The sequence below is a fragment of the Hevea brasiliensis genome, chromosome 4 (assembly GCF_030052815.1).
Source record: "Hevea brasiliensis isolate MT/VB/25A 57/8 chromosome 4, ASM3005281v1, whole genome shotgun sequence".
Classification (NCBI taxonomy): domain Eukaryota; kingdom Viridiplantae; phylum Streptophyta; class Magnoliopsida; order Malpighiales; family Euphorbiaceae; genus Hevea; species Hevea brasiliensis.
In genome coordinates this window covers 4,831,278-4,903,366 of record NC_079496.1, presented here as the reverse complement: position 1 = coordinate 4,903,366, position 72,089 = coordinate 4,831,278, and the positions used below count along the sequence as shown (strand labels likewise).

The following is a 72,089-nucleotide window of genomic DNA, read 5'->3' as shown; positions in this document are numbered from 1 at the left end:
TTCCAAATGCATTATTAATCTTAAAGAAATTTGAAGAACAAATCCACTTGTAAAACCTTGATATGGAGGTTGTCCTCGGTGCTCCAATCCGCCATGGGACATTATCATTCTGAATATTTATAAATGTATCTTTACCTCTTTTTTAGCATTTAAATGGCACATTTTTTTATTTTCTATTAATCATGTTTGCAAATGATATATGATATGCTGCACTGTGATGTTAAATGCGTCAAATTAAAAAAAAAAAAAAACTAAAAACTGCAAGTCAGTGGAATATTTAAAATTGTAAATATTTGAAATTTTAATTAAAAATTTTAATAAAATTGAATTATTATTGTTACGTATATTGAATAAAAAATAAAAAATTTGTAGGGTATTTTCCAGTTGTCACATTTGTATTCGAATGGACTAATTAAGAGATTATATTATAAGTTATTATTCGATCATAATACAAATAATTTAAAATTTTAACTGCAATGATGAATATTTCAAAATTTTTAATTTTTATTTTTAATAAATTTTATGATTAAAAATAATAATAAAAAATTCACGTAACTAACCTTAATTAATTTGGAATTAAGGTTTGATTATTATTATTTTTATATTGAAAATGAAAAGTAATACCATTAAAGATCAGAAATCTAAATCTGCAATTGCAGCAGTTCCTCCGTCCAAATGAATTCAATACCATGCTATGATAAAAAGCGCGACTAAATGCACTATCCTATTATTATTATTATTATTATTATTATTATTATTATTATTATTATTATTATTATTGCATTTTAAAACTACAAAAAATAAAAATAAATATACAGATTTTTAAAATTATTAAAACACATGAAATAAAAAATGCTCTAAGTCCCAGATAATTAGATACCAATGCCATCTGTAACGGTTCGGAAGTTCGGGCTAGAACTCCCGTCCCGTGACACATCGCATGGAGATTGCAGGGTGTGAATCGTCAGCGAAGGTTCCTTTAGACATCCTCTGGAGACGTGAAGAGTTCCCGAAAAGGATCGTGATAAACTTGGCTTCAGCAAGCGGGTTTTGGACAACAGCTCAAAAAACCGCGAGGATGCACTTCAAGTTTCAACAAAAAGAGTTTCGGGGCTAAATTGAATTGGGTGAACGGTAATGGTTCTGTTAACGAATTGCACTGTACGTGTTTGACGAAATGGGTAAATTATGGCGGCAATTTTGCATGCCTTGGATACAATTAAAGACTTAAACGAGGCATGGGAAGATTCACTAGATAACAGAGTGAGGAGCATAATTTTGAAGGAGCAGTCTATAGTTGGGAGAGAGCCATGGAGATTTTTAAGTGGTTTAAAAGAAAAGGTTGTTATGAGTTGAATATGATCTTTATAACATCATGATTAGGATTCTTGGCAAGGAGCGGCAATGTAGCCACCTCCAATGTTTGTGCAAGGAAATGAATATTAGAAAATTTTCGCCTATCGATTTTACATATGGTACACTGATTGATGTTTATAGAAACGGTGGCCTTAAGGGAGAGGCACTTCTTTGGATTCAGAATATGAATAGAACCTGAAGAAGTAACAATGGGGATTGTTGTGCAAATGTTCAAGAAGGCAGGGCAGTTTCAGAAGGCCGAGGAGTTTTTCAAGAATTGATTTGCATGAATCTTTGAAGCATGTGAGTGTTGGGCACTGAAAGAGTGGTAGTATGCATCCAAGATAAGAGTTGCAGAGATGAGAATGTTAAGGTGGATGAGTAGGCTTAGTTGAGTTGAGTTGAGTAATCTTTGAAGCATGGAGGAATCAGGAAAGCAAGTTCTGAAGTGGAGACTGATGCACGAGTAAATGTTTCTTTGAGCTCATACACGTACAATACATTGATAGACACCAAAGACAAAGCTGGGCAGCTTAAAGAAACATCTGAGACTTTTGCAGAGATGCTTAGAAAAGGGATTGCGCCAACAACAGTGACTTTCAATACATAATTCACATTTGTGGTAATGATGGCCAGCTTGAGGAAGTGGCTTTGTTTATGCTGAGGACGGAGGAGCTTCGATGCCCAACAGATGCAAAGACATACAATATTATCATTTCTCTTCATGGTAAGCACAATAATGTAAACATGGCAGCTAACTACTTTAAAAGGATGAAGGAAGATCATTTACAGCCAGGCCAGACCTTCTGAGTTACTGCACCCTGCTACATGTATTCTCAATAAGGCATATGATCACTGATGCAGAAGATATGGTTTCAGAGATGGATGAAAAGGGTTTAGAGGTTGATGAGTATACACAATCAATTCTGACTTAGAATGTACCTAGAAACTTGGATGCTTGAGAAGTCATGGTTATGGTTCAGGAGGTTTCATCTTATAAGAATAGGACTTCTGAGTGTTATTCTGCCAACATTGATCCATATGGGGAGCATGCAAATATTTTGGAAGCTGCTAAAGTTTTTTCATGCTGCCAAGATCAGAATAAGCTTACTGTCCTGGACTTCAATGTGACGATCAAAGCATATGGTTTAGTAAAGAATTATGATAAAGCATGTGACTTGTTTGATAGCATTTTTAGTTGTGGTGTGGTTCCAGATAAATGTAGCTTTAGTTCTCTCATACAGATTTTGGCAGTTCTGAGCTACCCGACAAAGCAAAATACTACTGAAGAAAATGCAAGAGGCAGGACTGGTTAGTGGTTGCATTCAATATTGTGCTGTGATCTCAAGCTTTGTGAAATTAGGTAGACTGAAAATGGCAGAGGAGCTATATAAGGAGACGATTGGCTTTGATGGGAAGGCAGAAGTTATAGTTTATGGTGTCTGGATAAATGCTTTTGCTGACGCTGGAAGTGTTAAAAAAGCCATCACTTATGTTGATGCAATGAAAAGGGCAGGTTTGCCTGGAAATACAGTCCTATACAATTCCTTGATCAAACTCTATACCAAACTTGGTACTTGAGAGAAGCACAGTAAACATACAAACTGCTCCAATCATCAGATAATCCTGATGCATATTATTCAAATTGAATGACAGATCTCTACAGCAAGCAATATATGGTCAAACAAGCAAAAGAGATTTTTGCCAGCATGAAGAGAAAAGAGATGCAAATGAATTTACTTTTGCAATGATGTTATGCATGTATAAAAGACTTGGAGGTTTGAAGAAGCCATTCAAGTTGAAAATATATGGGAGAACTGGGAGTTCTGACTGATTTGTTAAGCTTCGATAACGTGCTTGGGCTGTGTTCGTGGTGGATGGCAGATTCAAAGTGGCCGCAGTGGGAACTTTGAAGGAAATGGTGGAAGATGCTATACAACCTGACGATTGTGCATTCAAATCTCTTGGAATTGTCTTAGTGAAATGTGGAATATCAAAGCAGGCCATTGGCAAGCTGGAAACAACAAGAAGGATCTTAACGGTGGTTTGCAGGCACGGTTGATGGCTCTCTCAAAGGTAGATGTTGATGATGAGATTGGTGATATGTAATTAAAAATGTCAGCAAAGTACAAGTGGAAAAACTAGGTGGTAGATTATGCTCCTTTCCTTCTCTTTTCATTTTTGGTATTGACTAACGGGAATTAAGCTGATGAGTAAATTGTGAATGACCTGTATTTCTCTGTAATATAATTGCCTAGATGAATCTGTTTCATAAAGTGTCTTCATAAAAATATAGAATTGCCTTGATGTATCATTTTAGTTGAGACGTTGAGGACGATTAGTTGATTTTATATGTCAGTTGAATCTCACAATTTATAGTGTAGCTAACACAATAAAATCAAAAATTGATGTCAAACATAGCTTATTCAGTTACTGAACATGAGTTTGCAGTCATGTATACATAGGTTGTGATTTTGTGTCATGCCAAATCAAAGAACACAGACGAAAATCAAATCTCAATCAAACTAAATTAATACTGCATTTACAAGCTTAGAATAAGAAGGATCACGATCCAATCTAGCTATTATAATTAACACTAAAGATCTAGGCTGAAACTACAGAATTGTCCCACGTACAATGATCAGCCAGCGTTCAACCATTTTCCATCAGAGCATCCTCCCATATGCTTTCAGGAAAATACATACATCCTCCTCTTTTCACATAGCATCATTATGCCATTGAAGAACAACATCTTGAAGCCCATCCTTCAATTTCCCCCACTGAACCTCCTCAAATTCCACCCCATCACCCCCCACCACCTTCACTTCCACCACCAATAAGTTCTCTGATATTTCCAACATCTCCAACATCAAAACGACCCTTCCTTTTCCCAACCCAATTGCCCCACCCTTTCCTTCCTCAACTCTATATCCTAATCTCCCACCAACCTCTCTCAGTCTCTCCGCTATTCTCTCCACCGTCTCCCTTGAAGTAAATCTCTTCTCTCTCCTACCTTTAACCTCAAAAAGGCCGGATAGATCCAACCCCGAAGATAAAGATATTATATCAAACGCATTAACACTTCTAGTATCAAATTTACAATATTTTGTGTGTTCCAATTCGAACATGCTACTTTGAGTTGGTAATTCATAATTCTTCAGGAACCAAGAATGATTCATTAGTCCTACTATGCTCATTCTTGTCGTGGGATTTGGGTCAAGAAGCTGAGTTATAATAGATTTAGCTGGTTTTGAGATAGAAGAAGGTATTTGATATTCTCTTCGATGAATTTTCTTGTACATGGCTGCAAGATTCGTATCATCGAAGGGTAGCTGTGCTGATAGTAGAAAGAACAGAATTACTCCGCAAGACCACGCATCCGCCTTCGCACCGTCGTATCCCCGCCGCGCCATCACCTCTGGAGCAGTGAAAGCTGGGGTCCCACAAGCCGTCTGAAGGACATCGCCATTCTGCGCCTTGGCCAAGGCCGAGAGACCGAAATCAGATACTTTTAGATTACCATTCTCGTCGAGGAGGAGATTTTGCGGCTTGACATCGCGGTGAGCGACGCCGTTCTGGTGGCAAAAATGAAGAGCCGACACGAGCTGTTGAAAGTAGCGGCGAGCCTTGGATTCCTTGAGTTTACCACGGTGGAGAACCTTGGAGAAGAGCTCGCCACCCAAGGCAAGGTCCATGACTAGGTAGATTTTGGTCCTGGTGGCCATGACTTCATGGATTTTAAGAATATTAGGATGGTGCTGGAGGCGGCGCATGGCGGAAATCTCGCATATTATCCGAGGTTCCATGGCATCGTCCACCGTGCGTGTTTTGTCGATAATCTTTATAGCAACGAGCTTGTTATCAGTCAGAGAACGAGCTGCGTAAACCTTGGCGAAGCTGCCGCGGCCCAGCAATTTACCGAGTTCATACCTGTTGAGAAGGGTGGCGGGGATGTTGGAGGAGGTGGTTCTCAAAGGGAGAGGCGGTGGCTGAGCCCGTCGTGGTTCCATGGCCCAAGGGCGGCTAGAGGTGGCTGAAGGTGGCGGGGAAGCCCAAGAGGCTGCACGGGACAGGTTATTTTAGTTTGGAGTGGTGGCTTTTATAAGAGGGGGAGCAGTCGCTTGTTGGCCTGTAGGCTTGATTCTGGTGGCTATATTTTTTCGGTTCCCAAATTACCCTTTTAGTTTTGATTGTGGTTGTAGAATCTACGATGGAAATCAGTGATTCATTAGCTGTATTTATTATTTACGCGTTTTTATAACAGAGTTAAATTTATATATAAATAAAAAATACAGATAAAATAGTATTTAATTTAATTTATAAATTAAAAAAATATTTAAATCAAAATAAAAATTACAAGATGATTTTTTTTTATTTATTTTAAAATGATTTTTTATTGAATAAAAAATATATTATCTTATTAATTTTTAAAAATATTAATACTATTCAAATTCTAATTATTTAAAAATATTATTTACTTTTTTTTATATTTTAAGATATTAATTTATATTACATACAAATTTGTGAAGAAGGAAGAAACATTTTTTTTACTGAATTTATTTTTTATTATTTAAAAGTATTTATAATTATATTTTTTATTATTTATTATTATTTTAAAATTTATATAAATTTAAAATTTTTAAAATTTAAAATTTAATTATATATATATATAAAATTTAATTAGAAAGAAAATATTATTTTTAAATTATGAAATTTAAATATGTGTAATTAAAAATTATATTAAAAATATAAAAAATATAACATAATTACAAAAATATAAAAAATGTTTAACCTTTTCCTATCATTAAGGCTGTGAATTGGGGGTAGAAGACCAACAAGGAAGAAAGATGCAAAAGATGAATGCACGACATGAAAGATTGTCACTGAAAGGAACCAGCACTTCCCCAAATCACAATTAATGATCATAATAACTATGATGCCAAAGAATTAAATAAAATCAAGTTGCCTAATCACCGTCCGTTCCCCTCCAAAGATATTCTAAAAAAATTACGCTTTCTCTGTGTTTTGTTGTGATCTAACGAAAAAGAAGGCCACTTTCTGTCTTTTTTTTCCCTCGTGTTTCCTGCCAAATTGTGTGGTTAAGGAGAATATGCAAAGGCATCAAATCATCAAGAAATCCAACTGGCCATCACTTGCCTGATTTTTCTCTGATAGTTACAGGTTTCTGTAGAAGCCAACTTGCCCATTCCAAGTCCAAGCAGCCACCTGGAAAAAACCAAAAAAAGCCTACTTTAGTAATTTCCAGGGAATTTTCACGGGTAGTGCACTTTGTAGTTGTACCTTTTGACCTTGCAGTCGAAAATGGAGAAGTTGTTGACTTGAGGGATGTTTTAGTAATTTTGGTTACTCCGAAGTCACCGACGGTTGCAGTCTCACCATTTGGTTGGTGGCGTGAGCTATGATGTCGGATGTCGCATTCTTTGTCATGTTCTTCTCCTTTGGTCGTTGCATCACTTGTGTCTGAGTTGGACGGCTGGTGTTGTGCCACGTCAAATATCGGTGACCCGTCCCTGTTAACATTTTTAATCATGCTTCGGTAACAAATCACGCTGATTCTAATCAAATTTAATTACATATAAAGTTTAAAAAATCCTAACATTTATTTTTTTTCATTTCATATAAATAAAAGTATAAAATATGCATACTATAAATATAAATTGCTCTTTTTATTAATTTAATTCGATTAAATCTTTATTTTAAAATTTAAAATTACTCTTTTTATCAAATCAAAATTAATCTTAAGACTTTATTTATTTTAAAATATAATTTATATATATATATAAAAATATAAAAAATATTTTTAAATAAAATATTTTTTTTATAAATATATTTTTCATTGAAAGATATATCTGAAGGAGCAAGTATTATTGTGCTCACAATGGGAGGAAACACAGGAGATTTTTCGATCTCAATTGTATTACATCAAGGATCAGCTATAAGCCCTTAACTTTTTACATTAGTTTTAGATGAATTGACGAAACATATACAAGAGAGTATTCCTTGGTCATGATGTTTACGGACGATATTGTTCTGATAGATGAGACACGAAAAAGAGTCAATAGAATGCCAGAGCTTTTGAGAAGTACTCTAGAGTCAAAGGGCTTTAACTTAAGTTGAACGAAAACAGAATACATGCATTGCAAGTTCAGTGAAGGCCAAACTGATGATAGAGAATGAGTTAGTTTGGATGGAGTGATACTGTCCCAAAGTAATCACTTTAAATATCTCGGTTCAGTCCTTCAAGTAGATTGGGGATGTGAGGAAGATGTTAGTCATAGGATTAAAGTCGGAAGGTTGAAGTGGAGACGTGCCACGGGAGTTTTATGTGATCGCAAGATTCCTAATAAGTTGAAGGAAAAATTTTACGGTACAACCATATGACTGGCTATGTTATATGGTAGTGAGTGTTGGGCACTGAAAGAGTCATATGCATCTAAGATAAGAGTTACAAAGATGAGAATGTTAAGGTGGATGAGTGGTCATACTATACTAGATAAAGTCCGTAATGAGAGTATTAGAGAAAAGGTAGGAGTGGTGCCAATTGAGGATAAGTTGAGAGAAGGGAGATTGAGGTGATTTGGTCATGTGAAACGTAGACATATGGAGGCTCTAGTTAGACAAGTAGAGCACATTAAGTTAGATGATAGAAAGAAAAAAAAAATAGGTAGACTTAAATTGACTTGGAAGAGAGTAGTACAACATAACCTATAAGCATTACATATTTTTGAGAATTTAACCCAAAATCGTTTAGAGTGGAGAAAGTGAATCCATATAGCCGACCCTAAATTTTTGGGATAAAGACTTAGTTGAGTTGAATTGAGTTATAAAAATATTTTTCATCATTTAATTATAATGTTAAATTAATAGAATGTAATATATATATTTCATGTCAGTATTTTCACATTTTAATAAAATTATTAAAATTTAAAAAATAAAAAATAATTCTTTTTTTTAAAGAAAGCTTTTTTTTTATAAAAAATATTTTTTATTGATATATTTTTGAGTGCATTAAGCATTAAAAAATTTAAAAAATATTTTTTGAAAAACAAGCAAACTGTAAGAAAAATTAAATTTGAAATTTAATAAACTCACATTTTTAGACTTTGAAACAAAATTTTTTATATATCAAGCATAATTTTTCTTTTCTTTTTCTGGTAAGGTGAGATGCACCAATCTCTAGATGCATGAATTATAGCAGATGAGAATTAGACCATGCTTTTGAAATAGAATCACAACTTTAATTTTTTCTTTTTTAAATAAAAAGGGTACAATTGAAAAAATATACATATATATATGATCCCACTTTGTTATTTGCATTTGAGAAGCGAAACCCAATTTACCATTTGGCATGGACCCATGGTTTTGAATGAAGTGCCCATAGGCCATATCAGTTGCTTTACCACAATGATGTTGAAATACAATTACTCAATTAAATAGAAATGGATCTTTATTATTTATTGTCATTGATTATGAATGATTCATTGAGGTTTCCTAAGAGACACATTGTTTTGTGGAGGGGGCCATTTCAGCCACTAACTTAGATATATTATTACACATAATGTCAAATTCTTAATAATTAGTTAAGGGAATTGGACTTTGCCTCTACTAACCCTAATTATTAATTAATTTGTTAATAACTCCAATGCTGACAAACCCATAATCGCCTCAATTCATACAAGTTACTCTTCAATTTGTAATTAATCAAATTTTTTACAATTAACATATTTTATATAATATTCGTTTATTTTTATTTATTGCATTTAAGTTTTATACAATATTAAAAAAATAATATCATATATTTTAATTATTTATATTTTTTTTAAATAGTTTGTTAAAAGGGAGAAATAAAAAAAAATGGTTACATATATATAACCAACCCAAGCAAAAGAATCTCCATGTGGAGTTGATGACTATATATAACACATTATTAGTTAAATAATTGGAGTTTTGTAGTGAGAATTAGGCAGGCCACTATACAAGAATATACCATTCACCAGCAAGAATTAAACAAATTGGTTATTGACTATTTCAGGTATAATTAAAACAATACTTATTAAATAATATCGTAAATATTATCTAATTAATAAAATAGCTTATGATAAATTAAAAAAATAATCAGTGCTCAATTAGTTGGCTAAAGAATGCAATTCAATGTGTAAATTATATATTATTATTAGATGGAAACTATACATGATTTTTTTTTTTTTGAATTGCAAACTATGCATGATTGGATGTATTGGTTTGCCTGTCCAAATAATATCTCCACACAGTGTAAGAAAATCTAAACTTAAAAGGTAAAATAACCTACAGCATGGCAATTTAATTAATGTATGAAAAATTAATGTAATGCTTTTATAACCATAGCTTTTAACCATAGCAATTAGCAACTTGTCAATAATTGTTAGGCTGATTGGATGGCTTATCCACTTGGACCAGTAACAAGACACCGTTAGATATTATCTGCCTTGTTGGACAAATATAGAAAAAGCTATAGATTTTGCATGTCATTATCATATATACTATTGACATGTTAATAATAGACCAATAGGAACAAACAAGATTATATTTACAAAACCAAGAAAAATAATAAGAGTATGATGGGGAATGTACTAAAATAATTTGACCATTGCCTTATGAATAGGGAATAGAGCCACTTTGAAGCCAAACGGTATTACTGTCCATTAGAATTGTGAATTAGATGCCCGTTGGCACATAGATTTTCTCAAATTATATCATCTGGATAAAAGTTATTGAAACAAACTTATCTGACAAACACTTATTGATTGGATTTGATTTTTATCAGCAAGCTCAAAAGCTTTCAGATTTTACTCACAAGATCAATTTTTTTTTAAGTAGGAAAATTAGAATTTAATATATAAAATAGAAATATAGCTAATTAACTATGTTTATATATTTTGTGTAATAATTAGGTAACATCAAAGTTTAATATATATATATATACTCCTATGATTTGATGTGGAGCAAATATTCCACATCGCTTGAATATCTGACGTCAGCTTAGCTTATATACTAACTGAGTACTTCTAACTCATAAGTCGGCTTTTGGGTTAAGTCCAAAGGCTTAAGTGGTATTAGAGCCAAGGTTAGCATGAGTCTGCAGCCTTTAAAGAACTTATGAATGACATAGAGTCTCAAAGATAGGTAGGGAGACTACACCAAATATGAGTTACCAAACACCTCAACCTGCCTCTATTCTTGTTACCCAACCTTCTCATTCTGAATTAATAAATCTTATCTTTTCTCTTTCTCTATCCTCTCCTTGTCGAAGGACACTCTCTTCTATAATTGATAACCTGGTAGAGATATCTACTCTTCTAGAAAGAGTCCAAGCATCAAAATCTCTTCTCCCTCTTCTTAGCCCATATAATGTCTATAGTAGACTTGGTTCCCTTACTAGAAGTATTAGTTCTGTCCTTGCATCACAAAGATCACTTCCAAAGGAATATGTCAAAGCTTCTAAAATGGATCAATGTAGCCTCCAATCTACAATAGCTGAACAGTATGTAACCCTTGAAATTCCTGGTACTCTGGTTCCCACTTGGAGAATGCAAGGATATTCACATCTCCACTTTGGAGCAATCACATTAATGCTTAGCCTCTATGGTAGACGTAACCTTCTAGTAACTGCCCATGTCTCTGTTAGATACTCAATTCCTTCATTATGAACATGTTGTTGTTGGAATATGTCTAACTACACTCCATGCTAGAAGTGTGGTCTTGACTTTATTTCCAAATTACAATATGTCACTAAGAGATCTGAATCTTTGCACCACTTTGAAAGTCCAAGACCAAATTATTGGAGCAGAACAAGTTACTTTCTCTACGATAGCCACCTTGCATCATTATATTATTTACAGGCTTCAAGACCATGCGGTTGATTTGTCCCAACCGAGTGTTTCTAATGAAGCTCTTCTTATCTTAGTTGATAGTGAAACAATCCTAAAACTTGTTTAGATTTCTCGATAGATACCACGGGAAAAACTCGAACAGCTTATTCCTCGAGTAACGCTGACAAATTATGAAAGAATTCATTCTAACTCTAGATTTATCTAGTCTACAGAGTCATCCTTTCATCGACAGTAAGATGGCACTATTCGAACTACATTTCAGCCTCCTTGGAGTTCTACAAGCACTCCCCCTATCTTTCAGTCACTTATGATTACTTCTGTTGATGAGAACCAAGAAGATATCCCTTTCCATTCTATAACTATATAAGGACATTACGTCTATCCTAAAAAGATAGATGACCATTTTCTTTGGGATACTCCTAGATCAGGTATGTGTAATCCTGACTGTGACTGTAAAAATGAAGATTGGGAAGGAGATAATGATCATCCTTTAGCTCTAAAACATTGAAAAAAACTATAGCGCCATTCTCATTCTTAGTGCAGACACTATAAGCCCAGAAGAGACTCATCTCTTGATTATAGCCCATGGATTGGGATAAGAAAAGAAATTCAGCAAAGAAACCCTTTGCCCATCTATGAGATGGCCCTAAAAATACTGAGGAAAGAAAGAGCCAAAGAAGGAAAGTTGAACTCACCTCTATCACCTCCTCCGGTGCTACTCCTTATAACTCCGTGTATGATGTGCTCACAAGAATCATATGAAGAAAATTTTCCTCCCTTACGGCATGAGATTGATCCTACCACGGGAATTGCCTCCAGACCTTTTATCAAACATCCTACTATATATGCAGAAGGAAAACCTACATCTTTCACACCTACTAAAGAAGTCCTCAATTGGCAGACTCAAAATGCAAAAGCTCAAAATTGTTTTCAAGAGAAATTGATTCAAAGATTAATTTGTTAGTGAGCCAAACTCAATTAACAAAAACTAAGGTTGACTCCCTGACCCTACAAGTCAATACCTTTGTCACACCTTACCCCTCTGTAAGGCATAACATGATCCCGTAGAATACTTAATGAACTACCGAACTTCACATACTGATAACTCATTAAGTACCCTACAAGGGATTTTAAAACAATTTTCTTACATTTTGGAAGTGGTGAGCATTTTGGTAGGAATTAAAAAGCATTTATTCAAAGTTTAAATACTAGAAAAGATTTTTTTCCATTTTAATTTTGCCACAAATTTTATAAAAATTTTGACAGAGTTCCGTTTGTAATCGGAGAAAACAGTTCTTCAAATACCTGAGAAAAACACTTCCAAAAATTTTTCACGACTCCCAACCTCCAATAAACCTCAAATCAACTCAATTCAATTCACTTCAAAATAATTCCACAATTTAATCAAAATTTATCATCACAAAATATTTAATAATTTCATTCACATGGCATAAAGTATGAAATTTCCAAGTACAAACATTAATTTACAAAAGGAAATCTAAAAATAATATTATTACAATTTATTTTACAACTGCTCAACTTTACATTGATACATACAACATTCCTATATTTACATCAAAATTAACTATAAGGGTATAAAATAATACCCGTACAAACAGACCGATGTAGTTCTCAAGTCAATAGCAGCTTACTCTGCTGCTTTCTCCTTGCTCTTATCTGCGACAGCAAAATAAGCTATCGCTGAGTATAAAAATACTCAGTGGTGCACAATAAAAATTTGAAATATAATACATAAATCATTCATTGATGAAACACAATTTAAATATTTCTCAATCACATTTCACAAATTATTAAAGCTCATAATAACATAATTTAGTCAAATAATTTAATAAACACAGTGTTGTCAAAATCATATACAACTTAAGCCATGACACAAAATTTCCGATCAATGCCGTGTTGTACACCACGACAAAGCAATCTACAACCCCATTAATCGAAATCAATGAGGGAGGCGGCTAGCTAGCTAATGAGTACTCATCCGATCTCAACCTCAACTGGCAAGCCAGAGAGGGAGGAAAATAAACGATCTCAACCCCATAAATGGAGGAGGAATAATGTGATACTGTCATGCTAAGTGTGAACACAAAATCAATTCAAAGCAATTTATTCAAATAATTTATGAAAAATCTGGTCAATTTTCAAAGTCATATTCACAATCATAAATGGCAACACAATTCATAATTAACTCAAAAAAAATCAAAATTTCAAGAATCATATATTTTAACAAAAATTACTGTGCACAGACCTGACGTGAGTCGCCTCTAGGCCTTGACTCAGTCTCTCCGAGCTTCCAAGTCTTTTTCAGCTGAAACACACAGTTTTATAGTGTTTCAGTACCATATCTTAGCATAAATCCAAAAATAAATTTAACTTCACTTTTACCTAGTTTTAATGTGCTAAATTCGACATTCTCGAAGTTTTTGTGTTTCGGGTTACTATTCACTACACTATTCAAGTCAAATTGTTGACTTTCTAAGACTTAATAGGTATGGAAACTCGAACTTCACCCACATACCACATTTTGGTCATTAAATTTATTACTTTTGGTCATTTTCTCAAAGCTTAAGTCCTTTAGGCAAAATTGCCAAATTTTCAGTTTTGGTGTCCCTAGTTACACTGTTCCATTGGTCATTATACTGTTGGAATTTGGCAAAACTTTCTTCATAGAAAATGTTCCTTATTGTCTTAAGTTTATTCTCCTTTTTGAATCACTCCAATTGGAGTTTTGTAGCTCAAGTTATGGCCATTTGAACCATGGCGGCCGGATTGTAAACAACCCAGATTTTCTGGGCAAATTTGGTGCTGGCAGTTTTGGGTCACCAACTTGGGGTGGCCAAATGACTTGGTTGCTGGCAGAATTTGAGTTTGTGTTCTTCATAAAAGTTTTAGGTCTATATCTCATCTAACCACTGGTAAAATTTCAGGTCATTTGGACCTGTCTAACTCGAGTTATGACCAAATGAACAAACACTATTCATTTGGTCAATTTGTACAGGGCAGCCTGCACTTATCCAACTTTGGTCAATTTGTTCACTAGGTTTTAGTCACTTTTTGGGCATGGTTTCTAAATGAAAATTGTGTCATTTTATGTCTATTTTCATCCCCAATTGGTGCCATATCAATTGGACTTGTAAAATTTCATTTTTGGTCCTTCAAAGTTGACTTGGTCATGCTGCCAGCAGCATGACTACACTCCCTCCGAAATTGATTTTTATTCCAACCATTCCAACACAACTCATGTGGTCCCAAATGACCATTTTTAACTTCACAATAGGTCAAACATATCATTTACCCATTTCTCCAAATTTTTGCCTCAAAACCCTAGGTCTCCAAACCTTAACCACACTAATTTGTTGCATTTAATTACATTTAAGCATTTCAACCTTACTACCACTTTCATACAAGTTTACTAACACATTTAATTCATTCAAAATACATCATACTCTCATACATCCATGGCTGGCCGAAATTTCAGTTTGGTCCTCCCCACATATTTTTATTTCATTACATTAGTTTCTAAATTCATTTAAGTAACTAAACATGCACTTAAAGCAGAAAATTAAAAATTAGCATACTAACCTTTTTTAGGACTCCAAATCTCTATCTTTTGTTCTTCTTTCTTCTTTCAATCTTCTTCTTGAGTTGAGATAATAAGCTCTAGTGAGGTTTGTTAGTAGTATGCCCTAGAGCATATCATTTAGTATGTATCTTGTACATATTTTATTAATAAATGGCATTTCCACTTCTCTGTTTATATAATATATTTATGTGTAATAGAAAAGGTCCATTGATATTTTGTTAGAAATATTATTCTTAAGTTGTTAAGAATATGAGTGACAATATTTCTAGCACAAAGTATCATAAATAGGTTCACAATCGAGGATACTTCATAATAAGGACATGACTTATCCAGAAAGATTGTATTCATGTTTGTTCCCAAGTTATTTATATGAGATATAAATAAGATGGAATGGTGAGTCTCATGCCATATAACAAACATGATAGGCACTTATAAATGATAAGTAGGCCGAACCAGTGACACTTATGACAAGCACATGGAGTTTACTCTTGTCAATGTTTTGTCATAAATCATATCAGTGCATATAATCTTTAGACCTGAGATAGCACAGTTATCTTGTATATAGGTAGTTTGAGTTTGATACTGCTTTCATACTTGTACTGTGTATGGGTATATGGGCATGTGTTGGCTCTTGCTAGTTATATATGGAGGTAGGTGTTGATCAAGATGGAACCTGTTCCTCTAAGTAAATAGAGATAAAATCCTATGTTCATTTAATTGTTCTTGATGTTTCAAGTTCCTGGCCAGGACAGATAGATTTATTCAGAAAAGAGTTTCTGATGAGAAAATCTTTTTAATCAAGAACTGGAATTAAAAGAGAACATAATATTCATAGCAAATGGAGTTTAACATAAACCATGACTCCAGCTTGAGTTGGGATTTTATAACAGAGAGATTCTAGTGCATGGTAACATATGATTATAGGTTCATTTAAGGTAAACCTTATTACTAATTGGGTGGCCATGGCATGCTATGCTAGGTGTTAACCATGGTCTATGAGGTTCATAAAATGATTTAGAGAAATCATTTATGATAAGAAAGAGTTCTAATGATATTAAGAGTTGATATCATGTCTCATTGCCAATTAGTGATGAGCCTAGTAAGTCACACACATACATAAGTTATCACCTATTTAAATATGATTTAATTAATTAATTAAAGAGTTTAATTGATTAATTAAATAGATTTGGTTTGCAATTAAATTGCAAAGTCCCTAGCATGACTTGAAACCAAATATAGATTATTGGATGTGTAGTATAAATTAAATTTATATTTAAAGTGTTTAAATATGAATTTAATTGATGAGAAATTAATTAATAGAGATTAATTAATTAATTTATATTTGATATAAATTAATTAGAAGAAGAAAATAATTATTTTGGGTTAAGAACTCAAAATTAAGACACATGGGCATTTTGGTCATTTCACAGTGTGACACGTGGCACCATGAGATGGTGACACATGGGATTACACATAAGCTTGCCAAATGTTTTTTTAATCATGTAAGATGATTAAAATCAAGATTAAATATAGGTTTGACACTTGGCACAATGTGATTGGGTCACTTAAACCTAGAGCTAATCAAAAGGTGACATGTGGCTAGGGTTTAATGTGTTAAACTAGCTATTTAAGTGTGGTTATGAAAAGAAAAAAATAACCAGCAGCCACACTCCTTTGTCACGCCACTTTGAGGGTTTTTATCTCTTCTTCTTCATCTCTTATCAATTCAAAGAGATTAGCCATCAATCTCTTGAATTAAGAACACTACAAATTGTTTCTAGTGTCCTGTTTACATCTTTAATCTCTTAAAAGGCAGAACTTGATTTTCTAATTAATAGAAAAAGCTTTAGAAGCTATTCAAGGGCTGCCATAGGTGTTCTTGGTGTGGACAAGCTAGAGGGACAACATCCGTGTCCTCAAGACGAATCTCAAAGCGCGAGACATTGCGATGCATCAAGAGATTAGTGTAATCGTTCTTGATTGAATCTAGGGTTCTAAAATTAATCTGATTAATTTTAAAATCTTAAATGGCAAATACAGATCCAAAAAACATATTAAAAGAGTTTTAATATGTTGTTTATCATTGAAATCAAATAGATAAAAATAAATCTTGCATGATGCATGTGACCCTAGGTGAAAATTTTTGAATTCAATAGTATAAACTTGTGTTTTTCACGCTTCTGTTCCTTCAATTGGTTTCAGAGCCACTATATTTGCCATTTAGATTGTTGATTATATGATTTAATTGTGTGATTTGATCATGAGATGATTGATTCATTGCTGGTTGGATCAAGAGGTGTGGCGGCACACATGGTGAAGCCACCATTGGTGGCGGCAACAATGGTTCCATGGGTGGTTCAAGGTTTGGCTTTTAATTATGCAATTGTTGTATAAACTAAGGCCTATTCTTTGACTAATTAAAGTGTTTAATTAGTAGTTTTAATCACACAATTAAATTATGATTCAAATCAGAATTTTAAAAATTGTTTGAATGTGATTCAAATCTGAATTTTAAAAGTTGTTTGAATGTGATTCAAATCTGAATTTTTAAAGTTGTTTGAATCATATTTAAATCTGATTTTTTAAAATTGATTCAATAAAATTCAGATCTGATTTTTTAAAAAATATTTGAATGTGATTCAAATCTGATTTTTTAAAAAAATATTTGAATGTGATTCAAATCTGAATTTTTGAAGTTGTTTGAATGTGATTCAAATCTGAATTTTTAAATTTGTTTGAATGAGATTCAAATCTGAATTTTTAAATTTATTTGAATCATATTCAAATCTGGATTTTTAAGTTGAATATGAGATATTCAATTTAATTTAAGTATGTATGTTTTATTTAATTGTTAAATAGTGATATGCATGATGGATGATCATGGACTATAAAAGACCAATGTGATTGGATTTATTTCTTTTATGTTTCTTTGGGATTGTAAATTAATTAATTTATTTTAATTTATTTTGGGCATGTATTATTAAGTTTGTAATATTTTTGGGTTGTAATTTCATTTATTTAAGTTCTTGTAAATTCGCCTTGGTATGCTAAGGATTACTATGTAATATTGGATTGCAAGAAGTTCAAGAAGGTCAAGAGTATTGGTGGGACCAGTGGGAGGAATTCAAGATCAAGTGTTGATTATGTACTCCTTCAGCAACTCTTGTAAAATGAATGAATGAAATGCACCTAGGAATGCCCTGATTCAATTCTTGGTGGCTCAGAATTGAATCTCTTAGAAAGTCCATGATCATACCATATTTACTGCTTATCCATGAATGCATGAGATGTATGGGAATGTATGCAATTATATGATATATGCATGCTAAATGGATAATGTGCAAAGTGAGACCTTAATAGTAAATAGAATGACAATAAAATCTTCCAAACAAATGATTAAGTTGGAAATGCTATAATTAAAGTAATTATAACATAGGCCCTCCATTGGGGCAATTATTTTAAGAAATTTTAAATAGTTGCATAAGATGCAATTTATTTAAGAGATTTTCTTAAGAATAATTGTTAAGCATGAGATGTTGTAAATATGTAAATGGTTTAGTGGCCAATATTGGATGTACCTGAGGACATTAAAATTATTTGCATAATTACTGGTTCAATGGGATCAACTTAACTAATGCAAGATAAGTCAATAATGGATGTACCTGAGATTTTGAGCATTAGGGGCTAGGTAAAAGATTGAACCTCACATGAGATGTGATGGGCAAAGAGTTGCTCACTATAGTTTATTGTAATTCCAATAATGGATGTACCTGAGGATGATCAATAGAATTATAAGAATTCAATCACCCACTAGAAATCCATCCAACTAGGATTTCCGTTTTCTACTTTGGAAGTGTAGGATTCGCTAAGTTAGTGGGAGGACCAATTTGATTAAAAGACCATAATCATTTTGGTTAATTACATGATACATTAACTAATTAATCTGATTATTTTCTGCAGTTAATTTTCTGATAAAAATGAGCACAAAACAACCACCACCATCCAATATCCTTGCAAGCATACTTGATCACAATAGGTTGACAGGACCTAATCATGCGATTGGCTAAGAAATTTGAAACTTGTCTTGAACCTTGAACATATAGGATATGTTCTAGATTCAAATGTTCCTAGTCCCTTATCTCCAGAGGCCACACAAGAGGAACATGAAACTTTGGACAAGTGGAAGGAGCATGATATGAGAGCTAAGTGTTACATGCTTGCTTCCATGAGTAATGAGTTACAGAAGCAACATGAGAACATGCAGAGTGCGAGTGAGATCCTCCTTCACCTACAAGAGTTGTATGGTGAGCACAGCAGGAATGCTAGGTATGAGATATCTAGACAAACTATTCCGTATGAGGAAGTCCGAGGAATGTAATGTTGGGGATCATGTCCACAAGATGATTCGGATGATTGAGCAGTTGGAACATCTTGACTTTAACATGGATTTCCAACTACAGACGGATTTGATCCTTCAGTCCCTTCCTGAGTCTTTTGGGAATTTTGTGACAAATTTCCATATGACTAAACAGGAATGCACCTTAGCTGGTTTACTCAACATGCTGGTTATTGCCCAAAAGAATATGCCAGGCAATAAAGGAAAAGTGGTAGCTTTGGTTGCATCTTCTTCTACTGGAAAGTCCAACAAAAAGAAGGGCAATAAGAAAAAGAAACCTCAGATTCCTGGTCCTTCTAAGAAAATAGCTAAACAGAAAAGGAAGACTAAAGCTGATGAAGGCAAAGGAAAGTGTTTCCACTGCCAACAGGAAAGTGTTTCCAATGCCAGTAAAAAAGTGTTTCCACTGGCCAGAGTATAGCAATCTAAATGAATGCGATGCCATGGTGAAAACCAACTCAAGTTTAAAATATATTTGGCACTTAAGGTTATGTCATGTTGCAGAAGATAGGATTGCAAAATTGGAGAAAATGGGGAGTCGATCCTCATTTGGCTTTGGGCCTACTCGAACTTGTGTATCTTGGCTTCAGTCTAAAATGACTAGATCACCCTTTGTTGGACAGGCTAAGAGTGAAAATATTTTGGATCTAATACATAGTGATGTATGTGGTCCATTTAAAGAAATGGCTAGAGGGGGCTTTCATTATTTTATTACCTTTACTGATGATAAATCAAGGTTTGGGTATTTGTATTTGATGAAATACAAACATGAATCTTTTGAAAAGTTCAAAGAATTTAAATCTGAAGTAGAAAATCAAACAGGAAAGAATATTAAAGCTCTTCGATCAGATCGTGGAGGTGAATATTTGAGTACTGAATTTGATGAATACTTGAGAGAGCATGGCATTGTTTCTCAGCTGACTCCTCCAGGAACGCCACAGCTGAACCACAGCTGAATGGTGTATCTGAAAGGAGAAATCGTACCCTATTGGATATGGTACGTAGTATGATGAGCTATACTGATATGCCAATCTCCTTTTGGGGATTTGCATTAGAATCAGCTTTGTATATTCTGAATAGGATTCCATCAAAATCAGTTTCTTCCACACCTTATGAGATATGGCATGGAAGAAAACCAAGTCTTAAGCATGTTAAGATTTGGGGTTGTCCAGCTTATATCAAAAAGCTGAACATTGATAAATTGGAGACCAGATCAGAAAAAGGTCGATTTGTTGGATATCCAAAAGATAGTTTTGGATATTATTTTTATTTGCCTACTTCACAAAAGGTTGTTATAAGTAGAGATGCCACATTTCTTGAACAACGGTTTGTTCAAAAAGGAGGCAAAGGAAGGCAAATAGAGTTAGAATAGGAGAATTCTGACCAAGCAACAGATCAGATGGATATAGATCCATCTAGTCAACCTATACCCGTTGATGAAACATCTACAGTTGTTCCTCGTAGAACAACCAGGGTATCTCACCCACCAGTGAGATATGGTTTTCTTCATGAAGAAGAACAAGAGTTGTCTACTCGTGAAGAAGTAGATCATGGAGATGATCCACTTACCTATGAAGAAGCTATATCAGATATAGACTCTTCAAAATGGATTGATGCTATGAAATCCGAGATTGATTCCATGTATAAGAATCAAGTTTGGGATCTTGTTGACCCACCTGAAGGTATTGTACCTATAGGGAACAAATGGGTTTTCAAGAAGAAAATTGGTTCTGATGGAAAGGTAGAGACCTATAAGGCAAGGCTAGTAGCGAAAGGGTTTCGCCAAAGGCAAGGAATAGACTATGAGGAGACTTTCTCGCCTGTTGCCATGCTTAAATCAATTAGGATTTTATTAGCAATAGCTGCGTACTATGATTATGAGATTTAGCAGATGGATGTCAAAACAGCTTTTCTCAATGGATACATTGAAAAAAACATTTTCATGGAACAACCTAAGGGTTTTGAATCCCAAAATGGTTCCAAGGTATGCAAGCTAAAGCGATCCATTTATGGGTTGAAACAAGCTTCGAGGAGTTGGAACATCCGTTTTGATGAAGCCATTAAATCCTTTGGTTTTATCAAAAATGAGGATGAGCCATGTGTATATAAGAAGGTTAGTGACAGTGCTATCACTTTCCTTGTCTTATATGTGGATGACATACTGTTGATGGGTAATGACACAGGTATGTTGACTACTATAAAGGTATGGTTGTCAAATACATTCTCCATGAAAGACTTAGGGGAGGCAACCTATATTCTTGGGATTCGCATCTATAGAGATAAAGCGAAACGAATAATTGGTTTATCCCAAAGTCTATACTTGGAAAAGGTGTTAAAGAGGTTTAACATGCTTGATTCCAAGAGAGGATTGTTACCAGTGAGACATGGTATCCATCTTTCTAAAGAGATGTCTCCAAAGACACCTGAAGAAAGAGATAAGATGGCCAGGATTCCATGTGCTTCGGCTATTGGAAGTTTAATGTATGCAATGTTGTGTACTAGGCCAGATATCGCATATGCTGTTAGTTTGACTAGCAGGTATCAATCCAATCCAGGTTTGGAACATCGATAGTCACAAGAATATTCTTAAGTACTTGAGAAGAACTAAGGATTTATTCTTGATTTATGGAGGTGGAGACTTGCAATTGGATGGTTATACTGATTCTGATTTCCAATCAGATATCGATGATAGAAAGTCTACCTCTGGATATGTGTTCATTTGTAATGGAGGTGTAGTCAGTTGGAAGAGTTCCAAACAGAGCACATCGCAGATTCCACTACGAGGTCGAGTATATTGTTGCATCGAATCTTTGCAAAGGAAGCTGTTTTGATTAAAAAGTTCGTGACAGAACTTACAGTAGTTCCTTCCATTGAGTCAGCAGTTCCATTACACTGTGACAACAATGGAGTAGTCATACAAGCTAAGGAACTAAGGTCTCACCCAAAATCCAAACACATAGAAAGGCACTACCACATTATCAGAGATATAGTTGGGCAAGGCGATTTAGCCATGCAGAAAATAGCATCAGCTGAAAATCCAGCTGATCCATTCACTAAGCCTATGTCACAGACTCAGTTAGACCGACATCTTGAGAAGATAGGTCTAAGATATTGTAATGAATGGCTCTAGTGCTAGTGGGAGATTGTTAGTAGTATGCCCTAGAGCATATCATTTAGTATGTATCTTGTACATATTTTATTAATAAATGGCATTTCCACTTTTCTGTTTATATAATATATTTATGTGTAATAGAAAAGGTCCATTGATATTTTGTTAGAAATATTATTCTTAAGTTGTTAAGAATATGAGTGACAATATTTCTAGCACAAAGTATCATAAATAGGTTCACAATCGAGGATACTTCATAATAAGGACATGACTTATCCAGAAAGATTGTATTCATGTTTGTTCCCAAGTTATTTATATGAGATATAAATAAGATGGAATGGTGAGTCTCATGCCATATAACAAACATGATAGGCACTTATAAATGATAAGTAGGCCGAACGGTGACACTTATGACAAGCACATGGAGTTTACTCTTGTCAATGTTTTGTCATAAATCATATCGATGCATATAATCTTTAGACCTGAGATAGCACAGTTATCTTGTATATAGGTAGTTTGAGTTTGATACTGCTTTCATACTTGTACTGTGTATGGGTATATGGGCATGTGTTGGCTCCTGTTAGTTATATATGGAGGTAGGTGTTGATCAAGATGGAATCTGTTCCTCTAAGTAAATAGAGATAAAATCCTATGTTCATTTAATTGTTCTTGATGTTTCAAGTTCCTGGCCAGGACAGATAGATTTATTCAGAAAAGAGTTTCTGATGAGAAAATCTTTTAATCAAGAACTGAAATTAAAAGAGAACATAATATTCATAGCAAATGGAGTTTGACATAAACCATGACTCCAGCTTGAGTTGGGATTTTATGTAGAGAGATTCTAGTGCATGGTAACATATGATTATAGGTTCATTTAAGGTAAACCTTATTACTAATTGGGTGGTCATGGCATGCTATGCTAGGTGTTAACCATGGTCTATGAGGTTCATAAAATGATTTAGAGAAATCATTTATGGTAAGAAAGAGTTCTAATGATATTAAGAGTTGATATCATGTCTCATTGCCAATTAGTGATGAGCCTAGTAAGTCACACACATACATAAGTTATCACCTATTTAAATATGATTTAATTAATTAATTAAAGAGTTTAATTGATTAATTAAATTGGTTTGGTTTGCAATTAAATTGCAAAGTCCCTAGCATGACTTGAAATCAAATCTAGATTATTGGATGTGTAGTATAAATTAAATTTATATTTAAAGTGTTTAAATATGAATTTAATTGATGAGAAATTAATTAATAGAGATTAATTAATTAATTTATATTTGATATAAATTAATTAGAAGAAGAAAATAATTATTTTGGGTTAAGAACTCAAAATTAAGACACATGGGCATTTTGGTCATTTCACAGTGTGACACGTGGCACCATGAGATGGTGACACATGGGATTACACATAAGCTTGCCAAATGTTTTTTTAATCATGTAAGATGATTAAAATCAAGATTAAATATAGGTTTGACACTTGGCACAATGTGATTGGGTCACTTAAACCTAGAGCTAATCAAAAGGTGACATGTGGCTAGGGTTTAATGTGTTAACCTAGCTATTTAAGTGTGGTTATGAAAAGAAAAAATAACCAGCAGCCACACTCCTTTGTCACGCCACTTTGAGGGTTTTTATCTCTTCTTCTTCATCTCTTATCAATTCAAAGAGATTAGCCATCAATCTCTTGAATTAAGAACACTACAAATTGTTTCTAGTGTCCTGTTTACATCTTTAATCTCTTAAAAGCGTAACTTGATTTTCTAATTAATAGAAAAAGCTTTAGAAGCTATTCAAGGGCTGCCATAGGTGTTCTTGGTGTGGACAAGCTAGAGGGACAACATCTGGTGTCCTCAAGACGAATCTCAAAGCGCAGACATTGCGATTGCATCAAGAGGTTAGTGTAATCGTTCTTGATTAAATCTAGGGTTCTAAAATTAATCTGATTAATTTTAAAATCTTAAATGGCAAATACAGATCCAAAAAACATATTAAAAGAGTTTTAATATGTTGTTTATCATTGAAATCAAATAGATAAAAATAAATCTTGCATGATGCATGTGACCCTAGGTGAAAATTTTTGAATTCAATGGTATAAACTTGTGTTTTTCACGCTTCCGTTCCTTCAAGGTTTTTATGGGAGTTATTAAGGTTGAGTAAAGAAAATTAAGCTTAAGTGTAAGCTTAAATGGAGAAATTTCATGGAGGAATTAGGGAGAGAGTGAGGCGGCAATGGGAGTAGGAAGATGACTCTAGATTTTTTTTTTCTTTCCTTTTCTTTTATCTATTTAAGCTTATGGAAGACCATAAATTCTAATTAAACAAAATTTTAATTAAAATACTTATAGCATTATGCATGATGTCATCTCCCTATACCTTTTTCTTTTTCTCTTTTTTTTTTATTAGTTCTTTATTTTAATTCTCGATTCCGAAATTTTCTTTTTTTCGATTTTATTTGACAGTTAGGTCAGGAGTCAGCTCTCGGGGTCGATTGACCAAATTGCCCCTCGCCGGTTCATCCCGGTTTGTAAATAATCCAATATTTCTTCCGGCTCTCTGACCTAATTATTTGACTGTCTTAATAGTTCTTTTTCGTGATTTTCTCTTTTCCACTGTGTTCATAAGGGTCCTAAGGACCGCAGCGTCACATTTTACGGTTCGAAATTTGAGTTTAAAACGACTTCGTAGTCATTCCCGAGAAGGTCATCCATCGCTGTGACTCTCGGCTCGTTTAACTTCTTATGTTCTGTTTTTCTTATTTATACTTAACTAATTGAACATTACTAATTATTTGTGTTTATGGTTTATTTAGTTGTCTTAAGTACAGTTCTAATCCCCTTAATTGTCTGGACCGACACCGGTCACCGGAACAGTGAAATATACCAGGCTATACAAATAGGGGTGTTACAACCTTACATGTTGAGCTTCAGCCTCAGACCACTCAACTTGATAAAGATCTTAGGACACTTATTCAATAGAAAAAATTTGGCCATAAATTTGACCAAAAGGAATCAAAGATTAAGAAATTAAAAGCTCAAATTGCACATATTGAAGTTGACCTTACATTTAAAAGACAGACATCTCTTTTATAGCCTTCTTCTACTCTCTTAAATCAAAATCCTTTTATTGCCCCTCCTGCTAGTACTTCATACTCTATGTCTCCATTTCACACCTTAATTCTTACTAGACCATTTTATCAACAACCATTTTTCTCTCCTCCTTCTAGGACTCATCCTTCTTCCTCAACTGCTCAGCCTACACGTAATCTCTCCTCTTCTGAATCTATGGAAGAAGATAAACTGAAGCCTAAACCCAAAAAGGACAAACAGCACATGTATCCTAAATCCCCTCTTCAGCAAATGGCCTATCCAGCTTCATCATCATCCTCTAAAGATGAAGAATCCTCTTCTACCTCTGATTCTGAAATAAATATAGCATGCATAACCAACTTACTCATAGCAACCTCCGCAGGTTCTAATGAAGGAGTTACAGAACCTCAGGTTGAACATCCGCTTGAAACAGAATTTATAGAAACAACAGGTGTTGTTCATACCAAACCGGCCGCTATACCTTAGTTCACTCTTAATGATATCCCTTCTTCAAAATGGAGAGATCGTCTCACAGAGTTTAGAGCATGGTTAGATGTTCATATGCTTAAGCTTGATGCTAATCTGCTGGAAGTCTTGAAAGAATTTTCCTTTCGAGCAATTGGCTCTCTACAAGAGTGATTTTCCACTGTCAAAGAATATAGATTGCTTCAATTTTATCAGTTGACTATACTAGGTGCAATCAATGTTCTATATCAAGAATTCATTAGTGATGCTTCTTTATATAACAAAAAAATGAAACAAGAATTCTTTGAAATGAGATGCTATTCATTGAGGCGAAAAGATATTGAAAGATACTACCAAAGGATGTCGCAATGGTATTATTTGCTGAATGAGTATAATGATGTTAACTTGCAGTATACATACATAGCCTCTTTACCAAAACAACTCCAACCTAAATTACAGAGATTAATTTTGGCCACCCATCGAGAAGTTGCACAAATCACCCTAGGAGAAATTTACTAGATGACATTGGCAACCTTAGATAAGATGTATGACTGATAAAATTTTTTCATGAGATGATGGGAAATAACAAGTCTTTGCGATAAGCATGTGAGAAGTCTCACTCTCGATCAAGTACAAAAACAAGAACTGCACTTGCCACACAAAAAAGAAATCTCATCACTATAAATATTTCAAACTCAAGTATAGAAAATACAAGGGCAAAAAAAAGAGCTAGTCATTCTGATTTTTCAAATGAAGATCAGCTCATAGCAAAAATAAGAAGTCTAACAGATGTTATATTTATGGGAAAAAGAGGCATTATGTAAAAAACTATCCCTAAAATCCTAAGAAGGTAGCCAAGCTAATCCAACAAATTCATCAAAGCACCCATCTAGATTTAGAAAATGCTGATGTTGAATCCTTATTCTCAGAACAAGATGTTGCTGATGGAGAAACTATCTTTACTCTCGAAGCTATATCAATGGACAGTGAAGACTCCTCAAGATTAATAAGTTCTAATGATGATTTTGACTATGCAGCCATTAGTACTTTGCAGCCTTGTTATTATGCTCTACTTTCTATCCCTATCCCTCTAGTGCACATTCATGTTTTGCCTTCCAAGTGTGACAGACCTATCCTTGTTATCAGATTTATTGATTATGGAGCACATAAAGCCATGGTGAACCCAGCTATCCTTCCTAATGAAGCATGGATTTTCCATCCAGAGTATTTTCGTGTTGTAGATGGTAAAATATTCAAGACAAAGCTAATTACCAAAAAACCCATAGGAATATAGTTTTTCCTTGACTGTATTATATGAACAAAAGTCATTAGCACAAATCTTCCAGACAAAGATTTGTTGATTGGGTTTGATATTTATCAATAGGCACAGAAGTTGTAGATCCTCCCCACAGGATTAAAATTCAAAAGAAACTTCAAGCTTTTTACCACAATTCCAAATATGTTTTCATTATCTGCTCCTCTTGATTTTGAATAACACTGGGATTTACTCCTCCAGTCCTGTGCAGACTCTCATGCAGAATTCACTCATCCTCAGCCATTGTGGAAAAATAAGAATTTCTTTATAAAGCTTCCCTTTAAATTGAATGAAGATATTAATCTTACAAAGGCATCTTATCTAGGCATGACTCTATCAGACCTTGCACTGGCTCAGATAGAATGTCAATAATTACTTCAATAAGGCCTCATTGAACATACTAGCTCAATATAGGCATGTTAAGCTTTTTTATGTAGAAAAACGATCAGAAATGCTTGGAGGTAAAAAGTGGTTCACAATAGAATACAAACTCCTAAATCATTTTCTTCAAGATGATAAGTTCCCACTGCTCAAAATGAGCTCTTTGTTCACTTACCTTCATGAAGCCCACATTTTTTCAAAATTTGATTTGAATGGAGGATTTTGGTAGCTTGGAATTGATCCTGCAGATAGACGTAAGACGACATTCTATATTCCTAACGCCCAATACCAATGGATAGTTATGCCCTTTAGGCTCAAAGGAGCATACTCGCTATTTCAAAAGGCCATTGTCCGAATATTTAAGCCCATCCTACGCAGTGCACTTATCTATATTGATGACATCCTACTCTTCTCAAAGGATGTTCAGGCCCATAAGGAACTTTGGCCCCAATTCTAGTCCTTGGTCTATCATTATGGTATAATACTTTCAGAGAAAAAGAGCTACATGGCCCAATCTGATATTGAGTTTTTAGGCATGGAATTTGAAAATGAAAGATGCCAGCCTAGTTTGCACATTGCTCAGGAATTGCTAAAGTTTCCTATTAAGAATCTGACAATAAAGTCCAACAGTTTCTTAGCATATCAATTATTCAAGAGACTTTATTTCTCATGCCTCAAAGCATACCGGTTAGCTTTCTAAGATGCTAAAGAAACAGGCCCCCCCTTAATAAATGAGCAAACAATAGCTGGCCAAGCACTTAAGTGGATAGCTCAGAATCCATCTCCTTTAAAGATTCCCAGTATAGGAAAAAGGATACTCCAAACTGATGCCAGCAATGAATATTGGGGAGTTATCTTGATTGAAGAAATTAATGGATAGAAACATATTTGCGGACATGCTAGCGGACAATTCAAAAAATCTGAAAAGCATTACCACACAGTTTACAAGGAGATCTTAGCTATTAAAAATGACATTAAAAAATTTAAGTTTCACCTCATAGGTCATTGTTTGTTGATCATAATGGACAATTCGTCCTTTCCTAGGATCTTTAACTTCAAAAATAGAAGTCTTCTTGAACCATAATTGCTGAGACTAAAAGATTGGTTATCCAAGCATAAATACATAGTCTAGCACATCAAAGGGAAATATAACCTCATACCTAATCTCCTCACCAGGCCACAAACCATCCACATTATCTCCTCTATCAACTCCTTTCCATTAATCTACATGATAAGCTCTTTTAAAAAGTCCTCTAGCACTCCTAATTACTAGATTCCTCCACTTGACAGTTTCCTCTAGGTGTCACCCATCCATGACCTTATCCCAAATCCAAGCCTATGCAAAAAATAATCTGTTTCATTTCCAGAATCTAATCCATGTCCTTAGAGGCATTAACGAGTCCACCTCCATGTTTTTTCCTAAAGCATCATTTCTCACCTATTTTGCACTAAATCCTAGTACAAACCTCATACTTAAGGAAATTTGGTTCTTATGGTGTATGACGGTTCTCTATGCCATAACATTTGAAGTACTTGTCATTGGCCTCTATGATTTTCTCAATAATGGTGATAATCAAATGTCCCTATTATGGCACTTCCTGGAATAGTTCTACCTTGTCTCCTCTTAGAGACATAATTTACACAAAATCATTGAAATCAACAGAGTATGGGAAATGTCTCCTGCACACACAACCAGAGTTCACTCTCTGTTCATTCTTCATCAACCATTTTTTAGGAACCCTGAAGGATTCCTTTGGTCTCAAAACTCTTAGTATAAATGGAAAACTTATGAAGGTACTATCACCAATGTCCAACAAATGGCAGACATAAGATCTGAGTTAAACATCCACCTCTGTGCGATAAATAATTATCAACCCAAAAGGAAAATGATCAATTGTACCTCTCTTGGACCTAAGCCACAAGATGTTGAACAGACCAAAACTGCTAAAGTATGGCCACTACCTAAGCTAAATTCCTCTTTACACTTAGCTTTAAATCCTTTAGTCCTGACTATACTCATCTACTCTATCAAGATTTCTAAGATCCTATGGATGTGGGACAACAGGAAGCCATCCAAGATGCTGCCCCTCCAAAGTTTGAAAAAGGACAAGGCCCCTGGTACAAGTATTTATATGGAGATATTGGGTTTGATGACTCAAACTATGATAATTATAACCGGAGCCCTTGTCAAAACTCCATGTAACTGCTTCAACGTTGGATGCTCTTTAGATGCTTTCACATGATCATCTCCAGTGGGTTTGCTTTAGTCTATAAGCTTCACTCAGTGTCTATACTAAAAGTTAAAGGTGTATATAATAATAATAATGTCAGTTTACTTTAAGTCATGTGAAAAGGCAATAGGGCCCTGCTGTCTACTATTTATGTTTAGATTTTCCTACCCTCTTCTCCTATATAAAAGAGGGTCTGTAATATGGGAGGATCATCAGAAAATCAATAAACCTTTCAGTTTGTTTCTCTATCTATGGCTTTATGAAAATATTCTCTCTCCCGAAATTCTAAGAACTTATGCTATTCTTGGGTTCTTCCTAGCATGAGTATGCTCTACACTTGTCTCATTAGAGGATTTGTGTATCAAAAAATGCGTAAGTCATGATCAATTACTACGGTCCCCTTATTCTGACAAGGCTAACGAAAAGGCTTAAGTTATTGGCTTTATTTAAGTGATAGATTGGTGAATTAAAATTACATTTTTTTAAAAAAATTAAAATTACTATTTTAAATATGTCTAATTTAAAAAATTGATTTATCTAGTATATATATAAAAGAGATAAATCAATTTATAATTTAAATTTTAAAATCAGCCATTATTAAAAACCTTTTTTTTTTTCACCACGCGTTGTTTTTCCATAGAGTTGGTGAAACAATTTTATCCCAAATCTAAAATATTAGCATGACAAAAATATTATAACATTTTCTCTATGTATGCTATAATCTTCTCTGAGCTTTCACTTTAAGAAACTATTTTCTTTGTTATTTTATAATATTAATAAATTCATTCTTATATTTTTTTGAAGTTTCATAAAAATTTTATTTACAGATAATTTTCTTTGAAAATATTTTTTCTTATAATACATTTTTTAGTTAATTGTACTGTCATTGAATTCAAATTCATAGTTTTGAAATTAATTACACCCAATACTTTTTAGGCTGTGGTTCTGGACTTCCGTTATTGGGCCTGTGTATCCAGAAGGGTTCAGGGCTAGCCCAAATGCCTTATCTCTCTAGATTCTAGAGATGAGAGATCTTCCTGCCGGGTGAGATTCTGGGTAAGCAGGATTTTTCTCGGGAAAATGTCATCGCTGGGAACATCAAAGGGGATTTTGGAGATCGCCAAGTTCGGTGTGTATGTGACCGTTCCCATCTTTCTTATGTACGCTTTCGCCAACAATACCAAGAATATCCAGAAATTCATGGGCAATGTACTCTCTCTCCCTCTCTCTCTCTCTTTCTGGTCATATCTATTTCGAAATTGATTATTTTGTTTGTGGAGAGTGCTATCTAGATCTGGGTTCGGGAAGTTTTTTGAGGTTATCGCATCTCTAATTATGTTTCGTTCATTTAGTTTTTATTAGGGTTTAATGAATATTAAAAAATTAGGGTTTAATGATTGATTAATCGTGCTGGAGGAATTATAAACATCAATTAATGGTATTTTGTTGTGGTTCAGGTATTTGTGCTTGAGATTACTGTTGAAATTTCAATAATTTTTTGTAATCTGAAAAAACATATGAAAGACACTTAAGAACTTAAGTGACAACGTTATTTGGTTATTGAAGGCATTGTTGTTCGATGAGATCACAGAAAGGATTATGGTGCTAAACCAAGTCATATCTGATGGAACTGGCTCCTAGTGAACTTCCTTGCAGAGGAAAATTACACTGAATGGGGATGTAGTGTATATGGAGAAGAGGCTGAATTCCCAATCTTGAGCTCTCCAATTTGTTTGATACTGTTGGGATATGTTCTGAGTGAAATTGTTTGAGGTCTTATTGTTTACTTTTTGGAAGTTGGTTTTGGTGTTTGATATTTCATAACAATTTTCCTTGTGAGTAGAATGGGCTTCAGTATCAACTTTTAGCGTCTAACTTGTTTTAGGGCAGTAACCAATATGCGTTATCTAAATTAGGCAATCAGATTTAGGATGAATGGATAATATGCTCATATCTTGTTTTCTCTCTTGAATGTTGTTTGTTATTGATTTTATTTGCAGTGTAACCTTTTTTTTTTTTTCTTTTTTTTATTTGACTTGAGCTTTTAAATCTTGAGGCCCTGATTTTTTTTTTTTTTTTATAAAAAAATTTTCCTGATTTAATTTTGTATCCTCAGTTTGATCTATTAACTAATGAGCTCTTGATTCTGTTTTGGCATGAAGCGTTCATACATAGTTTATCCCGCAGAGGCACCAAGGCCTCCATCACCAGAGGAGCTAAGGGAGATGGCACGAGAATTAGCTCGTGAGAGGAACAATCGTTGATATTAGCGAATTTTACATCCTTTCAGTTGTGGTAAATGTTCGTACCTCTAAACCATATATTATGTAAACTGAAGATGTATACTTTATGGATCTCCTTCCAAGGAGTAAATAATTTGTCTTGTTTGGAGAATGCTCAAGTGGGTTTTGTTCCTAGTCTTTGGCATGGGTGATGCACATTCTTTATGCTGGTAAAGGCGTAAAGCTTAAGGATTAGTTGGTTACCTTTCAATGTATATGTTGTTGACAAAGATCTGGACCCCTCTCCTGCTTGACTCCCATTTGTCGAGTTACGGTATCACCCCAACTGGAAGGGATATGCACAGCCCCTCTACCCCCAACCCTACCGTAGTCACCACCATATGTTGTTTTCAAAGCATCAGAAGGTGTACAAGTGTTGATTTTTGGTTGAATCAGAAAGATTGCTTTGCTAGTATGCATGCATTCGTTTCAACTGCCATTTTAGTGTTGAAATATCATCCATTTGGTGGATGAAATAATTTCCTATTATCTGAAAAGTGCCTATTTATATTATAATTAATGCGTTAATGGCGCTTTGGCTGATGATCATTTCAGTTGCTGGGTGACTCCTTCACAGAAGAAAATTATGCATGGGATACTTCGATTAATGAACATCGTATTATTCAGATCAAATATTTTAGACAAAAAGAAAGAAGAAAAGGAAAACAATCAAATCGTAATAAAAAGCAAAAAGGAGTTTTTTTCAAGGACAGGAAGTATTTTTAGAGCAATAAGTCATGAAATGCTAGGGCTCCTGCCTGACGACGTCCTGATTAAGATACCTTTAGGAAAAGGTACTAATAATTTGGATCTGCCAATGTAGGGAAATATTTGTAATGTCGTTCAGAATAAGAACTTCTGTTTTAATCTGTATTTAAATTCATTTGATAATAAATTAAAGAGGTTTTTTTTTTTTGTCAATAAATACAAATTTTTTAAAATTTCTTAAAATAACAAAAGTGAAATGACCATAAAAGTTGAAAAATTGTAACTAATTGCAACTATCCCAGCCATTGATTCCTATAAAATAGCCTATAATTGGCCTAAATAGAAAGAAGAAAAATTGTGAGGGAGAGGTTTGGTGTGGACAAGATAATATGGTATTGTGTACGGTGCAAATATCAAACCCAAATGGCAAAACTGCAGAGGGAGAAGGAGGGCCATTCTCCACGCATCCATGAGATGTGATGTGCAGCACTTTGAAGGCAAAAGGTGTAAATGCTACTCATCAATTTGGTGGGTATTATTTGGTTAGAAGTTTGAGCATTAAAGAGGGATGGTTAGGTTTGTTAATTAATTGAGCACGCAAGGCATACACACAAGGCCACATGACTTAATTCATTGGAATGAAAAGGTCAATGGCAGCGGCTGTCTTCCCCGTATATCAGTGGTTTTCATATCTGTTACTTCGCACCTGTACATGGTCCTTCGCTATTCCACAACTGCCCTTTCCTTTTCTGCTTAAAATAACAATTCATTAGGGAATAATTTATAATTATGTAATTATAATAATTTAATTCATGAAATTAATAATTTTTCATGTAAATATTAATATAGTTAATACTAAATAAAGATGAACAATTTCCCTAACCCATTTTCTTTTCTTGCATGCCTTGTCTTGTTTTGTTTCTTGATAGTATTAGTAACATTCAAGTTTCAATCGCCCAAGTAAACCAACAATCTTTTTTTTATTTTGTGTAGTTCACCAACATGGGTTACAATTGAAACGCTTGGCATTCAGAGGATTTATCATGCATATAAGATTGGAATATTGGATAGGACTCATAGGATGGGAGTGGCAAAGTGGGAAATACTGAGGTAAAAGTAGGTCAAATATATAAAACAAAAACATGTGGGCTGCAAAATCCCGCTCTTTTTCCGGTCGGCAAATTCAATGCATGGCGGGTTAATTAACAATTAAAGGTTCGTTGGGGTAGTTGCATCCTCCCCATCCCTGCTTGCCTAATTATTAGGTGTACTAAGAGTATTAAAAATAATATTCTCATAAATTCTTCTTATTTTTTATTGTATAGAAAGTGAGTCCTTCTTAATAATTACTCCCCTCCCTTACCTCTCTCTTTCTCCAGATTCACACTCTTTATATTCCCATAGCACCTCCCTCCCTCCCTCCCTCTTCACATCACAACCCTGCTCTTTTCTTATTCTTCATTAGCTCTCTCCTTCGCTCTGGGTTTTCTTTATTCTTCGTCCAAATCCTCATAATAATCAAAGATTCCAACTCCTTCCATTTGGTGGAAGTTACAGTGTATTGAGTACCTTTTGTTTCTTTTTTTTGTCAATAATGGCAGAGGAACTTAGACGAAACCCGAAACCTGAATCAGTTTCGGAAGATGCTCAGCCTGAAATAAAGAGAAACAACTTGCCAAATTTTCTCCTATCAGTTAGACTCAAATATGTGAAACTAGGTTACCATTATTTAATCTCCAATGCCATGTATCTGGTGCTCATTCCACTTCTGGGTGTTGCCTCTGCTCATCTTTCGACTCTTACAATCCAAGACTTAGTTCAGCTATGGAACCACCTAGAGTTTAATTTTGTCTCTGTAACACTGTGTTCTGGTCTTATAGTTTTCTTGGCTACTCTTTACTTCATGAGCCGCCCAAGAAAAGTGTACTTGGTAAATTTTGCTTGTTACAAGCCAGAAGCAGCTCGCATATGCACGAGAGAAACTTTCATGGAGAGATCAGCGCTGGCTGAGAGCTTCACCGAAGAGAACTTGGCCTTTCAAAAGAAGATCCTGGAGAGGTCCGGGTTGGGGCAAAAGACTTACTTGCCTGAGGCTGTGATGAGGGTTCCACCAAACCCGTGCATGGCAGAGGCAAGGAAGGAGGCTGAGACTGTGATGTTCAGCGCAATCGATGAGCTCTTGGCCAAAACTGGGGTTAAAGCCAAGGATATAGGGATCCTTATTGTAAACTGTAGCTTGTTCAATCCAACGCCGTCTCTCTCTGCCATGATAGTAAATCACTACAGGCTAAGAGGGAACATAATGAGTTATAACCTTGGTGGTATGGGCTGCAGTGCTGGGCTTATTTCCATCGACCTTGCCAAACAGCTTTTACAGGTAATTTATTGACAGATTGTTGATTTTTTTTTTCTCTATTTGGATGGATATTATTATTATTGTTTTGGATAAATTCAACCGTTGTTTTCTATATGTTGAGGATACAAAATTACAAGGACAAACTATGGTGACTACATGCATCGTGATGGGAAATTAGGACTTTTGTTCACATGCACACAGCTGGTATAAGGGTATACCCACCCTTATTAATTGATATGTTTAGAAAATTTTATTATATGCAAGCTTATTTATTTTATGCAGGGACGGGAGTTGTAACCAAATTTAAAAGGAAAAGCTTGTATTTCAACCATTAATGCTACACCCCCATGCACAGCTGCCTGAGTTAACTATGGTAGCTTTCATTTGATTCACATCATCTGGAGAAAATAATATATTTTTATAAAATATTTATTTAGAACAATCGAATGAATTGAAAATATAACATATATATTTACATATAAAATAATTAAAATTTTCAATTTATGATAAATAAGTATTGTTATTTTTATAGCACTGTTATACTTTTGGGCACGTGAATAATTGAGTGATCATATCAGGTTCACCCCAACTCCTATGCTCTAGTGGTGAGTATGGAGAACATCACTCTCAATTGGTACTTTGGCAACGACCGATCAATGCTTGTCTCAAACTGCCTCTTCCGAATGGGTGGTGCCGCCATCCTTCTCTCCAACCGAGCATCAGATGGTCGCCGCTCCAAGTATCAACTCATCCACACAGTTCGTACTCATAAAGGTTCAGATGATAAATGTTACAATTGTGTGTTCCAGAAAGAGGATGAAGGTGAACGCAGGAGAATTGGTGTTTCGCTTTCTAAAGACCTTATGGCTGTTGCTGGAGAAGCCCTTAAGACCAATATCACAACTCTAGGGCCATTAGTCCTTCCAATGTCAGAGCAGCTCTTATTTTTTGCAACTTTAGTGGCGAGAAAGGTCTTTAAAATGAAGATCAAACCATACATTCCAGATTTCAAGTTGGCTTTTGAGCACTTCTGCATCCATGCAGGAGGAAGAGCTGTTTTAGATGAGCTAGAGAAAAATCTTGATCTTACTGATTGGCACATGGAGCCTTCAAGAATGACTCTTTATAGGTTTGGTAACACTTCAAGCAGTTCTTTATGGTATGAATTGGCTTACTCTGAAGCCAAGGGGAGAATCAGGAAGGGTGATAGAACATGGCAGATTGCATTTGGTTCAGGATTCAAGTGTAACAGTGCTGTGTGGCGTGCATTGAAGACAATCAATCCAGCCAAAGAAAAGGACCCTTGGATGGATGAAATTGATGAATTTCCTGTTCATGTGCCTAAGGTGGTGTCCATTAATTCATCTTGAAGCTCCATCGATCCATTTAATCATCCTTCCTAGCAGCGAGATTGTGTTTTTAGTTTAATTAGCATTTGGTTGATATATATGCATGAAAACAAGGTGATTTTTTTTTTTCCCTGATATTGTTAATGGATCCAAGCATTTGTAGGAGGATTACAAGCCCAACGAAATTAAAATTTGTCAAATAAAAAATACTTGATAAATACATTAGTGTACTATATATAGTTATATTTTGCAACAACCTCAATCTTGATTCAAGACTCAGTGCATGCCATGGATGCTTGGAAAATTTTTTTTGCTATTCCTCGCGCATAAATAAATTAATTAATGTAATACAATAGCAAAGTGATGCAACGCTTCTAGCTGCTGGTGGTCGATTGTGAATTTATAATCTTTTCAATATTCTACAATATTCCCAATAATAGGACTGTGCACATAGAAAATTTTTTTTGTGGGATTAAAATATAAAAATAAATAAAAAATATTAAGAAATTAAAAATATAATATTAATATCTTTTATTAATATTATTAAATATAAATGTAGAAAGGGAAATATTGATTTTATTAAAAATATATTTATTTTTTAAATTAATTATAATTATATTTTTATTGTTTAAATTAATTTTATTATTTATATAAAATTTAAAATTCTTAATTTTAGTATTTATATAAATTTAAAATTTTTAATCTTATTTATATTTGACTTTAATTAAATATAAAATTTTATAAGAAATAATTAATTAAAATAAAAAATAAAATGAAAATAAAAAATATAATTATTTTATAATAAATGGCAATAAAAATGTAAAAAAAATCTGCAAGTAATGCATGAAAAAACATAAAATTTTATATATACTCACAGTTGGATTGTTCAACTTATACATGTTGGTTAATTTAGGGGTGATTTAGTTTAATTGAGGTTCAATGGAGCATTTTCCCATCTCTGTTAGTGTAGTTATATATAATTGTCATAAAATATTAAATCATGAGTCTATATAACATATAAATAATATATAATATATGTTGAAAAAAAATTAATATCTCTAAATAAATAATTAAAAGTCATTTATTAATTTATTATATATACAATTATATCATTTTATCTTGATATTTGTTATTGACAATAGAATTTTAAAAATAAATAAACTTTTAAATACACATCATATTTTTTGTCTTAATTAATTTTAAATATTATAAAAATATTTTTAATAATTAAATTTATGAAAAATTAATATATATAAATCATGTATATATAAAAAATATTTTCAAGATGACCCAATTGACCCATTTTTGTGTGTATATATATATATCTCTAAATAAAAAATAATTAAATTTAATAATTAAGTATTTATTTTATAATATATAAACTTCAAATCATCTATTAAATGAGTAATATGTTTTAAGTCGGTTCACATTAAAACACACATCGTATTCAAAATTTTCGGTGAGATATCTTATAAAAGTGTGATCCAATAATATTTTAAGATTTTATATAATATAAAACGTTTACCAGCAACACAAGGAAAAACTGATAAGAAATTCCATTTCTTTCTTATGTAGTCTTCACCAACTCAAGCCATAGCTAGGGCAAGTAGTGATGAATTGTGAAATAAGTTAGAGGTAGAGTGCAAGAATCCATGATTAATAATGGAGTCAAAAGAGATTGTGTATACCCACATGGCCATTTATCTTTTCTTGATGAAGACATGCAATTTTGGAGTGTTTTAACTAATATACATTTAAGATAAATAATATTAAAAATCTTAGTTAATAGTATATTTTATGACTTTTTTATTTATTTGATCTAATTGAATTTATATTTAAAATAGCATAATTTTAAAGAAAATTTTAATATTATTAAAAAAAAAAGAGATTATATAAAATAATAAGATTATTGTAATACTTAATTCAGTAATAATAGTGTCATTCTCAATAGAATGAATAAATCAAATATTACTCTATTTTATTAAGATGAATTTAAATTTAGAAAATAATATTTATATTTAAATATGATTAAATTTAAATTTTATATGTTAGGTATTCATTACCTATATTTATTTATATAAATCATTAATTAACATTATATTTTAAATATTTTACAAGATTATTAAATTTTTAAAAAATAAAAGATTAATTAAAATATAATATTATATAGAATTAATTCAAGTAATTTATAATAAATTTTAATTTAGTTTGTGATTACTTCACATATTAAAAATATTAATAAATTTGTGTTCAAATATATAATAATTTTCATGAATATCATATCATTGTAATTTCTAATCCCAAAACCATAAGATCTTAAACATGAATTTGGATTCAATTTAAATTGACACAAAATAAATAAAATAAAATAAAAACACATTGAATGAGATAAATTCTGTTAAAGAACAGGAATATTTTCCATATATATATATATATATATATATATATATATATATATATATATATATATGATAATTTAAAATAATGAAAATACCAATTCATAATCTGAGTATATTTTTAAAACTTCTACGGGAGAGAGATTATGAAAGATATACAACTACCCAGATGAATAATTAGTAGTTGTTGGATTTGAGAACAGGATCAAACAATCTTCAGTCTAGTAGTTGAAATGATGGTTTGCAATCCTAGTCCTAAAGATTTGTTTATCCAAACTGTTCTATTTAGCTTCCCTGCAATAAATAAAAGACATGCAAATCTTAAAGGCCCATTTCACAAAAATGGGCTACGACTCATAGGCAACCTGTACGTCGACCATGAACATAAACTCAGAGCTTGGTTAAGTCTAGTAGTTCTTGAAATTAAGAGAGGACAATTAAAAAAAATATATATATACAAGGGTATGTTTGAATAATAATAATAATAAGAATAATTCGATTGAATTTTATTTCATCATTCTCATATTTGCACATTTTAAAATTATTAGAATTGAATTTTTTTAATTAAAAAATATATTAAAATAAATGAATTTTTATAAAAAAAATACATGATTTTATAAAAATTCAATTTATTTAATAATATTTTTATTAAATATTCAAAATATATTTACTTAAATTATATTGATTTTTTTTATAAATAAGGATAAAATATGAAAATAATTAAATACATCCATTTTCCTTATTAATTATTTCAAACAAAATAATTTAAATGAATTTTATTATTTAAAAAATATTTCAAATACATGAATTTTCTTACAAACTCATTTGAATTAAATATTTTTAATAGAATTAAATTCTATTATAAAAATCATTTCAAACAGTGATAACTTTAACACATATATATATATATATATGGGGAGAATGGAAGAATAATAAATTAAGGGTGGATTTATTTTCACAACTAAAATAGTTAATGTCACAATTTTTTAAATGCAATTTTAGTTGTTTGACTTAATTGTCCCTATAAAATGTCATCCATAAAAATTAATATAATTTTCTATTATATTAAGTACAAAAAAGTAGCATCTCTCTATCTTTGCACTCTAACTAATTATATCCATGATAAATTAATTAAACAACATTAATTTCATATTCCATAAATAGAAATGTTTCATCATGTATTATATGGATGGATGTTTTTATATAATCTCTTTTAAATGTGTATAAAGAATTTGAAATTTTTATTTTTTTTATTATTTTCTTTCATTTTTTTCTCATTTTGATAAATAATGAATGCTGTGCAAATTTTTTTATAGAGTTTACAGTTAATTATAACTATTATCTTAAAATAATAATTTATTGATGCATTTTCGGAAAAAAAATTTTACAAAATCATAATTTAGAGATTTTATGAAAGATAAAATAGAAAAGAAAAAAGATCTTGAAAAAAGAGAAAATATATTAGAAATTAATTGAAAATATTACGCTTTACATAGAAAAAAGATTTTAAAAGAGATTTATTTTAATGTGGAAGAAAAATAAAAACGTAAATAGTGAGATTTTTTTATAATTATAGAAAAATGAAAAAATAAATTAAAAATTAAATAGATACCAAATTAAAATTTTATTTATCAAATGTGAATAGTTAATTAATTTATGAAGGAAAAAAATATATTTATAATAATAATAATAATAATACCATGTTTATAATTTAGTTCCAAAATTTGAATATTGATCAAGAAGGTGAGAAATAAACATATTTACATTTACCAATTGTGCTAATAACTCTTAATTAGGATTTATGTATGAAATTATTTTATTACAATCAAATATAAAACTTTACGTTTTAACCAATGAAGAATTTTTGAGGGAGTATTTTATGTGAGCGACAAATGATAATCATTTATAATAAGCTGATTGAGCTTGTTTCTTTTTCCATTCCTTGAGAATTAGAGGATATTATTTCATGATATCAAAGCTTTATTGATACCTTATCCTTCTATCCCTTGTATTTCTGTTGCTAGAAATGCTAATAGCTGTGCAGACTGTGTAGCTAAGAGGGTTCGCTTGGGCTGTCTTGCAGCTGGGTGTACTGCTAATCCCCCTACTCCATTACTGGATATAAGGATATTATGTGTTTGTTTGTTTGATTCATGAATGGTAGCAAAATCTTTCTGTTAAAAAAAAAAAAAAGCAAAGGAAACTATAAATTTTTGTCACTTCGATATATAAAGATTGTAACAAGGACAGTATATATCCTCCTGAAAGATTGTATATGTATATATAGATTGTAACAGGAGGATATCCTGAAAGATTGTTTGATTTCACTGTCAATTTGCAAGTCATGGACTTTTTCAATATTAACCATTATCATATGGCAACATCCGGGGAGGTTTTTCTGCTGCTCCATCTCCGGCTAAACAGTCGGCACGCAACACATCCGGGGAGGTTTTTCAATAAATAAATAAATAACGATGTTCGTTTTCTGATGATGTTTTATGAATTTTGTAATATAAATTAGACATTAGAAAAGTGACTTCATAATTTTTTTTTCAATATTTTATCATGTTAAATTATTAATAAACACAAAGTTCAATTAGAAATTCCTCCTTTTTATTTTCTCTTTTAAGTGGTCATCACTAATCTTTCCAGCTCTTTTCTTTTTTAACTTTTTTTTTTTAATAATTTCAAGAATTGTGTGTGTTTGGAATCATAATTCAATCCAAACTATTATTAATAGATATTGGGTAAATAAATTCTGAAATTTATTAACTCCTTGTTAGTGTTTTGTTGCTTTTCTCTATTTTAATAGAATTATTCCTCTTATTGAGATTTTAATTGTTGTATACATTATTATAAACTCTCAAATACAAGTTAGTTTCCATTAATATTTCAATTCAAGTTATATATTAAAATTTCTTTTCTTACAAAATAAATTAATTTATATATTTATCTATTATTAATAAATTATTTTTTATATTTCAAAGTAATATTTTTATTGTTCATATAATAATATTTGAAATATTTATTAAAATTATTTTCTAATAATAATAATAATAATACATTATGGCTGTCATATGTGTAATATAGTTGTGTTTAATTGTTTTGTCTTAAATAAATAAGAGCAGACAGTCTAACCACCAGACTTATCATTCTAAGTAAGTACATAATAGAAGAATTCAGAAAGTTGCAATTTTTTTTTTAGGCATATGATCTTTTATTAATTTAAAAAGGCTTGGGATCCAATTACAATAGAGTCCAACAAACAAATTTCTCAAGCTAAGCTCACAAAAGGTTAGGCCCAAACAACATAAAAACCCTAATTTGCAAAAGGGTCTACTTCCTAAAATCCTTGACCTGACAGAAATGAGAAGCAGCTACCTGCTCACTATAGCCCTATTCATTTTTGGTCGCTTAAAAAGATGCCTAGAGCCATTTTGGCTACGAGAAATAGTAGATCTCCCAACTCTTGATGCCAAAGATGACATAAGAAAGCACTAAAGATCAAATCGCTAACACAATCTTCTCACTAGCTTCAAGGAAAACCGATAGTTGACGAAACCTTAGGCCTAGGAGCCAAGCTCCCTGAAGCTTTGCATCGACGCCACAACAAGTGAGTTTGGTATCCCATTTGCACATTTTGGGCCGATCTACTGCATCATATCCCGCAAGTTACCACACCAGACGATTGGTTCCATGTCAGATCATAAATATGAAACCACACCGACGCAGAAAGCAATGAAAGCTCTAAACCTTACAAATTGAGCAAATCTACATACAAAAATCTTCCCTTATATGCCACAAATCTGCAACAATAACACAAAGGAGTAAACTCATTCAAAGCAAAGACATGCAATGGAAAAAACATATGATCACAATACAAGGGCAGCGTATAGAACCCTCGCCATTCACCACTTACTGCCCCCTTTGATGAAAGTCTGTTTACACCCCTATCCGCTTGTAGGAAAGGAGACTTACTAACTAGGGAGGGGGAGGTGGCCTCCCTCCACTCGGAGAGGTAAAGGAAAGCCACCAAGCGCGGGCAGAACACCAAGACCTGGCCTTAAAATGAAACCCTCAAATGAGAGAAAAAGAGATCTTCTTCTCCTTTACTTTTAGAAAAAAACAATTTCTAAAATCATTTACATTTGTAAAGCCAATAAATGCATGCATGCACATATTATAGACTTTTAAAGGGTGTTGCTCCCAATCTACTCCGGCATTTGCATTTTGTAATGTCATGAGACCCTCTTAAGAAAATGAGTCAGACTTAACCAGCTCCTAAAAGCTAGTTCAAGGGGGAAGAAGTGTCAAGGCCCTTATAAGCTGCACATTACCTCAATCCCAAACTAATGTGGAATATTAAAACACCCCCTCACGCCTAAGGCCAAACAACTGGAGCATGAAACACTAATTAGAGGCCCAACATTGGATGGAGAAGCTTTGATACCATATTAAGAAAATTGGCCGGGCTTAACTTACTCTCAAAAGCTAGTTCAAGCGGGAAGAAGTGCCAAGACTTTATAAGGGGCACATTAACTCTATTCACATTAACTCTATTTCAAACTAATGTGAAATATTAAAAAGCATGTGAAAACTCACAGAGATGTTCAAGAATCTCATTTTTTTGTCTTCATATTATATTACTCTAATGAGTTGTGATCTATGTAGAGGTGGCAATCTGTGTTGTGTCATGTCTAAATGGGTCGTGTCTCATTCTAACACGATACGATTATACTCAACTCGAACACAATTCATTTATTAAACATGTCACATGACACGACCTATATAACTCATTTAATGACCCATTTATGAAATAAATCATCTAAATAAATTATATGACACAACTCATGTAACCCGTTTAATGATTCGTATGACCTGTTTATTTAAAAAATTTGAGCAGGTTGCAAGAGAAGGGATAGGACTTGAACTTGAGTCTATCCAATGTTCATATAATTAATGACCGACTGCATTATACTTCAACTTTATATATGATCTTATATATATATGTGTGTGTGAATAACATTCATTAAATTATTATATAAGTTAAATTAAAATTATATTATAAATAATTAGTGATGTCAATAATTTATTTTATTAATGTATTTATAGAAATTATTTTTTAATCAATACAAAATTTTTATTGAATTTGTTCCTTTATTTTTATTCTTAAAACAAATAAAATTTTGTTTTTAAATATTAACATCCTTCAAAAGAAATTTAAAATCAATATATAATTTTATTTTCTTAACCTCATATAATCTATTCATATACAAATTGAGTAGTTATAATAAAATCAGTTATAATGTTTGATTTAAAATTTTTTCTTTTAGTTCATTATGTAATTTGTTTACTCTCTCTCTATATAATTATGGTATTAATCAAGAATTTAGATTTTCTTTTAATATTAAGTGTTTCATAAAAATAATAAGAAAATATAAATTATAAAATATTGATAGTAAAATTATATTTTTAATTATAAACAAAAGGGCCATAGCAGATTTAAATAGACCAAAATAAAATGGATTAAACTATGAATTCGATTAAATAATTCGATTGTTGCACCTTTTATCAGGTTAAGTTGATCAATCTGATTAAATCCTTATTTTTAACGTGTTTGTTTACGTTAAACCCAAATCCATTTAACTACATATCGATTCATATCTTGTAATCTATCAATGTTCAAAATTGCCAGCTCTAGTACTATCTGTAAATGCCAAATGAAAAAACGAAAATGACTTGAATCTAAAAGTTTGCCATGTGAAGGTTTTTTCCATACATGTGACGGCACGGCAGTATGCCTGTTGACAAAATTTCTTAATTTAAAATTATAGGTTTTTAACATATTCCTATTTAAATGTCTTAAATTAATTGTTTTATTAAAATATAAAATCATTTATAAATATATAATCCAAGAAACATAAATTTAAAATTTCAGTTATTATAAATATATATATATATAATATTTAAATATATTATAAACATATAATCTTAATTAATATATAAAAATTATAATCATTAATTTTTAATAAAAAATAATCAATTATATTTTGATAGTAATGAATCAAGTTGTAAAAGAATTTTCTATGTAGAAAGTGCAATTGAATACACTATAGGAACACAAAATTGTATGTGGTTTACAAAACAAAAAACATTTAAGGACAAAAAAACTAATTGTGATTCAGTATATTACTTAATGTTATATCTAAACCGCTTCTAATATCATCTATTCAAACTCATTATTAATATATAATCTTTAATTTTTGTTAAATTAGAAAGTAGAATTAATTTATAATTATGCCTTAATTAACATTTCTGAAAAGAATTGCTTGCATTTGTTTTAAAGTGAAGTAAAAAAAAAAAAAAGTGAAGTAATTTCCAATGGTGGGTAATGAATGGGGCGTCGCAGTAGCACTCCTGGTGGGGAAGACCGATATTTCTTATTTTTGGGTTTGGGCAAAATGAGAGCCCAAATATTAAATAATGTTGGATTTCGACCCTTTACTGTCCCAAAATACGAGAGCCCAGGTTTACGACACCCTGTTATTATCATTCAACTGTGATCAATTGATATTCTTAAAAAAGCTAGTGTTGTTGATCACATTACACTTGGAAAACGATTGCAACAAGAAATTGACAAAATATAAATAATCCAATAAAACAAAATTATGATACTACATATGACTAACTGAAACCTAGATGTCTGAATAAATTTACAAGATCTATGCGTCAATACACGACGTTCTTGCGAGTTGGAGATAGATGATCTTTGTAATGCAGGCTTTTAATCACATGCCCCAAACACCACGTGCTGCTGTGAATTTGTTGTTTGGTCTAGATGTCAGCTCATACAAGATCCTTCCAAATGTATCAGAATATCTGCTATCTGAGAAGAGAATATCTGCAAATGCATTCTCACAAGCAAGCAGCAAGGCCCTGTTCTGGGGCTCAGAGACCAGGCTCTCCAGTATCATTGCTGCTTTCCTGCAAACTTCAGGCACTGGATGTGGTGTCTTGATCACCTTCAATAGCCGATCAACAGCCCTGAATTTGATAAATTTTTCAGAGAAAACTGTCATGTCATTACATCAATAAATATTAACAATAAAATCCCATGCTATAAAGTTTTTCCTTGAATGATTTGTAATTTATGAAACAAAAAAGAACATCACCATCGCTCGCTAGCAAGCTTCAATCTGCAATCCATATTAACTTCTGCAAGGTTATAGAGTGCACCAACAGCTGCTGCTTGTGCATCTAATGCCTGTATGCTCATAAGATCTACCAAACGCTTATGTATCTGCATTATGCATTTGACACCACATTACAATTTCATGCAAATTAGATATATGAAAAAAACAATGCCAGTTGAGCAATATCAACCTGAGGAACAAAGGGAAGAAGGAACAGTTCATTGTCAGGATTTATTATCATCCGCCCCAGTAATCCTGCAGCAGCACAGTGCCAAGCTTTAATGGTAGAACCTAGCATCCCCATGATAGCCTGGACTGCAAGTTTCTCTCTGTTCAACAAAAGCAATTAGCAAACATATCAACCCCATGTTGTAATCGGAAGTATGTGTGCTTTAAAAGCAAACTAAAATAAGATTTCTCACGTTATTTTGATGTAAGATGGTTTTGCTGAGCTGAAAATTCCAAGATCAAGCAATGAAGCCAAATTTACTATTGTCTCAAGGGCATTTGTAACAAGTTCCTCATCCTCTGTCAATATATTTTACCAGCATTTAACAAAAAAGTAGGAAAATTAAATACCCCATTTTGATTTTTAATGAATTAATCCAAGCCCAAAAAGAAATAAAAAGAGAGAACAATTCATCTCTGTTGCCAGAAAAAAAAAAAAATTCATCATCTGGAGATTCAAGAATAACAATTTCTGACTGTTTCACTTCACAACCATTTCACATGTGACACATAAGAACAATGGGAAGATTTTACCATTTTCCCTTAGGGAAAACCGCAAGTATATAATCCACTAGTATGCAACTACAAAACCAAAGACCTTAACTTTATAGTAGGGTTTGGGAAAATATGTCACAGCAGATGGCATTCTTCCCATTCAATATCATCGTGGTCTTAGCATATAAGCCAAAGGATTTTCCATGAGGCTTCTCCTCAGACTGAGCTTGGGTCAGGCATAGCCATTGTAAACCCACATAAGAAGAATTGCATATGTTGTATGCCAGAGTACAACAATGTTAGCCTCTATAAATATGAATCCTACGAAAATGACCCTACACAAAGCTGGGTGGAGGAAAAGTATCCATTCAGCTAATCTCAACCAGCTTGGAAATAAAGACTTCGAGTCCAACAAGAATAACATCAAATGAAATAATCATAGAATCTATTAAGGAGCAACTGCACATCAAACCATTATTACCCTTTTGTAAGCTTCTTACCGGTAATATGATCTTCTATACATTGGAATACAGTTTCCAAGCAATGCCGATGTTGAGCCCTGGCATGAAGGAGAAATTGCGTATGATATTTGAAGCAGCCACTGCGCACTGCTGCTTTTCTGCTCGCCCCTCCTCATCCAAATTAAATGGTCCATCCTCATTAAACCACCACTCTGAAGGACTTTGGCTGCATTCTTCTGCCATAAAGCTTCAGTTACAGAAGAACCTGACCCCAATCTGCCACAGCCAGACATACATTATCCTTATTCATTGTTATCCAAGCCAAACTTTTCATGTATGTCAAAAAAAGTATGCCATACTAACACAGAATGGGTGGTGAGATTATTGCTTGATCCTAATGCCTTGTATCCGTTACCAAATCCTGTAACCATAGAATTAGCACCTAATGTTCTAACCCTATCAGTCCTGATGAGATCTGCAGGATGTGCTATATCGCGCCAGTCATCTATCTGTTTCAGTTAAACACATTAATAATTTCATTAACCCAATTTGCAACAATAACCGGAATACATCTAACTTTCATATAGGAGTTGTTTGGTTCAAATGAATTCAACAAAATTTTGTAGATTTCAATTGAATTCCATATATCATGTATTTGGTTTATAAAAAGTTTAGAATTGAATTCCGTGGAATTGGTTATTGTAGAAAGAGATGATTCTTATTGATTTCAATTAATCTGTACAATGGTATATATATACAATTAATTCCTATAATTGTGTTCTACTAATTAGGAAGAAATCCTAAATAAGAAATCCTAAATAGGAATACAGAATACAAAATATACAGAAAAATAATATAGTGATTGACTTTCCATAACATAGTGATTGACTTTCCATAACACTCCCCCTCAAGTTGGAGCATAGATGTTAATCATGCCCAACTTGTTACAAATGTAGTCAATCCTAGCTCCATTCAGAGCTTTTGTGAAAATATCTCCTAACTGCTCTCCAGTTTTGATGTGTCCTGTTGAGATGATCTGTTGTTGAATCTTTTCACGAATAAAGTGACAATCAATCTCAATATGTTTGGTTCGCTCATGAAACACCGGATTAGAAGCAATATAAAGAGCAGCTTGATTATCACACCACAATTTCACAGGCAGGGAGGTCTTAAAACCTGTCTCATCTTGTAATTGAAGTATCCACATTACCTCACATACTGATTGTGCCATGGCTCTGTATTCGGATTCGAGACTAGATCGAGAAACTACACTCGCTTCTTGCTTCTCCAAGACACCAAATTTCCTCCAATAAAAACGCAATATCCAAAGAGTTGACCTCCTATCAACCTTAGATCCACCCGATCGGCATCGAAAAACATTCAACATTCAAATGCCCATGATTACCATATAGCAAACCTCTTCTGGAGCGCCCTTGGATAACACAAGATTTGTTCCAAGGCTTCCCAATAAGCAATAGCTTGGGGAAGACATAAACCGACTTACCACACTAACGGCATAAGCAATGTCGGGGACGAGTGATCAGAATGTAGTTCAATTTTCCTACCAATCTCTCTGTATCTCTCTGGATCTTCAAACAACTCACTATCCCCGCTACTTGATTGTAAAGTTGGAGTCATTGGTGCGCTACAAGGCTTAGCACCTAATTTTCTTGTCTCTGTCAATAGATCGATGACATATTTTCTTTGAAACAAGAAAATACCCTTTTTACTTCTCATAACTTCGATACCCAAAAAAAACTTTAACAATCCCAAGTCTTTTGTCTGAAGCTGAGTTTGGAGGAAGGTTTTAAGAGATGAAATACCTGCAGAGTCACTCCCAGTTATGACAATGTCATCCAAATAGACTACCAAGAGAATTAGACCAGCCTCAGATTGCCTATAAAATACTGAGTGATCACACTTACTCTTTTGCATACCAAATTCTGTCTTTGCTTCACTGAATCTCCCAAACCATGCCCTAGGACTTTGTTTCAAGCCATAAAGAGACTTTCGAAGCCTACAAACTTTACCTAACTCCCCCTGAGCAACAAACCCAGGTGGTTGCTCCATATACACCTCCTCCTGAAGATCACCATGAAGGAAAGCATTCTTGATATCCAATTGATACAGGGGCCAATCATATGTAGTCATAAAGAGATAAACAAGCGAATAGAAGTAAGTTTAGCTACAGGAGAAAAAGTATCAGAGTAATCAACCCCATATGTCTGAGCATATCCTTTTGCTACAAGGTGTGCTTTTAACCTAGCCACAGAACCATCAGGATTTACCTTTACTGTATATACCCATTTACAACCAATAGCTTTCTTACCAGTGGGTAAAGGCAATAGTTCCCATGTACCATTAGCATCTAAAGCCTCCATTTTCTCTTTCATAGCATCACACCAGCCAGGATGAGACAGTGCCTCATTAACAGTATTAGGGATAGTAACAGAGTCTAAAGATGTAACAAAACACCGAGAACAAGAAGACAATTGATTATAAGAAACAAAAGAAGAGATAGGGTAAGTACATGAACGTTTACCTTTACGAAGAGCAATGGGTAAGTCTAGATCAGAATCATGATCGATGAGTGCAGGATCTCCCAATGAAGTAGGCGATAGAGGATCTGAGTCGAGAATCTCCAATCTCTGGAATAAACATGAACAACGGGAGGTCGAGTAGGTCTAGAGACGAAGGAAGGCAGTGTGGGAGAGTACTAGACATTGGTTGGACAGTATATATTAAGAGATCATCCTCCTCCCCCTGACTCTCATACACAGATGATGGAGGAAAAAATGGAGTGGACTTAAAAAATGTGACATCTGCAGAAACAAGATAACGATTAAGAGTAGGAGAGAAACAACGATACCCTTTTTGGAGCCGGGAGTACCCAAGGAAGACACATTTGAGAGATTTTGGATCCAATTTAGTAACCTGTGGACGAACATCACGCACAAAACAGGTACAACCAAAAATACGAGGTTCAATAGGGAACAAAGATTTTGTAGGAAACAAAGTAGTATAAGGAATATCCCCATTAAGGACAGAAGACGGCATACGATTGATCAAAAAACATGCCGTGGAAACTGCATCCGCCCAAAAGTGTTTAGGTACTTTCATCTGAAAAAGAAGAACATGAGTTACCTCAAGAAGATGACGATTTTTTCTTTCGGCCACGCCATTTTGGGATGGGGTATCCACACAGGAAGACTGATGAAGAATGCCATTTTGTGTTATATAAGGCTGAAATTGTGCTGAAAAGTATTCTTTGGCATTGTCACTTCTTAATATGCGCACAGAAATATTAAATTGAGTTTTGATTTCATTACAAAAGGCACAAAAGATAGAAAACAACTCAGAACGATTTTTCATTAAATATAACCAGGTAACACGAGAGTAATCATCAACAAAAGTAACAAAATAACGAAATCCAGTTTTAGATGTAACAGAACAAGGACCCCAAACATCAGAATGAACTACCTCAAAAGGAGATGAAGCCCGTTTATTGACTCTAGACACAGAAGGCAAACGATGATGTTTTGCAAACTGACACGACTCACATTCTAGTACTGATAAAGACTGAAATTGAGGACACAGCTTCTTCATGGTAGACAAAGAAGGATGACCCAATCTACAATGAGCTTCAAGAGGTGTTAAGGTACTGGAGCAAACAAGCCACCGGGGTACATGATTTTCCAGAATGTAGAGACCACCTGACTCGCGTCCTCTACTAATAATCTGCTTCGTCGTAAGATCCTGAAACAAACACTGGTCAGGAAAAAAGGAAACAAAACAATTTAAGGTATGAGTAAGTTTACTAACAGAAAGTAGATTAAAAGAGAATTTTGGTAGACACAAAACAGAAGACAAAGAAATTGACGAAGTCAGGTTCGCAGTTCCAGAACCCATGATACAAGAAGTAGTACCATGAGATATAGTAACTGTTGAGGTAGTGAGATTAGACTGAAAAGCAGATAGAAGACTAGAATTACCTGTCATGTGATCTGTCGCACCAGAATCAATAACCCATTTGGATGAAGAAGACACAAGGCATGTAGTAGATTTACCTGACTCAGTGATAGCGATGTGAGAGGCGCTAGGCTTTAGAGATGCCTGATACTTGGAAAATTGTGCAAAATCCACTGCAGATACCAAAAAAGTTTTCTCAGAGGAAGATACAGGAAAAGTCTCTCCTGCCAAATATGCCATCTGTGATACTTGAATAAACCTCTGAAGTTGCGGACAAATATATTTTGTTAGGCCAGGCTCATGGCAATAATAACAAATGACTCCTCTTGAGTCCCGATTAGAACTAGCCTCTCCATTACGCTGATTACTTACATTGCTGTAATTACTCCTCTACTTCCTCTTCTATTACCCTGTTGTCCATTTGGATTACTGCTAATAAGAGCACTACTGACAGGCTGTGAAGTTGAGTACTCTCTGTACGAAGGACCCGTGTGAACGTTTCATGCAAAGAGGAAATCTCGATCGAGAGAATCGAGATTTAGCGATCTCATACTCAAGGAAGGCACGCAAGAAAACTCATAATGACCGATTGCTCCCGTTGGGCTTGCTGAACTTTCACATCAGGACTAAAAGGCAACAATACATTAAGGTCCTCATATACCCGTTTAAAATCCATAAAATAAGCCGTGAGAGACTTATCCTTTTTCTCAGCAAGGTAGAATGCCTTACAAACATCATAAATCGGGAGATATTCCCTTTACGAATCTGAGAAAATCTAAGTAATCCATCAATTCCTTAACAAATTCACGGTGATTAATTAAACTAATTACCTCACTATGAATCAAGTTAGAACAAGTGCAAAAACAATCGAGCATCCTCCCTTAGCCAAGTTTGTCGTGTATCATCGGTGGGTGGATCTTTAGTAAGGTGATCATCCTTATTAATGCTACGCAAATAGACCCTACGATCTTACTCCACTCCTGTAATTCGAACCATTAAGTTTGTGTTCCGTGATCTTAGTCATCAGGAATCACATCGTAAATAATATTCTTATTGTGCCATTTGTTGAGACAAAGAAAACTAACCAAACGCTAATCCAAAGTGCTTATAGCAGCAAAATAACCCAAAATCACAAATCAAGCAAATACGAAATAGGATCGAGAGCCAAACCTCGAAGTCCTTTAATGGTTATCTTGGATCGTGCAACAAAGACACGGTGGTGGAATGAGGGGTTGAGACGCAGCCTTGCAATGTTGATCGGGGTTGAAAGCGGCGGTCGGCGACCAAGGTCTCTCCTGAGCTGGGTAGTGAGAACAAATAGTCACCCTAGATTGATGATTTGCTCTGATACCATGTAGAAAGAGATGATTCTTATTGATTTCAATTAATCTGTACAAGGGTATATATATACAATTAATTCCTATAATTGTGTTCTACTAATTAGGAAGAAATCCTAAATAAGAAATCCTAAATAGGAATACAGAATACAAAATATACAGAAAAATAATATAGTGATTGACTTTCCATAACATAGTGATTGACTTTCCATAACAGTTATAACCAAAACTAATTCCTATAAAATTTTATGGAATTTGACTTTGAAATGAATCCCACAGATTTAAGATAACAAAACTTTTACGGCCAAAATGCCCATATATTTCTCACAAACACAACTTCTCTCCTTCCGCTCTCTCCGCCCTTCCCCCAGCCAACCCAAACACACCCCCCGAAAAACCCCCAATCCCCCACCCCCCAAGCCAACCTTTCATCTCTCTCACACTCTCCCCTACCTTTCTCCCCCTCTCTTTCCTACCTTTCTACCACTCTGCAATTAGGTGATGAATTTGTTAATTGTTAAAAATTTTATTAAATATAAGATTTTTTTATTATTGAGGGTAGTTTAGGAAATACGTATAAATGAAATTCAATTACGAAATTATATCATTTTAAGTTTGGTCATACCGTGGAGTTCATTTTCTAATGAATTCTAACTAGAATTCACTGTTTGTAGTTGATTTGAACCAAGCATCATGTTAATAACTTCTTAATTTTAACAAGACTGCATTGCAGAACATCCCATATGCCACATGTGCATAATTTTCTTCATATAGAAAAAGTTAATTTCATTACCCACTTATGTAATTTCAACTCAAACCACAGAAAACACCTATTATGCAATAAATACCAAAAACCTTCACCATCTTGATGTTCACATAGTTAAAAGAATTGATGGATAAGATTTACATACAACTTGGAGAAGAGCATCGAGCAAGCCAGGGATTTTAGCCAGAGAATCTTTTCGCATGTCTTCCTTTTCTTTGAAAGAGAGCATTGTAAGAGTGTTCAATGCCCATATCAATTCGCTCTTTAACCCACTTTGAAGAGCCAAAACTATTCTCTTATTATTTTGATCTGAAGACAAAAATATCACATAACAGTGATTGTTAGTTAACACAGAAGTGTACTCAAATGGCTGCGTAGGTTCTGTTATTTGATAGACCAGCCTACAAAGGAGGTGTGAACTTGAAGCGATGGGCCAAGGAGATTGGACGGAGCCATGGTGTGGCCGCCGGAGGAGGCGGAGGCGACGTTGCTGCTTGTGCTGCCGAATGGGCGGCCCCTCTTGGCCGCTTGCGCGGTCGCGCCACCAGCCGAGCCAGCAGACTTGCTCTGGTCCCCCTTCTGCATTAGAGTCCGGTAGGCCTTGCTTGGCTGTGCCGCTGTGGCGATTTGGTAATTACGGATGTCCTTTAGGTATTTTGCGACCCGGATCCGAGAAGACCCCATACGGCATACGCCATATTTAAATGGCCTGGGCTCTGGACTTTATGCGTTGTTGTAACTGGTCCACCCGACCGGACTATTATTGATTTTGGAATTAAAGAGTACATCGGGTCCGAGTTTTCATTTTAATCAATTATGGGCTAAATTACATTTTAATTTTTATATTTTATTATTATTAATATTTTTATTTCTTTATTTAAAAAATAAGTTAAAATTTTTTTATAGTTTTGTTTCATTAAATAATTTATTTTTTAGTCTATTTTTAATCCATTTAAAATATCTTTTAAAACCAACAATTGTAAAGTTTTTTTTTTAATAAATGAGTAAACATATTAAGAATAACAAAATTTAAAGATAAAATAATAATTTTATCAAAAATTTTTTTTATCTCATTTGACTTGTTTGAATGAAGGAATATGTTGAAATATGCTTTAAAATATGAATAAAAGAATTAAAGTATTTGGTAAAATCAAATCTTATGAATGATTTAATTTATTTTTTAAAACTAGGTAAATATAAAAAAATATTAATAATGAAAATTTTATAAAATGGTAATTTATTTTTAATTATAATCATAATAATAAATTACTAAATTTTAAATTAAAAATAAAAAAATAAATATATGATATTAATAATTAAATTTGAATGAAAAAAAGCGTAATAGCAAATATAGAAAATTGTATAGCTTCCTACAACACTTTCACTTCACAAAATAAATTAAATATACATTTAAAGCGATAATACAAGGTTTGGCTATATGTAATAATAACAATAACAACAATTATATCAAATTTTGTGAATCTCTATTTTTAATCTTTTTATTTGTTTAGAGAAAGAATTTTCTCTAGTTTTCTCAAGTTTCAGTTTTCATCTCTTTCTTTGATCAAAGTCGAAGACTCATTTTCAATGGGTTTCCTTAACTCTCTGGACAAGGGAAATCCTTCTTACACTAGAAGGGTGGATTGTTTCCTTCCCCACCTTTTTTGAAATAGTTGTAGATGATAGAGTATATCTGGTGTAGATAATCATATATTTATCTTCATGTATTTATCCTCATGTATTTATCCTTGTAACAAACTCCAATTGTGTAACAACTAGATGAGGTTGGGTATAGGTCTGCCACCTCCACAGTCCGTGTATATATATTATCATTTAACAATAGTAAATGACAAGGTTGATCTATACTTTACATGGTATCTGAGCCATCTGACCATGGCAGACTTTTCTTCTTCTTAAGCTTTGGTTTCTAGCACCAACATTGTTATCTCCTCTCTTTCTACACCACCTGTCGCAATAGATTTTGCGGTCGCCTGGACGATCACTCACCGAAGTGGGAAAAAGTGAGGAGTCGCCACCTTAGTTTTGAGGGAAACTAAAGAAAACCATTTGAGAAGTTAAATTAAAAATGAAACCACTTCAAAACAGAGATTCTAAGTTCGGGGTCCGTAAACGGGTGGGGAAGGTGTTAGGCACCCCACCTCGTCCCTTAATAAGGGTAAGTAGATTTAATTCTGCGTCCTTTATAAATTAGTTAGGAGGGCTTAGACGGCAATGTTAATCCTTTTGGTAAAAGGAATATTTGATTTTTCACTAAATTTGGATCACCCAGATACATAAGTAAATGAGACAACCTTAGTGAACGGGTGTGAGAATCGGATAAGAACTCTCCTCCGATCTCTTTTAAGTTGTTTATTAAAATTTTGAGGGGAGACCGGATAAGAACCCTCCTCCGATCTCTTTTAAGTTATTTATTAAAATTTTGAGGGGAGACCGGATAAGAACCCTCCTCCGATCTCCTTTAGAGTTATTTATTAATGTTTTGAGTTGAGACCGGATAAGAACTCTCCTCCGATCCCTATTTAATGTTTATTAAAATTTTGAAGGGAGACCGGATAAGAACTCTCCTCCGATCTCTTTTTACGTTTATTAAAATTTTGGATTGAGACCGGATAAGAACTCTCTTCCGATCTCTTTCAGATTAACAGGAGCCTGGAAGGGATTTCTCCGATCTCCCGGATTTTTAATTTCAACTACATGACATAAGAACCTAAAGCTAAGGATTCTGGCGTTCTAAGATGCTGGGGATAAGGCTTCTCGATACCTTTTGACTAGATAGGGAAAACTAGACTTGATTTACCGACCTTCCATGCGTTCATTTTACCAATATCTATTAATGACCGATCTACTCTGTTTCGTTTACTTTGGTCTTATTCCACTTTATGACATCTTTGTCGAATTCTTTATTTCGTCGGCCTAATAGTTTGGCTATCTTCTGACGTGTTATTCATGTTCTCTTTTAAAAGAGACCCTAAGTTGCAGTTACCTACGTTTACCCAACCACTTACATACTACTAGGAGTTAGAAAACTTGCTTTCAAAAAGATGAAGATTAATAAAAATGAACTGATCACTAAATAGATGATTTGGGAGTGTCATTCTTTGGGGATCGTTTGTGCAAAAATAGTCTTGAAGAAAGTTGCAGATGTAAGAAGAACACAGGAAAATGCAGAAAGTAAATGCAGACACTCGATAAAACAGTGGTATGAGCTCTTACAGTAACATTCTTTGGGGATCGTTTGTGCAAAAGTAGAAAGTCACAGATGTGAGAAGAACAAAGAAAATGCGGAAAGTAAATGTAAGCACTTAATAAAACAGTAGTATGAGCTCTTACCTGTAAGGAGCCAAATCTACTAAAATAACTATGGGGTGTCAAATAGTGACAAGGCAACGGATTGATTGGCCTGAGGGGTGGTGTTCCTCGTGAACTAGAGGGTGCTTAGCTAAAATGCGATCAGATCAAGATGAAAAGAACCGAGTGGAATGAAGTTGAGCTTGGACAATGAAAACAGAGATGATAAAAGGCAGAAAGTGAGAGTGTGACCAGATAATGAACGAACTGGAAATGTAGAGTTCCAGTATTCAGAATCTTTTCAAGAAAAACACTTCAGAAAACTAGTTTCAAAAGTCTTTTTGATTGACACTTCTAAGTAGCAGAGTAGCAAACTAAATGAAATTTCAGAGTTCCTCTGCTATAATAACAGCCTCTTGTCTATTTTTGCCCGTCCCTTGAACAGTTTTTATGCAGGTATTTATAGGAATCGGGTGCTCTTCGTGAAGGGTCAGGATTTATTTGAGGGAGATGGAGGGTCGAGATTTCGAAGGACATGATCGGAGGTTCAGGAATTAAAGAGAATCAAAATGAATGGTTGAGATCACTCTTCATAATATTTGTCCTTTTCTTCTTTCCATTTGACGGTCCTAAATTTCCTTGTCCGGAATGATCCGAGGGCTAAGAGCGAAAGACGCTGGTATTGTCGTCTTCTCTCTTGATCTAAGGGTTCCGGGTTTGTCCTTACAAGTGGGATCAACGGTGGAGATTGGGATGTACAGGACTGTCATGACATACCCTGGCACCTGTCAGCATTGCGGGCGATTCTTAGGCGTGCGGTGAGATCTCGTCTGCAACGCCTTAACTACCTCGGCTCTGATTCGGCACGGTTATTGGAATTTGTCTTATTCTTTTGCCTACCGATCCCTCCTCTTCTCGATCTCTTTCACATGTTCTTTCCGACCTTTCATGCTGGTCTCCCACCTTCCGATCTACTATTCGATCTTTTCCCTTCTTCAGTCGGTCTGGTCAAAGTATTAATTGTCCCTCGATTCGGCGTTAAGCCGTTTTACGCTTCGACAATAAATGCTCATTTTCCCTATATATACTCCTTCGACAGAGACATTTCTTTCATCGATTTTCCTCTCTTCTTTTCTTACTTTCCTGTTCTAGTTGCTCGGTGGAAGTTCGCTATAATCGTGGCTTTGATCTTTTTCCGATGGACTTCTTTACTCACCGACTGAAAATTTACGATCCCGGTGATCGAATGACCTTAACTGACGATGGTGAGAGGACTGGATTTGACCGATCTGTATTGCGGACCTTGGTTGTACCGATCTCGAGTCGCTCAACTGAGTTCATTTGGTTTCTCATCACATTGAGTGTTCCGACAGCAGTTTTCCTCCACATTGGGTGTTCCGACAGCGGGTCGGTTTCGGGTGGTAACATCGGTGACGATGTCTCTCATCTTCATGGGAGTCATAGTCACCCCATCTGAGCTGCACATCTATCCGATGTCAACAGTGGCCTCTCTGGTCAAACACGTCTTTTGATTCAGCCACGAGACTAGGCTTTGACATAGGCCTTTTAGATAGGATGTTCCACCGATCTCTAGAGATCGCCCAAATGATGTAATCCTAAAATGTAATCAGATCTCTAGAGATCGCCCAAATGATGTAGTTAGACCTTTATCATAATCCGATCCCTAGAGATCGCCCAAATGATGTATTTTATTTTCAATGCAATCCGATCTCTAGAGATCACAGAAATGATGTGATCCAATGTTAGTGTAATCCGATCCCTAGAGATCGCCCAAATGATGTAATCCGATCTTTTGAAAATAAAGACTTTATTTTATCGGTTATCATCTTATTATTTTTGCATTAATTATTTTCCAATCTCTAATATGATTATCCGATCTGGTTCTTTACCTGAATGACACTTAACTGATCCTTTATTCAAAATATTTAACTTATTATGCCGATCTCCAATTAACCGATCTCAGAACATTCGGATATTTGAGAGAAGTGTCAGAACAGCTGTCGAGTCCCACCAATCGATGTGCTACCTAGAACCTCGCGAGCATTAAATGCTCGGACTAGTATAAATAGGGGTGGGAGGGTTAGCCAGTTGTTCTCTCATTCCATTTTCAATCCCCTGCTCACAACCTCGAAGTTCTCTCGTTTTCTCAAATTCTTCCGACGCCGATCAGACTCCGGTAAGGGCTTTGATCCTCTTTTTAGTTTAAATTCTTTGTTTCTTTTGAAAATGAGCGGTGCCGAAGGTCAGAGAGCGGCGAGCCCTCCTTCCATTCAGTTCTCGTGGTCATCGTCTGATGAAGAAGAGGCGATCGCCAAGCGTTCAACAAGAACCTCCCAGGGCCTCCGCTCCAACTCGGGGGCGGGTCATACCATCAAGGCTCGCACCTTCTTCAGGGAGAGAGACTCTCCCTATAGACGAGCTACCGTCGGTTCTTCGAGAATCCGATCTGCAATCGTTTAGCCAAGAATATAACATTCGGCCTGATTCGTACGAGCTAATCAAGTGCCACGGCGATCTTCGTGTCGATCACTCCTTTGAAGAGAATGACATGGTTATGGTGTACGAGGAACAGTTAAAGGCCGGTCTGAGGTTCTCTCTAGACGATTTCTATAAGAAGGTCCTAAAACTTCACCGAGCATGCATTGTTCAAATTCACCCCAACTCGTGGCGGATCTTGGTAGCCTTCCGAGGTCTATGCCGAGCTAAGGGAATCAGACCTACGGCTAAGGTGTTCGCCGAGCTGCACAGACTAACTCGCCGAAAGGATGACGAACACTGGTTCTTTCAGGCGAAGCCTCATTGCGGGCTCTTTTCCGATCTGCCCTCATCCCTTAAGAATTGGAAGAACCGTTTCTTCATTCTGAGGAGCAAAGATCCGAGCTGCTTTGAGGACTTCCCCCGTAGCTGGTGGTACCAGGGGCCCTTGCTTCCGAAGCACATTACCCTGAGTCAGGAGGAAAGTTTAATAGTGATGGATCTGAAGAGTCAGGCCGCCACTCAAAAGTATTCTTGTTTGGATGCGGTGATCGCCGAAATTTGCACCATTGGACTATTCAATTGCTCACCGGCCAAGACCGCGAACTTCCGCTCTCTGACCTCGGCATTGGTATTTTCTATATCTCAGTTCTCACGACCTTAGCGATCTCACTAACCTTTTCTTTGTGCAGGTATGGCGGGTGGTGAGGGTTCTAGGAAGCGGAAGAAGGAAAGAGAGATCTCCCGGAAAGTAAAGGAGATGAAGCGTTCGGAAATGCTTCGAACACCCAGTCATGAGCCTGGGGAGATACAAAGAGACCCGCCTCAACCTTCGGGTCCGCCTCGAAGTGTCCGATCTCCTCCTAGAACGGAAGAGCAGCCTCCACCTCTCCCAATTGTTCCAAGCACAGAAAGGGGGCCTACTCAAGCTTCTGGGAGGACCTCTTCTCGTGGCGCTCAAATACTGATCGACTCCTTGAAGAATAACCGGACTGTTAGAGAGAACCCCGATTTTGCCAAAGTCCTGGGGTCTACCATCTTCTTTCAGGAGGATCGGGACAGGCTATCCCGGAATGGTCTCGATGATATCTTGACTCGATCCATGAGCCTAAACGTAGAGTGTCTGGTGAACCAGACCATGGTTCGGGAAAAGATTCAGCGTCTGGGTAAGGAGATCGGGAAGAAGAATGAGGAAGTGGCTTCCCTCCGATCCCAACTCTCATCCGCTCGGGATTATATATCTCAAGTCGAGGGACGGGCAAAGTTCCATGAAGACAGGCTGGCCGAACAGAATCATATTTTGGCTGAGAGGGACCGTGCTCTTGGGGAAGTCCAGGCGCTTCACGCCAACGAAGCCGCTCAGGTCGCTCAACTTATAGAGGAACTCAAGGAGAAAGACGAGGAGCTTAAGGCGAAGGATGAGGAGCTTAAGGAGAAAGACGAAGAGATGGTGACAGGGATAGCCGGAGCCTATGTGAATGCTCACAAGGACCTCTTGGCCGAACTCCAGAAGCGCTACCCTGAAGAGGACTTCTCCTGGATGGCCGACCTGGCTCCTGAGGGCGACGATGAGGACAGTGAGGAGGAAGCCGAGGGTGAGAGAGAGAGTGAGCAGAATGTAAATCAGGCTGGGGGTGATCCCCCAGCCGAATAACTTGTACAAATTATGAAATGAAATGGAATGCCTCTTTGTTCAATGAATGGTTGTGATCGGAAAATTTTAAACCATTGTTTGTCTGAGTATTTGATTGTATGAGCACAGCAAGACAAAAATGCAATTATTAATCTAAGTATAAGAGATCGGAAAGCACAATAAGCATGAGATCAGTGGGGAAGAAATGCTGAACGAGACTTGATTAAAATTGAAAATTTAACTTGAAAACTTAAGATCGGAACCCTCGTTAAATCGAACCAAAACCTTAGCTCTTAATCTTCCGAAAAGGAGATCGGCAATAAAACTGGTAAGAAAAGATCTAATGCTAGTTCACTTCATTTATCAACAGAGATCAGGGATATACCCGACGGGTCCGGAAATTCGCCAGCGGGTTTGAGAGATCGGTAAATGATTTGAGAGATCGGCAGGGCTTTAACGAATGTTAGGACTTAGTATTGATTCAATTCCTTTTAAGGAGAGTTCGGAAATATGGTCATCTGGTAAAGAAAAATGAAGAGAAGTCGGAAATGTCATTGGCTGGCCCAGGGAGACCTAGTGCTGGGGATCGGTTTCAAAGTCTTGTTGATTTTGGGGATCGGCCAAAATATGGTGTCGACACCACCAAATGTTGCTCAGTTCATCTCTGCGAAATTAAATTCCTCAAACTATGTCCTTTGGAAAGCACAGTTGGTGCCATTACTACATGGGTACAATTTGTCTCGTTATATCTCTGACAGTGCCACTCCGCCATCCCAATTTCTTGAAGATAATAAGCCTAATCCTGAGTATGATCTCTGGTTTCGGCAAGACCAGATGGTCCTGAGTTGGTTGTTCTCCTCTGTTTCTGATACTATTCTACCATAGATTGTTGGCAGTACGACTGCAAAAGCAGCCTGGACGAAACTTGCTCCATATATTCCTTTGGTTCTAAAACTCAAATTCTTCAACTTCGGAAATAGCTCAAGCATTTATCTCGGGGCACTGATTCAATTAATAGTTACATGCGGTGAGCCAGGACACTCGCTGATCAGCTTGCAGCTCTTTAAGCACCTGTGTCTGATGACACTCTAGTTAATGACATTCTTGAAGGGTTAGGCAGTGAGTACCATCCCTTTATTCGGGCCATTGAGGCTCAGAATGTTCCAATTGAATATGATGATCTTTATGCTTTGTTGTTGAGTGAAGAAACTCAACTAAAAATGGAGGCGCTAGCTGTATCCTTTTCAATTCCACCATCGGCACATGTGGCCACAAAGACACCACATCAACATGGTGGCAGGTCTCAAGTTTGTGGTCGAAGCAATAATCCACCTTATGGTACCAACTCTTCCTCTACTGCACAAGTGTTACCTAATATTATTTGTCATAATTGTCGTGGTCATGGCCACATTGCAAGGCAGTGTCCTTCGCCAAAGCTCAGTCATAATAGCAACACTGGACAAACTAAGCCAACCACATACCTAGCCTCATCATCTAACAATCCTTCCATGGCTCAATGGATAATTGACTCTGGCACTAACCATCATCTCACTAATGAAACGGGGAATGTTTCCAATCTCACTCCTTATCAGGGCTCTGACGAAATTCTTGTTGGAAATGGTAATACCTTCCCTATTACCCACACTGGTACATCACGAATTTCTCTTAATAATCGTTCTTTTACTCTTCATAATATTCTTTGTTCGCCTACAATTACTCGTAATTTGCTTTCTGTTCACTCTTTTACTTCACATAATAATGTCTCAATTGAGTTTTTCCCTGATCTGTTTGTCATCAAGGATATCCCCATGAGGCAGGTCTTATACACAGGCCGGAGTAATGGGGGCCTTTACACCATGCCGCTTTCTTTGAATCCTATCAAGCCTGAAGCACACATTGTGGAACTTAGCACATGGCATGCAGGTCTCGGTCATGCTAATGATCGTGTTGTCCATCGTGTTCTGTCCAGTCAGAGTCTTTCTTTTATTAAGAATAAGTCCTTCGTTGTTCCGTGTCATGCTTGTAATGTCAATAAAATTCATAAGTTGCCATTTGTTAATTCAGTTTCTGTTATCAATAAACTACTTGAATTGATTTATTCTGACATTTGGGGCCCAACTCCTATTGCATCTGTGGATGGATTTCGTTACTATGTTATCTTTTTTTATCACCATAGTAAATATACCTAGATCTATTTTATGAGGAGAAAGTCTGATGTTCTGAATATTTTTATCCAATTTAAACACTTGGTTGAAAAATATTTTGCTCTTCCCATCAAATGTTTTCAGGCCGATTGGGGCGGAGAGTACCAAGCACTTACCAATTATTTGCGTGAACATGGAATTAGCCAACACATCTCTTGTCCCCATACCCCTAAACAAATGGTTGTGCAGAAAGAAAGCACAGACATATCATTGAAACAAGTCGTATTTTACTTACTCATGCCTCTATTCCCTTGCATTATTGGACTTATGCATTTGAGTGTGTTGTCTATACACTTAACAGATCACCTTTTGACCAAAAAAAGCCTCATTCTCGATTTGAACTATTATTTTGTAGCCCTCCAAATTATAACGATATGCTCATTTTTTGTAGTCTCTGCTACCCATGGCTCAAGCCCTATTCTCCTCATAAGTTGGCACCTCGCTCTACCAAATGTGTCTTTCTTGGTTATAGTAAAGTTCATTAAGGGTATTACTGTTTAAATTTATCTACTAAAAAAATTCTTGTCTCACGCCATGTTATTTTCCATGAACAGATTTTTCCATTCAAAAGTGTTGATGATGCAAGTGCCAATAAATCAACTACGTCCACTACTGCTCCATATGCACCTCTTCCACCTCTTTTGTTGATGCCACAACCTGTACCTGTATCACCATCTCCCCAAGATGGTATACTCGGTCCTCCACTAGCTCAATTATCTCTACAGCCCACTAATGCAGTATCCACCCCAACTCCAATGACACATAGTCCCTTGGCCCACCCTCAGCACAGTCACATCACACCATGTGCATCCACTCTCCCACATAGCCCACCTACTTCCACTCAACCTCATAATACTTCCATATATGCTGATACTCAAAGCCCACACTCACCTTATCATCTCCACTGACCTCATCAACAAGGTCTCACCAACCCCCATAATCAACCATCTGTTCCACTTAAAACTCATCCAATGGTGACACGATCTCAAACAGGGAATATTAAACCAAAGATCTTTGCCACTACTATAGTTGCCCAAGCTATTCCTACATGCTATTCCCAGGCTATGAAATATGAACAATGGCGTGATGCAATGCAGTCTGAAATAAGCTCCAATTCAAACGGGTACGTGGGAATTGGTACCACGAGAAGATGCCCAGAATATTGTTGGTTGCAAATGGGTCTTCTGCATCAAACATAGACCATATGGTTCCATTGAAAAGTACAAAGCTCGAATAATTGCTAAGGGCTACCATCAAAGGCCAGGCATTGACTTCTTTGAACTTTTTCTCCGGTAGTAAAGTCTACTACTATTAGAATTATTTTGTCTTATGCAATTACACGGGTGGAATATCAAACAATTAGATGTTTCAAATGCTTTCTTACATGGCAAACTTGATGACCTGGTCTTTATGGATCAACCTCCTGGTTTTACTGATCCCGATAAACTGTATGTCGGTTACATCGCTCTCTGTATGGCCTTCGTCAAGCTCCACGTCAATGGCACAAGTGCTTGTCTAATGCACTTCTTAAAAATGGTTTTAAGTCATCTACTGCAGATACATCCTTATTTTCTTATACGAATGGTGGGACACAAGCTTTCTGTCTTATTTATGTGGATGATATCATCCTAACTAGGAGTGATAATACTCATTTACAGCACCTTGTTGCATCTCTGCAACTAGAGTTTCAATTAAAAGATTTGGGTCCATTAGATTATTTCTTGGGTATTGAAGCTCATCATACAAAAATGGATTTATTACTTACACAAACAAAGTACATTGAGGATTTGTTACACAAAGCCAATATGACCACATGCAAAAGCTTATCTACACCAGCCACACCGAATGAGAAATTACAAGCAGTTAGTGTTGAATCTGCACTTGATATCACTCTCTACCGCACCATAGTTGGTGCTTTGCAATATTTGAATATCACCAGACCTGACATTGCCTTCTCGGTCCACAAAGCTTCTCAATATGTTCATTCTCCCAAAATGCAGCATTGGGTGCAGTAAAACATATTTTACATTATTTGAAGGGCACACAAGGGTATGGGCTGCTCCTTAATCCTTCTTCTAATCTTGATATTCATGCTTATAGTGATGCGGATTGGGCATCCAATCTAGACGATAGAAAATCAACAAGTGGCTATGCGATATATATGGGGGAGTAATCTAATTTCATGGCAGTCTAAGAAACAACCTACGGTAGCGCATTCATCTACTGAAGCAGAATATCGCTCCATTGGTGCTGCAACTGCTGAACTAACTTGGATTCAAACTCTGCTTCGTGAGTTGTCCATTTTATCTCCACAAATTCCTACTATGTGGTGTGATAATGTAGGTGCCACCTACCTCACAACTAATCCCATCTTCCATTCTCGCATGAAACAGTTGAAGTGGACTATCATTTTGTGCAAGACACGGTGGCTAATAAAGACCTGCAAGTTCCCTACATATCTTCTAAGGATTAAGTTGCAGATGTGCTGACCAAGCCTCTTCCAAGCAGTAGACATGCTGATTTGCTGATAAGACTCACAATTCTAACCTCACCTGGTTAGATTTGCAGGGCGGTGATAGAATATATCTCGTGTAAATAATCATATATTTATCTTTATGTATTTATCCTCATGTATTTATCCTTGTAATAAACTCCAACTGTGTAACAACTAGATAAGGTTGGGTATAGGTCTGCCACCTCCACAATCCATGTATATATATTATCATTTAACAACAGTAAATGATAAGGTTGATCTATACTTTACGGTAGATATTTCTTTTGACCTCTTTATTTTGGTTGTGCAGATCCAGAGCTTCATGAGAGGGATTCTAAATTTGGTAATCCATGTTCTTTGGTTTTTTGGGTATGACGTGGTTGGGTGCAAGTTTCGACGTTGGAAGCAAATCCAAAGGGAGACGTCTCCGATGGTCAAGAGCCTGCATTTTAGTTGTTGTTGCTAGTGCTCCATGGCTAGAGTAGATTAAGATGTCTTGGGCTCTATCTCTCCTCTCCCAAGTTGTCGAGTGATTTCCTGCTAATTAACATTGAGCAAGTTTTCTATTCGGTGTTTAGAGTGGAGACTAGGATTTCTGTTGTCTAGGGTACTGGGCCTTTGGATTTCATTTGTAATTAGGCCTTCCACCTTGAATTTGTAACTTGCCCGTTTTTAACGTTAATACAAACCCATTTATAGTTTAAATAAATGTTAGGTATCATGATTTATGCAGAATTAATAATCGGTTGATTGGCTTGACCTCCCTTTGGCCGTGCCAAAAACTGTTTTACTGCAGTTTATCCGGCTTTAATTTCATTTCATTTCATTCTTTTATGTTTTTTTTTTTTTCTCCATGTTCAATCCACTCCATGGTTTATGAAAAAGCTTAGACAGTGAGGAGATCAGACCGCAGACTCAGATTTTTTAGCACTTTGCGCAAACTGAAATTTCCTAGTAAATGGTCATAACTCTTCATCTGTTTCTGTGGCGGCCTTGAATTATAGAATATGTGGAACATGCAATTAAATTTTCTGTTATGATCATTTTCTTTGGTAGCCATCACCTCTGCTTTCTCTGTAAATATCAATTTATAAAAATCAGGTTTACACGAGTATATATCACAAATGTTGCATGATCGTCCCTGAATTTCAAGTTGGTGGAGGGAGAATGAATGTCTGCAAGCAGGGAGCTCGCCATATTACTAAATAGTTACAAAAGCTTAAACCATCTTAAGCAAATTCACTCATTCCTCATCACTCGTGGTCACTCACGGGACACCTTCTTCTTTACCAAACTTCTCCGTTCCCTCACTCTCAATCATGGCTGCCATCTCCTCTACGCTTCACTCCTCTTCCACCACATGGAAACAACCAGAATCTACCTATGGAATACCATTATCGGAGGCTTCTCTGTCAGCCCCCAACCTGTAATGTCTCTTGATTTCTATACGAGAATGCGCCGAAATGGCGTCGATCCGGATAACCACACATTTCCTTTGCTTCTCAAGTCGTTTTTACATTTGAAAAACGAAAACCCATTTCCGATTTACGCTCACATTGTCAAGTTCGGACTGGATTTAAACAATTTCGTGAGAAATTCTCTTATCACTGTTTTTGCTAACTGTGGACATACTGGTTTTGCACGCCAAATGTTTGATGAGAGTGAACACAAGGATGTTGTTACTTGGACTGCAATGATTGACGGATATGCTAGAAATGGTTTTCCCATCGAAGGATTAAAATGTTTCAAGCAGATGATGTTATTGGGTGTGAAGGTTGATGAGGTGACTGTTGTAAGTGCTCTTAGCGCAGCCGGGATGACTAATAATGTTTGGTTTGGTAGATGTGTTCATGGGCTTTATATACAACCGGTAAGAGTGAAATGGGATGTTTATGTTGGTAGTGCTCTTGTGGATATGTACTCAAAATGTGGTTATTGCGATGACGCTCGTAAAGTTTTTGATGAAATGCCTGTAAAAAATGTTGTTTCTTGGAGTGCGATGATAGCCGGTTATGTCCAATGTAATAGGTTCAAAGATGCGCTACTTCTCTTTCAAGACATGCTAATGGCTGATTGCAGACCTAACCAAACTACTTTAACTAGTGTTCTTACCGCTTCTGCCCAACTGGGCGCATTGGATCAAGGTAGGTGGGTGCATGAGTATATACATAGGAATTCGTTAGAGATGAACTCAATTATTGCGACAGCCTTAGTAGATATGTATGCGAAGTGCGGCTGTGTTGGTGAGGCAATGCTAGTTTTCGAGAAATTGCCTATAAAGAATATCTACTCTTGGACAGCCATGATTAATGGTTTGGCAATGCATGGGGATGCCTTGAGCTCCTTGAATCTCTTCTGCCGTATGTTAAGTAGTGGTGTTCAACCAAACGGAGTTACCTTCATCGGTGTTCTCAGTGCCTGTGCTCATGGTTGTCTTGTAAACGAGGGATGTGAATTGTTTGAGCTGATGAAGCACAGATATCATGTGGAGCCAAACATTGATCACTATGGTTGCATGATTGATATACTAGGTCGGGCAGGGTACTTGGAGGAAGCAAGAAAGTTGATAGAAGAGATGCCAATGGAGCCTTCTCCTGGTGTATGGGGAACTCTATTTGGTGCCTGTATGATTCACAAGGCCTTTGACCTAGGGGAATACATAGGTAACCTTCTAATCAGGCTTCAGCCAAATCATAATGGTCGGTATGCACTTTTGGCAAACATGTACTCAGCAAATTATAGATGGGATGATGCTGCATATGTGAGGAAGATTATGAAAGGGAAAGGCGTTGAGAAGAGACCAGGATTTAGCTGGATAGAAGTGAACGGTTCAATTCATGAATTCGTTGCCTTTGATGGATCTCATTCTGTGACCACTGATTTGTATGAGATGTTAGACAATATCTTGGTTCAGTTGAAGGTCGCTGATTATCTTCCAGAGACCATGCTATATGATGGGGGTTAATACTTACCACACCACATGTTTTCCAGCATTTTGAGATGATCCCTGGACTCTTATCACATTGACCCAGGATCACTTCTTGATCTTTATTGTACAAGTCAAATATGCTAGGAAAAAAAAATCTTGATGTGAAAGTTGCTGTCTTTGCAATAAATTATTGGTATGCTTATCCTTGTAGAACTTACGTTGTCAATTTTCACGACACATCTAAAGGTATTAAAGATTTCTGTGTTAATATTGTTTATCAATTCTGGATATGTTTCCGACTTAGATTGCATTTTACCTATGATCACCCTTTTGTTTCAATTTACAACTACTTCAGAACTTGCATGAGTTGCACAAGAAAATGATATGTATCATATTTGATATGGTAGTTTTATTATTCTGCTGTTCACAGAATTTTCCTCGTCAGTTATTATTCTATTCCTATTCAATATAAAGCAAATGGAATAGTGGTACGAGTATGTGCAGTGAAGACGATGTGCCCATGTGGTTTTGGCCCTGAAAAAAGTGGAAAGGTAAGTCCATTGTGGTGCGACATGCTTTGGAGTTTAGCTTCCAACTCTTTTCTGAATCAGAATGATTAGGTTGGGCTTGATTCAGAACTTGGCCTAGCAAGCCGTTTGAAATATTTTACAGGCCAGCCTTTTTAAAAGGTCTGACAGCCCTCGGCCCCACATGGCACTGGGGAGCCTTGGAAGCACGAACAACATTACTCTTATTAATCCTCCATCAAACAAATTTTTGGAATGGGGAGAGGCATGAGATAGATGACATTATTAATATTAGAACCTTTCATGTTGGAATATAGAAAGGATGATTGTTTATTGGGAAAGTTTTTTTCGGAGGGGTCGAGAGCCTCACAGTCGCAGACATGATGGATCACTAGAACATGCATGGTTTATAAAATAGAATGTTGGATTTTTAGATTCTTGCACATTATAATGGCGTCGGACAATTATTTGAGTAAATCCATTTGCAGAGTTTCTAAGATCAGAAAAATCAAATTCTTGTACAGGAAAAAAAAAAACTAACTAAAACACAAAGCATCTCAATTAAAAGAATTATTGTGTGAATTGAAAGTACTAAAAGATAGTGTTTTCATAAAATTAAAAAATTAATTTTTGAGATGGATCCTTGTATTCAAATAGATGATGCACGTGTATCGAATATACTGAATCTCTCAATTGATTAGATTTACATAGTTTTGATGAAATTTCATAAATTTATTTACTATCATTATCGTTCAACCTACTCAAGCCAATGATAAAGTCAAAATTTTATTTTATTAAAAGTAAGGATACAAATATATAAAGTTTTTTAATTTACTGGGTATTTCTCTATGTCTATTTTACAATTCCTTTTAAGGTTGATAATTATTTCTCTTAACAATATAATTTTTTTCAAAGATCAAACTTAAAATTTCAATTTAAAAATTAATATGCCTTATTATTGTATCCGACGCTTATTACTCGTAACGGCTTAAAGTTAAAATATATTTATATGTAAAAATGAAATATATGGATTCATATTAAATGCGAAATATAATAATATAAATTAACAATGATGAAACTTAAAATTAGAATTTTTAATCTTAAATACATCATTTTTATAGTTTTATCATTAGATTAAGGCCTCATTAATTAGAATTGAAATTGGACATTAAAAATTTTTACATGATTTGCAATTCCCACTAATCTTGGGATTGACTCTAAAATATTTGTTTGAAAATTCATTTATCATTGGCTAATCATTGACTATTACATTGATAATTAGTTATTATTTTCCTTTCATGATCTTTGGGTTCATGTTTGAAGGAGAGGCGGATAGATTTAGGAAGCTTTTATTTTATATATATATATATATACACCCGCATACCAAACTTTGGAGAAATATAGGAACCCAACATTGATTTTTTTTTTTTTTTTTTCACTCTTGGTTGGTGGTTAGGGCCAACCAATTGCTGTTAGCATCTTTGATTTCAACAGTGGTAGCTCCTCAAACTCATAAAAAAAAAAAAATTCTTAATTAAAACAATGTTTTTTCTTGTACATTCAAAACTTTTGGAAACAGAATTAAATTTAAATTCTATTTAGCAAAAAACAAAAACCAACTTGGCGTTATATTTTGGTTTTTTTTTTTCTCTCCAAAACGTATAATTTCATAATTGTATTCTGTAGTATTTGAAATTGAGACCTTCTGATTAAGGCATCATGACTTATATAAATTCTATGATAGAGAAATATAATATACTATTGGTAAGGTCCTCTTATTTATATGTTTAACAAGTGGTTTGCATTATTGATTTAGCGATTTCTGATGCACATTATCAATATTATTATGTGCCAAAATCACATTGCTAGATATGATTCTCCTTTCTCCTATGGATGAATAGTTCAGCTTTCTAAAATGAGGCTTCTGCATTATGGAACTTTTGGATTGAGGGAAAAAGAAATACTGATTGAAGGATCAGGTAATGATCCAATCTTAGCCTATTGTGGCACTGAAACTATATTGAATGGTTTTCTTTGTAAAGCAAAGCCATAAGAGGAAGTCCATCTTTTGAGTGACATAACTCTAGCTTGGGCAATGGCATATTCTGTTAGGGTTTTGAATATCCTTCTAATATTCATCAACTGTATTATCTGGAATGCATTTTGGGTTCAGTATTAAAACTAACAACTCAAAAAGAAAAGAAAATTTAATTTTCTTGGATTTCATTTAATCCTTAACAAGGATTTGATACAGCACTGAAATACTGCAAATTTCATTTATTTTGGCAGTGTCATCAATATCTTCTTCTGCAATTTCTTCAGCTATCACGTAGCTGAAATGCAGCAATCTCATAGTAATAAACTTAGTCAGTGATCAGCAGCAGATTTTTATCAGTTTTCCCTTTTTTTCTAATGGGTTTTTATTGTTGATCTCTTCCCAAAATAGTTCTGCAAGCTGTCCTTACATGGAGTTTTACTTGGGATTCTCAAAATTAAGATCAAAATAAGGCTGAGTGAAATAAATGCTAACAAGTAATGACATTTTACTTGATCTTCGTTCAGTGGAAGCAGTGAAGTTTGCCATTTTCATGGGGTATTGAATAAAAGGTGATGGTCCATATGAAAGACAAGTGGTTTGCTTATGGTGGGGGATGAAAAGTGACAACAAATGACCTAAAGAGCTTGTTTGGTTGAAATCCATTCCACAAAAATTCTGTATAACTTAATTAATTCTATATTTTGTGTATTTATTTATTTTTTTAAATGACTATAACTAAAATCAATTATTATCAAAATTGATGACATTTGAAATAAATTCCTCAAAATTTACATAGAACTAAAATGCCCTTATTAAGAAATTCTTATTAATTATTCATCTTAATTTTCATATACTCAAATGCTGAAATTATTCATTTTAAAATTTGACATTGATAATTAATGTGATCAATAGAATTTACTATACTCAATAAGTACCATTAGTTAATTAAAATAATTAACAGTGACCCAAATCTTTAAGGAAAAATGACTTAGTAGCATTGATATTATTCTTAAATTCTTATGAGATATGTGAATTTATTTTATATTTATTATTACATTAATTAATTTATATATTTGTTAA

At 34.7% G+C, this 72,089-nt stretch overlaps 5 protein-coding genes and 3 pseudogenes across 8 annotated transcripts in view; 6 read left to right on the top strand and 2 right to left on the bottom strand.

Annotated features, from left to right (window-relative positions):
- The window catches only part of LOC110673285 (acylamino-acid-releasing enzyme-like), an 8,983-nt gene extending 8,803 nt beyond the window's left edge, over window positions 1-180 (top strand). For all 4 annotated transcript variants that reach the window (XM_021836362.2, XM_058145122.1, XM_058145121.1 and 1 more), the window contains exon 18: window positions 1-180. This exon is cut by the window's left edge and continues 93 nt beyond it. The gene's annotated coding sequence lies outside the window, so the exon portion shown is untranslated.
- Window positions 181-1,028: 848 nt separating this feature from the next.
- On the top strand, window positions 1,029-3,670 carry LOC110673241 (pentatricopeptide repeat-containing protein At3g23020-like; annotated as a pseudogene).
- LOC131179098 (pentatricopeptide repeat-containing protein At3g23020-like) lies at window positions 1,766-3,670 on the top strand (annotated as a pseudogene).
- A 191-nt stretch (window positions 3,671-3,861) lies between these two features.
- On the bottom strand, window positions 3,862-5,450 carry LOC110673242 (CBL-interacting serine/threonine-protein kinase 7). Its single transcript, XM_021836306.2, has one exon. The coding sequence runs from the start codon at window positions 5,364-5,366 to the stop codon at window positions 4,074-4,076; it is 1,293 nt and encodes a 430-aa protein (XP_021691998.2). The 5' UTR covers window positions 5,367-5,450; the 3' UTR covers window positions 3,862-4,073.
- Window positions 5,451-30,854: 25,404 nt separating this feature from the next.
- On the top strand, window positions 30,855-32,233 carry LOC110673230 (uncharacterized). The gene is made up of 2 exons (XM_021836295.2): window positions 30,855-31,048; window positions 32,002-32,233. The coding sequence occupies exons 1-2, from the start codon at window positions 30,920-30,922 to the stop codon at window positions 32,101-32,103; spliced, it is 231 nt and encodes a 76-aa protein (XP_021691987.1). The 5' UTR covers window positions 30,855-30,919; the 3' UTR covers window positions 32,104-32,233.
- A 1,941-nt stretch (window positions 32,234-34,174) lies between these two features.
- On the top strand, window positions 34,175-36,790 carry LOC110673229 (3-ketoacyl-CoA synthase 11). Its single transcript, XM_021836294.2, has 2 exons — window positions 34,175-35,206; window positions 35,764-36,790. Exons 1-2 carry the CDS (start codon window positions 34,424-34,426, stop codon window positions 36,553-36,555), a joined length of 1,575 nt encoding a protein of 524 aa, XP_021691986.2. The 5' UTR covers window positions 34,175-34,423; the 3' UTR covers window positions 36,556-36,790.
- An 8,773-nt stretch (window positions 36,791-45,563) lies between these two features.
- On the bottom strand, window positions 45,564-54,133 carry LOC110673208 (armadillo repeat-containing protein LFR-like; annotated as a pseudogene).
- Window positions 54,134-65,518: 11,385 nt separating this feature from the next.
- On the top strand, window positions 65,519-68,725 carry LOC110673283 (pentatricopeptide repeat-containing protein At1g50270). The gene is made up of 2 exons (XM_021836361.2): window positions 65,519-65,612; window positions 65,826-68,725. Exon 2 carries the CDS (start codon window positions 66,687-66,689, stop codon window positions 68,478-68,480), a length of 1,794 nt encoding a protein of 597 aa, XP_021692053.2. The 5' UTR covers window positions 65,519-65,612; window positions 65,826-66,686; the 3' UTR covers window positions 68,481-68,725.
- The last annotated feature ends 3,364 nt before the right edge of the window (window positions 68,726-72,089 follow it).

Coding starts and splice junctions, on each gene's coding strand:
- LOC110673230 (XM_021836295.2), top strand. CDS start 30,920: ATGTCATCGCTGGGAACATCAAAGGGGATTTTGGAGATCGCCAAGTTC. Junction 31,049..32,001: donor TCCAGAAATTCATGGGCAAT/GTACTCTCTCTC, acceptor TTTGGCATGAAG/CGTTCATACATAGTTTATCC.
- LOC110673229 (XM_021836294.2), top strand. CDS start 34,424: ATGGCAGAGGAACTTAGACGAAACCCGAAACCTGAATCAGTTTCGGAA. Junction 35,207..35,763: donor TTGCCAAACAGCTTTTACAG/GTAATTTATTGA, acceptor TGATCATATCAG/GTTCACCCCAACTCCTATGC.
- LOC110673283 (XM_021836361.2), top strand. CDS start 66,687: ATGTCTGCAAGCAGGGAGCTCGCCATATTACTAAATAGTTACAAAAGC.
- LOC110673242 (XM_021836306.2), bottom strand. CDS start 5,366: ATGGAACCACGACGGGCTCAGCCACCGCCTCTCCCTTTGAGAACCACC.